Source organism: Phaseolus vulgaris, chromosome 9 (genome assembly GCF_051622355.1).
Source record: "Phaseolus vulgaris cultivar YP4 chromosome 9, ASM5162235v1, whole genome shotgun sequence".
NCBI lineage: Eukaryota > Viridiplantae > Streptophyta > Magnoliopsida > Fabales > Fabaceae > Phaseolus > Phaseolus vulgaris.
In genome coordinates, this window is record NC_143506.1 from 25,766,121 (window position 1) to 25,838,209 (window position 72,089).

The 72,089-nt window shown below is 32.6% G+C and overlaps 6 protein-coding genes across 17 annotated transcripts in view; 4 read left to right on the top strand and 2 right to left on the bottom strand.

Annotated features, from left to right (window-relative positions):
• Positions 1-5,987: 5,987 nt before the first annotated feature.
• On the bottom strand, positions 5,988-9,136 carry SLG1 (Tetratricopeptide repeat (TPR)-like superfamily protein). Its single transcript, XM_068627852.2, has one exon. It carries the CDS (start codon positions 8,788-8,790, stop codon positions 6,163-6,165), a length of 2,628 nt encoding a protein of 875 aa, XP_068483953.1. The 5' UTR covers positions 8,791-9,136; the 3' UTR covers positions 5,988-6,162.
• Positions 9,137-15,774: 6,638 nt separating this feature from the next.
• On the top strand, positions 15,775-24,736 carry LOC137820231 (uncharacterized). Its single transcript, XM_068624192.1, has 12 exons — positions 15,775-16,179; positions 16,605-16,751; positions 16,869-16,983; positions 17,071-17,165; positions 17,960-18,072; positions 20,214-20,251; positions 20,609-20,844; positions 21,644-21,737; positions 21,845-22,035; positions 22,466-22,685; positions 23,415-23,582; positions 24,213-24,736. The coding sequence occupies exons 1-12, from the start codon at positions 15,982-15,984 to the stop codon at positions 24,377-24,379; spliced, it is 1,782 nt and encodes a 593-aa protein (XP_068480293.1). The 5' UTR covers positions 15,775-15,981; the 3' UTR covers positions 24,380-24,736.
• A 4,596-nt stretch (positions 24,737-29,332) lies between these two features.
• On the top strand, positions 29,333-34,284 carry INH3 (inhibitor-3). 7 transcript variants are annotated; one of them, XR_011082591.1, is made up of 3 exons: positions 29,333-29,495; positions 29,613-29,870; positions 33,580-34,284. XR_011082591.1 is itself a non-coding variant. In XM_090295225.1 (2 exons), the coding sequence occupies exon 2, from the start codon at positions 33,659-33,661 to the stop codon at positions 34,016-34,018; it is 360 nt and encodes a 119-aa protein (XP_090151351.1). In that variant the 5' UTR covers positions 29,362-29,495; positions 33,580-33,658; the 3' UTR covers positions 34,019-34,284. The 7 variants fall into 7 exon arrangements, 3 of the variants coding, with proteins under 3 accessions (XP_090151351.1, XP_090151349.1, XP_090151350.1); XR_016515547.1 differs by having other exon boundaries at positions 33,590-34,284; XR_011082592.1 differs by having other exon boundaries at positions 29,656-29,870.
• Positions 34,285-39,465: 5,181 nt separating this feature from the next.
• Positions 39,466-41,019, top strand: LOC137820233 (Thioesterase superfamily protein). The gene is made up of 3 exons (XM_068624194.1): positions 39,466-39,907; positions 39,992-40,141; positions 40,700-41,019. Exons 1-3 carry the CDS (start codon positions 39,737-39,739, stop codon positions 40,841-40,843), a joined length of 465 nt encoding a protein of 154 aa, XP_068480295.1. The 5' UTR covers positions 39,466-39,736; the 3' UTR covers positions 40,844-41,019.
• Positions 41,020-41,424: 405 nt separating this feature from the next.
• On the bottom strand, positions 41,425-47,759 carry LOC137820232 (calcium-dependent protein kinase SK5). The gene is made up of 7 exons (XM_068624193.1): positions 47,012-47,759; positions 45,175-45,318; positions 44,903-45,055; positions 44,674-44,789; positions 42,249-42,416; positions 41,913-42,137; positions 41,425-41,829 (listed from the first exon to the last, which is right to left on the bottom strand). Exons 1-7 carry the CDS (start codon positions 47,562-47,564, stop codon positions 41,698-41,700), a joined length of 1,491 nt encoding a protein of 496 aa, XP_068480294.1. The 5' UTR covers positions 47,565-47,759; the 3' UTR covers positions 41,425-41,697.
• Positions 47,760-61,357: 13,598 nt separating this feature from the next.
• LOC137820605 (uncharacterized) overlaps positions 61,358-72,089 on the top strand; it is a 19,770-nt gene continuing 9,038 nt past the window's right edge. For 3 of the 6 annotated variants that reach the window (XR_016515433.1, XR_016515434.1, XM_090294968.1), the window contains exons 1-12: positions 61,395-61,877; positions 61,948-62,077; positions 62,162-62,469; positions 63,249-63,330; positions 63,409-63,720; positions 64,558-64,616; positions 66,111-66,200; positions 68,753-68,844; positions 68,944-69,042; positions 69,144-69,221; positions 71,704-71,788; positions 71,916-71,974. Coding sequence is in view for 2 of the 6 variants with exons in the window: in XM_090294968.1 (XP_090151094.1) it covers positions 63,423-63,720; positions 64,558-64,616; positions 66,111-66,200; positions 68,753-68,844; positions 68,944-69,042; positions 69,144-69,221; positions 71,704-71,788; positions 71,916-71,974 (860 nt within the window). In the remaining 4 variants the exon portion in view is untranslated. Of the gene's footprint in view, positions 61,878-61,947; positions 62,078-62,161; positions 62,470-63,248; positions 63,331-63,404; positions 63,721-64,557; positions 64,617-66,110; positions 66,201-68,752; positions 68,845-68,943; positions 69,043-69,143; positions 69,222-71,703; positions 71,789-71,915; positions 71,975-72,089 lie in introns of all 6 variants that reach the window. The other 3 variants (XR_011082653.2, XR_011082654.2, XM_068624767.2) reach the window with 2 other exon arrangements.

Genomic DNA, 72,089 nt, shown 5'->3' on the forward strand with positions numbered 1-72,089 from the left:
GAAGGCATGGAGTGTGTGACTAGCCACATGACACACTCTCGCTGGCTCTTCTATATATCTAGTGTTTTAGTTTGAGTATGAATTTTTTTTTATTTTGACTCTTTTTTAGGACTGACTCTAGCACTATAAATAAGTGTGTTAGCCTAATGTAAAATTCAACTTATTAGTGATAGTGTTATGGTGTTTTCAGCCCAAACACTTGACTAAGCTCTCTCTTTAGGGTAGTCTCCTAAATAACATCCCCTAGACTCTTTCCTAGTAAATTGACCCAACCTTTTCACTAGCCATTTCCACTCTCCACTTTAACCTCTCAATAGATATCTTCACTTCCTCCAAGCTTTCACATCAATTCCTCCATTTCAATCCGTTCAAAATCAAGAAACTACACAAAGTTAGAAAAAGAAGGCCATCATTCGGTATTGAGAGCCTTGGTTATGAGATAAGTATTCTTCTTTATCTTAAATTTTGTTCTTCTTTTTTCCGTGTTGTTTCTATAATTTTTTACATGTCTTGAAATTGTTTTGAGTTCTTTCCACTAATTATATTGATGCATTGTCTTTTACATTCGGTTTAAACTTATTGCTCTTACATGAACCTTCATGTATGAGCTTCTATGATTTCTATTGAGTTTAATTGTGTGTTCTTTTACTTTTCTTGAGTTTTAATTCACTTTTTTTTCATTGATTCATCATCTAATTGTTTTATTTTAATTTTAAGATCCATTCCATGTCGTCTTAAGTTATGTTAGTCATTTATATGTCACAAATTTCTAGTTTAACTAATTGATTTGTTGTTTAGAGTATTGCAATGAATATATTGTGTCATATGTGTTGTTTGAGTGATTTTCCTTTTCAATTTTGAGTTCAATTATTTTTAGTAGATCATTAGTGATCATATTTAGAGTTAGGTTTCCATGGTGTCTTGTTGTATTGTTTAGATTTTTATTTGCTGAAAAACTGAGTACTTTAGCACTAGATTGTAAATTTTGTTAAAAAAAAATACGTCATATTTTCAAGTGCAGGTTTGGAATTGAATACTTCAATATGTTATTGATGTTTTGTTAAAAAGGCACATCCTAATTCAAAGTTGAAAGAAATGATAAATCAAAAGAACCATGACATTGAAAATGAAACTTGAAAATTTTGTGTTTGCTCTCGGTCTGGAAATTATTTTGAGTTTTCCAGTGGTGATTTTGTCCAAATTTTGTTACATCCAATTCATATTTTAAGTTAACAAGCTAAGAAAAAAAATCAAGGTTGAATTCATTGTAGAATTTCTTTTAATAAATTGAGAAGTACTGCTACCAAAAATACTCTAGAATTTGTTTGTTACTTTTTGTTTTGTATTCTATTCTAGTGTCTGTCTTAGCTAAATCTTTTTGGTGTGCCTACTTTCTTCGCTTGCTTTAATTTCATTATTTTCTTAATTCCTGATACTTTTTGTGTTTGTCTCCTCTCTACTTCTTTGAGTTCTCCTTTCAAATTAGTTTTTCTTGCTTTGATACTTCTTAACTTTTTTTGAAGTGGATTCAAATTTCTTGGTGGAATTGCTTGTGGGTTGTGAAGCTTATTGACTAGGTAGCATCCTAAGAGAAGGCGGTGCAATTATAAGGAAGAACACCCTAAGGAGAGGCAACAAGTGCAAGGGAAACAAAAGAGGGAAACACTAAAGAGATAAGAGCTTGAAGAGTTTCATCATTTTGTTGTTCTTTTCATTTGTTTTGTAAACGACCATTTTCAAAATTTGGGTGTCTTGGAAGATAATTTATTGTTCTTCCATCCCCTAAAGGGTTTTCTTTAATTACTTGTTAGCTAGAATGTTTATAACTTGAATGTGTCTTGAAGGTTCACAAGTGCCAACAAGTCTCACTTTAGGATTCGCCTGGTTTAATTTTGTGCATTTCAATTCTAGTGGTTTGTTAAATTTTTATTTAATTCATTTTCTTGTGTTTTAAGTATTTTCAATTAAAGGAACTTTGAAGTGCATTTGGATAAGATCTGGCTAGGAAAGACTTGGTACTTAAGTGATCCACACTGATGCATCTCGCTTTCCTTGGAACTTACCTTATGAGTTAAGCTTATTTACCTTCTTTGAAAAATCTTATAATACAAACTTAAGATGTTCAGGTATACTTCTAACGATAGAGTAAGTAACTTAGGTTATTTATAGAAATGTTGCAAACTTTTAGATGCTAAACTAAGTAAAAGAAAAGAAGAAATTTTAAAAATAAGAGATGTCAAACTTGCCAATCTTGAAGAGAAACTTAGAATCATAAGGCAAGAAGAGGAGAAACTAGACACACACAAAAATAAAAGATAGAAAACATTCACAAAAGAGTAGAAGAAATTCCACTCCGTACATTACATTGGGGGATATAGAGGCAAAAAAATGGTAGTCTTAGTTTGAATGAACAGTATCAACCTTCCCTTATAACGCATAAAAAAGAAGAAAAGCCTAGTCCAGTGTTTCCATGTTAAGATTGTCTATCTTTGTTCTCTTCTTGATCAACCTAGTACATCCCATCGAGAGAATCTTTTTCAAAATTATTACCTAACTTGTTCTCTTATTGTGGATAGTAAATCATGTTATAATCTTTGTGGTACAAGTTAGATCAAATGTTAAACTTAACTACCAATTCTCATTCTAAACTTTATAAACTTCCTTGGATTCTTAAAGATGAGAATATGGTAGTTAAGCAACAAGTGAAAGTAAAGCATTCCATAGGATACTATGAGGAAAAGGTTTTATATGATATAATGTCAATGGAATCTTGTGATATTTTGTTAGAATGACATTGACAATTTGATCGTGAAACCATTCATGAAGGTCGTACTAATAAAATAACTTTTACTCACAAGAAATTTAAGACATGTGTTGAGTTGCAAACAGAAATTGAGAAATTTCTAGAAATATGGCAACCACATAGGACAAAAAAACAAATAAATAAAAACAAAATTGATTCTAGAGTTAACTTCTATCATTTATTTCATAAGAAGCACATAAATTTTAGAACAAATTTGTTTCTTAATTATGTCTTGAAGAACCTTGTTCTTCTTGACTTTTATATATATGTGCCATTTGATTTGTTTGATATTTATTTTAGATAGGTGTTTGATCCAACACGAAAACCATAAATTTTAGGAAATAATAAGGTTTTATCCTGAAACAACAATGTAGATTTGAGCATAGGTCCTTCTCAAGAGGGAGAGGATGATGAAAACCGTCCAACCACAAACATCCATAGAATAAGGAGGTTGAAAACCTAAAGTGTGTTTATGAACTTACTTGCAAATATGAGTCTAATTGGGCTTTTATTTATCTTTGTAGGCCCAATCAAGAGGACAACTTTAGGATGAATCAATGTACAAAACATATCCAAGAAGACCTCCAAGTCATCAAAACATCAACTAGAGCCTTGGTTAAAAAAACACAAGAAGACTGAGTTTCAGCCAACTTCAGAGGAGATAAGTCAACATCATTTTGATTCAAGCTTTAGTTTTAGTTTAAATAATTGTATAAAGTAGTTTAGGATTTTCATAGGCCATGTATTGAGCCTAGTGGCATAGAATAATTGAGTCATGTATTTGGGCTAAATAGTGTAGGTTTTGGACCTTGTACAAGAGTAGAATAGTATTATAGTAAGGTAGCATGAGTCATCTAGGGTTACATTTGGGCTTCCTTAAGCCCAATGTAAATCATAAACATCCCAAGGGGGTTGCACACACAAGGAGCACTGAATTACCATGTGTTTCACATGGAAGAAGGCATGAGGGTGTGACTAGACACATGACACACTCTCATTGACTCTTATAGATCAAGGGTTTTAGTTTGAATTTGAAGTTTTGAATTTTGACTCTCTTTTGGGCTGACCCTACCACTATAAATAAGTGTGTTAGCCTCATGTAAAATTCAACTTATCATTGATAGTGTTATGCTACCAATTTTCAGCCCAAACACTTGTGTAAGCTCTCTTTCTCTAGGATAGTCTCCTAAATAGTCTTTCCTAGACTCTTTCCTAGTGAATGGGCTCAACCTTTCACTAGGGGTTTCCACTCTCCAGTTCAAGCTCTCGGCCTATATCTTCACTTCCTCCAAGCTTTTGCATCAATTCCTCTAGTCCAATCCGTTCAAAATCAGGAAACTACACAAAGCTAGAAGGAAAAGACCATCATTTGATAATTTAAATTTTTATATTAAATAATTTAAAAATACAAACATTGATTTTTTTTTTATTTCGATATTAGAAGAGGTATGAAAGAAGTAGGGTAGGTAGTGAGAGGTGATAAATATGTTTTATTTACACATTTACAATTTTATTATAAGTTGAAAACACTTGCAATATACTTTATTTTCAATTTTTAAATCATTTCCTTTTAAAAGTAATAAATTTGGTTCAATATACATATTTACTTTAATTTTGTATTTTTAGCTTATCTGACTTTTGCTCACTATTTCAACCATAACTTTTTTTCTTTAGTTATTATTTTTGGTTGATTGTAGTTGCATTGGATACATTTCTAGGGTTTCAAAATGAACATATTGTTTGTTGAATTTAAAGTTCTCTATTAATTTATATGATTTTTATAAGGCGAATTCAATTTTCTTTGTTTTAGTTTACATTTTATGTAATTATGCTTATGTACCTAATCAAATTTCACATTTAGACTCATTGTACTCTAAAAGATAAAAAAAAATATCATTCCTTTAATTTTAGGAACTGTCACTTCATCTCAATTACTCTCTTCTCTCAACTTTTCTGAATTTTGTTTGGTGTTCTTCAGATCTAATTCTTGATAATGAATTCACGGAATCAAGATCAAACAAGTCGAATAGGGTTTTGTGTCAATCATTTAAAGCTCTGAATTTGCATTTCTCTTCTCTAATTTCAATTTTTGCACTTCTTACAATTTTCATTTCTGATTTTAGGGATCTAATTAGAAACCGATTGAATGTTGATTTGATAATTAAATAAAGATTAGATTGAATGATATTTTGATTTGATTTGTGTGGCGTATTTGATAAATTGGATCAGTTAATTATTCAAACTTGAATATAAATTTGTACACAATTGTGATAGGATGAATTGTTTGGTTATTGAATCTTTAATTTGACTTTTCATCTTCTCTTAACATCTTCATTTTTAATTCTATTGTGTTTTTCAAAAAAATTCTATATTTCTAAATCTCTAAATCCCTAATTTTAATTATATGGGAAAAATATTTTAAAGATTGAATAGAATATGGATGTATTACAATCGCCTTATATTGTGTTCTATATTACAAATTTTAGATAAAACTTAGTATTTCTTATTTTAAGAAGAACATTGAACATCAAGAGGCGAGGAGATATGGGAGAGAGGAAGAAAGCATGGAAGACATGAAACAGAAAAGAAGAAAAAAAAAAGATGAGAGAGAGAGAGGGACAAAGAGTCAAGAGACAAGGGGAGAGGAGAAAAGAATGAGAATGAAGAAACCAAGAGAAAAGAAAGAGGAAAGGAGATATCTAGAGAAGAGAGTGGGAAAGAAAGGAGAGAGATATTTACCTGACTTGTTGTCAATTCCCACCAAACTCCAGAAAATTTCTTTCTTTCTTCAATGAAGAAAATAAGCTTGGACGAAAATAACAAGGAAAATTTGGAAAACAAAAGCAAAAAAACTCAAGTCGGAGCAATTTACCTGATTTTTACTGAAGATCCTGCCATTTTATGGGAAAGCTTGCTGAAGAGGGAAAGGCAAATATGATACAAATGTGATAAGAATTCATCCAACATAGCTTAAATTGCTTCAAGAGCAACACAGAAGCGTCTTCAAGTTCCTTCACCAATGAATTGATTTTTCCTGCCCAAATCACCTGAGAAATTTCACTCATACGTATTTGTTGTTCATCAAATGTGGACCAACTGAAACCATGTTTCTCACCGAGACAAACTGGATCCAAACACATAGATATATCTTTCCCTCTTAACCAGGTTATTGGCAATTAGGCATGAAGTGTTTTGAACTGCAAATATAAGCCGTGTGATAATCTGAGTATACATACTAATTAAGTAATTAACAGTGAACACGTTATCACTTCATATTCAGTAATCATAAATATTTGTTCAATGAAATAATTTATCTGTTACTAATTAGTTTACTCTACTCAGTTAATAAAGGAGTATTTTTAAGCTAAAAACTCCACGGGTTCTTTAACTTGTTGATCCAATGTGTGTAGGGTACTGTAAATAATGCTTCTTTGGGGGTGGGAACAGTCTCCAGCCACAAAAATGTTATTTGATCTCTCTACTTCGATCCAGCTGCATCCAGCTGGCTTTTTCAAATCTTTGTTCCTCATCATTTTTCTCACTTCCATCACCCCATCCCATCTACCATCCGCTGCGAACAAATTGGATAGTACAATGTAGTTTCCTATATTGTTAGCTTCAATTTTGAAGAGTTGGTTTGCTACAATACGGCCCAACTCTACCTCATGGTGGGTTTTACAGGCACCAAGCAATGTCCCCCAAAGATTAGCATTAGCTTCAATTGGCAAACTGGTCACAAGAGAGTATGCTTCACTAATGCGGCCACCTCGAGCTAGGAGATCCACCACACAAGCATACTGTACCAAAGTTGGTTTCATACCATGAAGTTTCTCTATTGAATAAAATATGTTCAATCCGTCATCTACTCGGCCAGCATGACTGCAAGCAGATAATATGGAAGTAAATATAATATGATCTGGCTGGATTCCCAACTTCAGCATATGAGAAAATATCCAAAGTGCTTCTTCACTCATGCCATGCATAGCATACCCACCAATCATAGCAGTAAACATAACCAGATCCTTATCAGCACTCAATTGAAATATCTTATATGCATGACCTATGAGGCCACATTTGGCATATGCATCTAAGAGGGCAACTTCGAGGTGGAGATCCTTTAAAAATGACCGAATAATATATCCATGGCACTGGCTCAGCAAGGGTACTGATGCCATTTGTGTGCAGACTGGAAGGAGGCTCATGATAGTCGCCGTATCAGGCTTCATCCCTCGAGCTTGTAATGCATAAAAAAATCTAAGGGCTTGTTCAGGACAATCATTTTCTGCATATACCCGAATCATAAGATTCCATGTGGTAAGGTCAGTTTCTGTCATCCCACTAAATATCATGTTTGCATCACTATGTGATCCTAAATCCACATAACCAGATATTAGTGAATTGCATGTGACCAGATTCCTTTTTTCTGATAGATTCTGAAACATTTTGTTAGCATACTCCATGTTTCCACATTTGGAATATGCATCAAGTATTGCATTCTCAACTGTTAGTGTAGTATCACTTAATAAAGACCCAGTTCTAATTGAATAGTTATGTATTTCTTTAACCTTTTTTACTCTCAAAAGAGAGGCACAAAATCGGATTATGGTCAGCATTGTAACTGAATCAGGTCTAATTCCGAGTTTAAACATCCAATGTAACAAGTTGATAAATTTTGAATGATGCCTCTTCTCTCCAAAGGCATCAAAAATAGAATTCCACGAAATCAAATCTTTCCTGGGGATCATGGAAAAAGTATGATATGCTTCTTCTGAATAGCCGCATTTTCCATAGAAACTAACTAAAGCATTTCCAACAGCAGTATCATAAAAAAGAAAAGGATGTCTAAAAATATACGCGTGGATTTCTTTCCCCAACTGCAAATTTTTCAACTGTGCACAAACTGGAAGTATGCTGACCATGGTCACAGAATCTGGCAATAACGTCTCTAGAGATACTAAATTACCAAACAGATGCAGTGCTTTTAACCATTCACCATTTGATGTATACCCTGCAACAAGAGCATTCCACGTGACCAAGTCCCTTGAATCCATTGTCCAAAACAAAGCTTCTGCTTCCCTCATTTGCCCAACTTTTAAGTAGAAGCTAATCAAAGCATTACAGACAGAAATATCAGCTGATAATTCAGGCCACTGCTGCACATAAGAGTGGATCTGCCTTCCACAACGGTATGCAACACTCTTATCAAATGAAGCACAAACAGGCAGAATATTTGCAACAGTCGCATCATTCGGCTGCATAGGTCCTTTCAACATTGAACTGAACAACAAAAATGCATCCTCCACTAACCCATTCTCAGCCAAGCCCGCAATCATTGCATTCCACGAAACAACATCTTTGTGAACAATATCATCAAAGACAGCATGTGCATCAGGAGACACCAGCCCACACTTTGCATACATTGACACAAGAGCATTTCCACCGAGGGTGTCTTGTTCGAAACCAGACTTGATAACATAAGCATGCACACACAGTCCAGCATCGAGGTCCCCCAAACGAGCAAAAGCAGGAAGGACAGTAGCAACAGAAATAGAATTTGGTATTGCATCCCCACTGGAAAGCATCATCTTAAACACCCTCATCACATCAGAATCACATTTGTTGGACCCAGAAAAGCCAGACAAGACAATATTCCAAGAAACAGAGTCACGGTGATTGAGCTGAGAAAACAGCTTGAGGCAATCATCAAGCATGCCGCATTTGGCATACATGTTGAGCAACCCTTTATTGGTAACCTGACAAAAAACATGACCTTGTTTAACAACATAACTATGCAGAGCTCTACCCAATTTGGGAGCCAAAAGGGCAGAACAAGACTTGAGAATGGCAGCGATGACAGTGTGATCAGGTTTGAAAGCTTCATAACCCTTTAAGCAGAGGTGGAAAAGAGACAAGGCTTCGCTGTGTTTTGCATCTAAACACAAGCTCCGAACGATGGAACCCCATGTCCTGAAATCCCGTCCAAGCATAGTTTATTGTTAGACTACCGTGTGAAAATTAAATGATGTGGTCCAAGCTACGAAAAGCTCAACATCTGAGCTTTCTAGTTCTTCCTTCTTGTACAAAAACAGAAGGGAAATAGTGTTTGCTGACATTTTCACAAACAGGGGACGTGCAATGTGAAAGGTGGCAGTGATGAATTCAAGGAAGATTCTGGCCGAATTTCTGCGTACGCCTAACTCATTAATCGCCGCCGTTTATGACGGCTACTTCGCCGGGAAAGTGATCGCCGGCGGTACCACCGGAATGGACTGAATTTTCTTTACTTAAATAAGAAGTGAGAAGCGAAGAACAGTCTCACTCTATCCGACTAGTGCGCTCAATGTCATCTTTTATTATTAATTTTTCTAAAATCATAAATACACAATTTTGGACCTTTTATAACTCAATTATCATTATTTTCTATATATATTTTTATCACTTAAATTTTTTATTTTACTGCATTTATCGATTTACATTTTCAGTTTTCTTATTTTCTTATCAATCTATTAAATATAGAGTTTGAGATAATAATTAATGTAGCATATTTTAAATCTAAAAAATTGTAGATATAAAACTACTTAAAGATCAATAGTTGAGGGGATTGAAGATATTCAATTGAGAAAATTATAACCATCACAAGCCAATACAAGTCTCTCACCATAATGGATGGTCAAACCATGGAGGATATGTTTGGAAGAATGTAGGTTCTTCATGCAGAAACTATATTCTTATAAAGCTTTAACGGAACAAAGAAATTTTGATCGAGTTTCAACACTTTTAAATGGGTTCTTGTTCTTGTTCTTCTCTTCGAAACATGTCTTTATATAGTCTTGAAGAAAGTAGTTGTTGCATTTCTTTATTTGGCTACTAAGTTGCTTTGAACTTATTTGAATATCTGTTTTTTCTTCTCTATCGTCTATTGATTTGAACATTGAGAAGCATTAAGTGCATTTTATGCAACATCAATTGGTCTTCTCTTCTTCATGTAACCTTTATGATCGTTGGTAGTACTTATATTTCTTAGTAGCAAAACACCCTTTACGCCAAACAATGATAAAAGTGCATAACATATAGGACACATATCTAAGCTAGAATTGAATATTGCTTATGTTAGGATTGTTGGTGAGCAATGCAACTTTAGCTAAGACTACAAGAGATCTTAATTTTGAATTGTCTCGAGCATCATTCCTTTTGGTGACAAATGGTGAATACATTCCCTGCAATACAAACATAAGCCATGGGAATATTCTTTATAGTTACATTATCTTAGAATATATTCGCTCTTTTTGTCTAATCATCCTCAACATCTATCAAAATGAATGGAAAGTTTGCATGGTGCTATTATCGTTTATCAGACGAAGCACTTGCACTTGCACTATCTACTATTTTCTTTCAATGTCTATCAAATGCAGCTACATCATGATTAATGTTTTGTTAATTTGAGCACTTAGTCAAAATTATAATATTGTTGCAAATGCACTTTAAAACCTCCCTATCTTGATAGTTCTTAAAACAATAAAGTTTTAACATGAGATTTTTTAAAAACACAATAAAAAATCAAGTTTTCTCAACTAATTTACACAAAATATTTTCAATCAACATTTATATTGTTCAAAACATATAAGATTGATAGATAAAAAAAAGTACTCTGAACAATAGAGATGAATGTTGTGCGGCATCTTCTTTGACATCAACCTTAGGTTGTAGGATTTTTCAAAATTCGTAACTCATTAGTGGTAGATGCTCCTTTTGAGTTGTAGATTTTGACAAATATCTATAACTCATAAGTTGTAGAAGGTTATTATGCTCCTTTTAAGCTTAAGATTCTTCTTCTTTGTTGAAAGCTCCCTCTAAGCTTGTGAACTTTTTCTTCTCTTCTTGGAAGCCCTCTCTCAAACAGACATCATTTGTTGAACTTGTGCTAAGTTCATCTTCATCTTTAACAACCTTTCTTTTTCTCTTTAGGCTCCACTTTGATAAACATGATGCCTTCATTGTCTTTTGAGCATAAATTCATCTTTCTCCATCTTGTTAAGATGTTAGATGGTTCAATCACTGTTAAATAGTCTAATACCCCACTAGATGGTCTTATGATAAGAGAGTTTAAGGTTTTAATGATAACAAATATTATAAGATGTGTTAATGATATAACAAAGCTTCTTGGACTGCAAATGTTAAAGCATAATTGTTAGACATTCTACAATATTAACCTATTAGATGATCTTACATTGTTAAACCTGTTAGAAGACCTTATTGTACTACTACATGTTAGACAATCTAATAGAGTTGAACATGTTAGATAGTCTCATAGAGTTGAACATCTTAGACAGTCTCACTAGGTTAAACTCGGTAGAAGGTCTCACTAAAGTTCAACATGTTAAATAATCTCATACAAAATGCGCTAGACAGTCTCGTCTTCGTCTTCGCGTTAGATGGTCTAACCATTAAGGATTCTTCTAAACTTAATCCTTATGATTTAATTATGCTTTTTAATTTATTATCAATCATTTATGAAACTTATAATGAGAGTAATTAATCGTTTTGATCAAATAATTGTCCAACTTCTTAATTATCTTATTCTAGAAAGTTTTTGAAATTTGATTATGAAGAGGATTTTTTGAAGTGAAGTTATTTACATTTTTAATTATGTTTATATCAAATAATCTAACTTAAGACTTTGTTATGAATCAACATTTTGAAATTATACAAATTATAGAAGGTTTTCAAAAAAAACGCAAATGTAAACATGAAGTTTTGAAAATAAAAGGATTTTTTACTACAAAGATTCAAGATTATGTTTCTATCAAATGAAATCAAAGTAAATGTTTGTTATAGTTCAACCTTTTAAATTTATACAGAAAGGGAAAGTTTTGGAAAAAAAATACTAATAAACTTTTTTCTAAAATAGAAGCTTTTAAGAATTAATGATTATGATCTTAATCTCTTTGATGTTGCTTAATGCTAATTGACTTGTTTTGGTTACGTTTTACTTCAACCACATTTTAATTATCTCCAAAAGTAGTCTAAATGTTTGATGCGAAAAATATTTCAAAGCAAAAGTTTCCTTATGGAGTGTTTAATGCCAAAACGAAGAATTTACATTGCGAAATTAGTGGAGTCTTCAAGTCTGGCAGATTCAAGCTTCAACGTTCATATTTTTTAAGGTCATATAAAGGATTCAAAGTGAAGAATACTACAACAACAATTAGAAAATCACTTTGTATTGAAAGAATTTAAATACTCAAAGTTCATATCTATTATACATAAAACATTTAGTCATTTGGGTTGTGTGCAAAACTTGTAAACCCTTCATGTAGTGAAGCATACACAATGAGCTTACTTGATAATTTCTTTGAGAGTTTTTTTCCTTGTATCTTGAGAGATCTTAGTCTCAAGGGAAGATGAAGACTCTTGGGGAGGTTTGTGTACTCGTTGTACCAGTAGAGATTTGTGTGCTCAGATAACCTAGAGAGGTTGATGTACTCATTTGTAATCCTTTGATATTAGTGAAACCTCTTAAGCAGTTTGCTTAAGGGAGAACTAGATGTACCCCAAGAGTTAGGTGAACCAATATAGAACTTTGTTTTGCTTTTCTTTTCTCTTAGCCTGTTAAACGTTGTGTGTTTTGTGTGGTGTTTTCACAATTTAATTCAGACTCCATTCAACCTGTCATTCTGGAGCTAGTTGTTCTTATACATCTATCTTCTCTTCTTAAGACAATTTTTCTCTATTTTCTCCCCCCGTTTTAGCCAAGATCAATAAATGGATGGTATCCTTTGCTTCTCGATAAAACACCATACGACATGTGAATAAACCTTAACAATATATCATTCATACATTTTCAATAAAATGTCATTCATGAGAAAGAAAATTTTAAACCCTAACATGAAAAACCGTAATTTATGAACAAACAAAACAAAACCTACCAAGATTTCACAAATCACGTTTCTAATGAGCACAACTAAAGAACATACAAATCGCACTTCCAACCACAACAACAAACACAAAATTGCGAATAATCAATATTAAGAGAAAAACACAAAGAATTTCATCTAAAGAGTAGAACTTTAAAACATTTTCTTTCAGAAAAAAAATAGTCACTCCTCCAAATAAAACGACATAAAAAATTATAATATTTTAAAGTAAAATGCACAAAACGATGAACAATCACATGGATGTTACATTATAATCCACTTTAGATTCGAAACTCATTTACCACGTAAAAAAAACACTTTAACAAATATGATGATTTACATAACTTTAATAAAGTTCATCAAATAAATATAAAGTTTAAATAATGCGAAAAATCACTGTTTTTTTTGTTCAAAATAGTTTAATAGAAAACATATGGAATCTATATTTTTATTATGTTGATTGATGGAATGAGTAAAACACGATTATTATAATAAATAATATAAGTATGGTAAAGATTAAAATATTTACAACTTGTGTAAAAAAAAAAGGTAATAATAACGTTGAATAAAATATTTAGAATTAAAGTAAAAATAAAATATAGAAAAGTTAAAATATATTATTTTAAAAAGTTACTTGTAGTAATGTGAAAAAAAACCATCACAAGTTATTTTAAAAGCATTTTTACTAAATACTACTATAAGAATAAACATTTTTATTATTATTTTATTTTATGCAATGCATAAGATAAATATTTAATTTTTCTATAATTAAAAATCATAATAAATATATATTTATGAATATATAAATTATATAATAAATAAAAATTTACAATAGATAAACTGTCACTACAAGAAAATGATGAAATAGAAACCAATTTTTAGAGACCAAAATAATTAGTTGCAATAGTGATCCTGCCTGTTGACCAAAACGCTGGAGCTTTGCCTCGTCAAACTTAGATCGACGTATGCACTGTGTTTGCCTCCGTCCTTCGCCGCGATCCACCTCAAGAACCTGCAAAAGACGAAACGGCGCCGCTGCAGCCGATCGCACTCCAACGCCCAAGTCAGTGACTGAACCACCAATTACTAAGAGTAACACTCAAGAACTCTAAGGAACCGTGAACCAGTTCTCTCTCAGTATACTCAATAACTCGCAAGCGTAAAGAAGACAATCTGAACGTGCGTACCTCAGAAGTTCGTTGGAAACTCTTATATACCTGGACACTTTCTCTCTCCTGGCAGTTACACATCTGGACACGTGCCTCGCATCCAGCTGTACACGTGCCATCATCTGGAGCATCCTTGACTTGGGCGCTACTTCTGACTCTCCTTTGGCTAAGTTACTTATGCACGATACTACTCAGTGCATAGTTGTCTTGGAGCGCGATCTCTTCTGGATTGGCGAGTTAAGGTGCCTTCGTACACACCTTCCCTGTGGTCTCGCCGACCGCCTTCATGATCTGCACCACCTGTTTCACTGTGTATGCTCAAGCAAGCCGTCCCCCGACCTCATCCTCTGGCCAGCTGGGAAATGTCTATCTGCCTTCATCTCCGGCGATGTCCTTGTTTCGGCGATCTCTAATCACTTGGTCGCCTGGGTTTACATCTGGCGACTTCATCTTTAACCCGGTGACCGTCGGTTCTGGTGTACTGGAGATCGGAGCATGCCAACTTAATAACTGGCGACTACGCAAACCCCCGACCTCCTTCTCTTCTGCTAACCAGGTGTCCCATCCAACACGCCTATATAATAGCTCGACGCCACGTCATTACTCCCGACTACCAGGGCGGTACAAATAGTAACTAAATTAGAGACCATTTTGGAAACTAAAACAAAAATTGGTTTCTAAATTAGTTTCTATTATTTTCTATTATTGTTAAATAGTTTCTAAATTGGTATCTAATTAGCAACCAAGGTTTTAGAGACTAAATTTAGAAACTAAATAATTGGTAGATAAAACATTGGTTGCTAATTAGATACCAATTTAGAAACTATTTAACAATAATAGAAAATAATAGAAACTAATTTAGAAACCAATTTTTGTTTTAGTTTCCAAAATGGTCTCTAATTTAGTTACTATTGCAACTAATTATTTTGGTCTCTAAAAATTGGTTTCTATTTCATCATTTTCTTGTAGTGTGTATCTTAGATTTACCATGTGTAATTTATATTGTCATGCAAAATTAATTTAATTTTTAATTTAATTTTTAAAATTTAATTTAGAATTAAAGACAAAAATGTATATTAAAAGAGATAAGTCATTGAAAGAATACTTTAAAAATTTCGTATTGAAAACATTTTTATTAGAAAACATTTTCAAAATATTATGATAAAAAACAATTATTCTTATTTATATACATGGTAAAAATTAGAAATAGAATGTGCCACGTATTTGTAATCCAGGTATTTCATAGTTAAAGTTTTTTTCTTCTAATAAAAATCAATATTCTCTTTAAGATGGATAGTTCCTTTTTGCATACCTTTTTGATAAGATGTGATATTGAAATCTTAATTTAAGTTCAAACACAAACGTGTATATTTTAAGCACTATTGTCAAATACTCACAATTAATATTTCAGTTTATATTAGCTAATTTTACATTCACAATAAAAATTATCAAATATTCATTATTTGTAAATTAATTATATACCAAGTTAAATATTTTTTACTCATATGCATAATAACTATTAGTATTTTACAAATTCCATTAATTAAGTTTTGTGCATTCGGTTATCATATTATCATTTTTTTTAACAATTTAATATAGTTGACATGTCATAAAAATAATTAAAAATGTCATTTAATATTAGTTTTATTATAATTATAATTTTTTATTTTTTAACATATCACGTATATTTAATTGATTGATAAAATATAAAAAAATGAAAAATATTTTAGAAAAATATATATAAACCATTGGATGATGATTTTTTATGCTATATAACATTGAATGATAAATTTTCTAATTAAGTGAATAAATTTTCTATAAAAGAAATAATTTAAAATACAATGTTTTTTATGTTGTTATATATTTAGCTCAGCTGGTTAGTGTAACTGTAATGCATAAAGTGGGTTGGAGAAGATTGCGTGGCCACCCAGTTATAAAATAATTCCCTTTTTCTTTATTTTCTTTACTAATACGAACGCATCTCACATACCGTCCTACTCGAAGTATCAGTTTTCAAATTTTCGATTCCATCACTGATATTTCTCTCTTTCTTTCCCTTTCTGTCTCTCTCTCTTTCTCTCTCCCTCCGCCGAAGATGGCGCCGCCTGCGGCAGCAGTTGAAGGCGGCCAGGCACCGCAAGGGAGGCAGCAACAGGCGCAAGGAGGGTTTGGCCTCACAGGAATCATACGCATGGTCGTTTTCTGGTACTTCGCTTCCAAATTCTTCTCTCCCAAAAAACCTACCGAACCTTCCGCTCTCATCTCCAATCTCTTCCAAAAAGCACAGCCTCTGGTACTCTCTCTCTCTCTCACGCACACTTTCACCTCTGCTAACTCAACTTCTATTGCATGATCTCACTTCGATTTTTTATTGTTATTATTTCTCTAAATTCGCCTGTCCAGTAGTCACTTAGATTCGTTTTTGAACTTAGGTTAGGCATGTATACGATCTCGATGATTCTTTTAGGTTATGATTTGTGATTGAGTGGAATTTCGATTTCCTCGTCGCGAAGAGTTATGATGTTATGTGTGTAGCTTATTTCACGACCAGAAGTCTCAATAAGTAACTTTGTACTGAAAATCGAAATTAGGTTTTTGTGTATTATCTTACTGGTCTGTGTTCTGATGCTGGCACAAGCTGCAAAGGCTTTCCTAGTTGGCGTTGCCTTTTGTTTTTGTTCTTAATCAGTTTGTTTTCTGGATGCTATTTTTGTTCAGGATATGTGGCTTTATCTTTCCGAGAACGAGAAGTTCAACGACTTTGGTGCTGAAAGTTCACTTGTATGGCATGAAACCAATATTCCGTATGCTGTTTGGGGATCTGAGAGTACTAGGACTCTTACTTTGGACTATAATCCATCGGAGGTATAAAATTGAAACTTGAAAAATGCTACTGCTAATTATCCATGGTTAATTTACATTGGTTTTTGAAGAAAAGTTAAAGTAGTTCGCGTAATTTATGGTTTCTTATTCTACTTTCAGTCTTTGAAACATAATGGGAGTCTATATGCTCATGTTTTCTTTGCACACTCTGGCTTTTCACCTGACCCAAGTGATCCGGAATACCAGCCTCAGGCGGCATTTGGAAGGACACATCGTATGTTTTTTTAACTTATTGATATTTTAGCATTAAATATGTTTGAAAAAGTGGCTTATAAGGTGTCTTTATTTTTGTTGGTCTCAGCTGTTGTGATGTACTTGCCCAAGTCTAAAGCAGATAGAAAGAAAAGTCTGTTGGGAAGTGCGTCAGATTCTAGTGAGGCTCAAGTGACACCCAAGGTTTGTTATTTCTCCCATAATTTTATAATTAGCTTGATGTGAAACTGTAATGATAGTAATCTGCCTTGCGTTCAAGATCTTTATTATAGTTATTGATTTTTTTAAACATAAAAAATGTCATATTGTATTCTGCATAATGTAAAAAATCCAGTTACCTTTTAAATATCCTATTTCATCTTACTATCTAAACCATTGTATTATTTTATTATACAATATACAGTTTTCTGGGGAAACATGGGTGATTTCAATTTTTGTTACCATCTTCTAAACCTCTCATTCTAGAGACAGATGAAAACTATGACATGGATGGAGCACCAACGGAGGCAAAATTAATGTTGAAACTCGTATAATATCGGGGAAGGGGAAAAGTATGGAATGCTATCATATATATGCAGCATAAAGTGATAGAGGCAATTCAACAAGGAGATTCATATTCCTTTTTCTCCCTATTAACTGAGTCTTTTGGAGGAGCATATAGTATGCTGTCATTAATTCTGTAGTTGAAATTTCTGTTGTTAGAAGTTTTGAGAATAACTTCTTGTTAAAATCTTAGTCTGTAATCCTATATCTCAACCTTACTGGCCAGAAGAGTTGCTGCTCGATCTAATCCTTGTGATTTGGCTCAGTATGTTTACATGGAACAACTTGCACCAATCAATATAATTTATTTTCTTACTGAGTTTGGTATCAATCATGTTGTCAGTTTCTCAATTTGTTAGTGTTTAGTGCTTTCCATGATGACATGTTACTGATTTCAGGATGATCTCATTATTGTTCTCTTTTGGCTTTGTCAGGTGGTTGATGATCCCGAAGAAGATGATGACGATTCTAAGGATGAGGAGCCTGTGGAGTGGGTTTCATATTGGAAACCAAATATAACAATTAACTTGGTTGCTGACTTCACTCAGTATGTTTGCTTGGAATTCATTTAATTTTTGGCACATTTTTTGAACTAAATATTCTGCCTTTTTGCCTGACATAATTTCTGTTTAAGTTAGATGACATCTGATTATAATTCTATGGAGGAAGTGTTGTTCAGGAGTTGAAAGAGTTTGTCAGATAAATTGGCCTTCTTTTAATTGGAATTTTGTTTTGCATGAGGTAGTATAAGAAGAAAATAGTTATGCATTTTACTTGGAATGCAATTTCATTTTTGGGGTGAATTGGGTTGTTGGATTGGAACTTAACAAAATTTCATGTGGAAGATTCAGTTCGTTAACCATCAGTTCGTCAATCCAATCTCCAAAACTAAAGAACATTATACTCGTAAGAAAAAAGTTTCGCTAAAATCTTTCAATTTTTTGGTCATTGTATCTACATCTTAAGAATCAGAATCCTACATATTTGTGTCCCATGGCTCTGCTGCCATCAATCCACTTCAATCTGTCTTTCTCTTGATCTCAAACCATCAACATGCAATGTAATGTTGCCTATGGCGGATAACTCATTCATAGTAGTTAATACAGGAAATTGTGCTGCCATAGCAGTGATGCTGAGCCAAGCCGTAAGTTCTTTGTTACTTTACATTTTTCATTTGTGATCAAGATTATGGCCTTTCAAGCACAGAATCACACTTGAGAAGTCACAGTAGATGAAATCCTTGTTTTGTCCTCTCTTTTTTGGGCATAGGAAGGATTTTAGGGTTAGAAATGCTTCATCCATAAAAATATCCGGCTGCTCAAGCATTTTCCAGCCAGTTCAGTCCTTTTAATTCTTAAGGCTGATAGGATGGGAAAAACAAATTAGGGTTTTTTTTTTGCAGCGGTTGGTTTCGGGCTTGCACTCATAACTGGCCCACTCTCTAAGCATTTTTTAGATTGACCCTTCTGTTCCTTTATATAGGAATGATAAATATTCTTGTTGATATTCCTCTGCATTGCCGTAGCCTTTGGTAACAGTGAGAGATTGAGATGAAATCAGAATGAAAAATGATGAATCTTAGTAGCATAGTTTTTAGTGTTCAATTTTTTCTGTCTTTTCTTTCTAGTTGTCAGTTTTTGGTTCAAGGGCAGGTGTTTGATAGACGAAGCTTGAGCGTTTAACTCATGGACTGTTTACATTGTGAAGTAATACCACAGAATTCTGTCTGTGGTTTTGATGGGTTGAATCCATGTTAAACCTACTAAGCCAATTCCAAAATGTGATTTTGGTTTTTTAACCCACTACTGGTGGGGCAAGTGTATCCAATTCCCAAACCTGTTTCAACAGCACTTTAAAAACTGGTATTTATGTCCGTGGAATTATGCTTGTAATCTCACTCTTAACCATATATTAGTTGTACATTGAATTTAAACAGTTTTTCTCTTGTTATCTTTAAAATGAAAATAATTTTTATTTATTGTTGCCTTGTAATAGCACTTGTGAGCAGCTCCATACCTAAGGTTAAGCATTGGACATCATACAGTTGCCATTGCAACAGCGGTTGAAATGTACTGACCCATCTTAATACATTTTTGGAACTACTACGAGAAATTATCACTATTTGTTTATGATTTGTATATCGCACTATACCAATCCCATGAACAACTTGTGTCCTGTTACAAATTTGAACTGATGACCATAAAATGTACTTCTTTTGATTCTGTACCCATTTTTGCAAGCTTACATGCTTCTTGGCTTGTATGTTGTTGGCCGAGAAAATTTGTGTATTATGTTCAAAGGTATGTGTCAAAAAAGCTAGCGCGCTGGTTAGAGGGGGAACTAGGACATAAACTTCTGAGGGTGGAGGACAAAGGAAGTTTAAAAAGATTAATTTTTTATTTTATACAAAATATAAAAAGTTTGGATGGGCTATCACTGCCATAAGTGTATATGGGGTTTCTTCATTGTTGCAAGTCTATAAATCTGAGACCCATAGTTATTTGCTGTCCAGAACTTTTCTCAAACAAAGCTAGTGAACTTTTTTTCTTGACATTTCCTACATTTAATTATAGTAGTAAAAAACCTATGAATATTGCTTCTAGATTTTGTCTGTAGCTGAGCCACTTAATTGATGTATATTCTTTATTGATGTTGTGTATCGTTGTAATAAAATTTTCCTGTTTGCAGGTACCCAAAAACAGGTGCAGCGCCAAACATTGCTCCATGTATCCTTGTTATTTACTTTGTTTGCTATTCATTTTTTTTTTAAATTTTACTCCCCTTTCTTGGCTCTGGTTTCTGGATGTCTTGTCTATCATTTAACATAGTATGTTCACATTATGTGAGATTAATATTTAATCATGGAGAACTTATAGATGGCAATGCCTTGTGCAACTGAATACTTTTTACTTTTTGTATCATTTCACTTTCGGGAGGGTCTTATTTTGACCTTTCTCTTATTTTTTTTTAATTTCACATGTTTTGTTTGACCTTCCAATATGTTGACAGAGTAACTGGTGTATTCATCGGAGTTAGCTGACTATATGTTTATATGACCTAGTTTCCTTAACTTTGGTTCCTAGACTTGAACATCGATCCTTTCACGGGGAACTACTATCCAATTGTTTATTTCAATGAGTTCTGGTTACTCAGGGATAAGTTGATACCTTTGAACGAGACAGTGACTGAATTACGACTTAATCTGGAAGTTGGTCCCATTAGTATGACAAAGTGGCAGTTATTCCTGCAGATTGACCAATCCTTCCAGATTCACCGTAATTATGGAAGCATGCTTGAAGGCGAGGCTGATGAACTAAAGGTTTGTAGGTTTAGAAAATTTTCTCAATTGTACATAATTATCTGTTATAGTGATTTAACGAATTTGATGAAACACTCATGTTGAGTACTTTGGTACTATGTTGAATAATGGGTTGCTTGAACTCTGAGACCTGGTTTTTATTTTCCTTGACTTTGCATTTTTTCAGTTGCGATATCTTGTTATTTTGTTCTTGAACTATTGTCCTCTTTGGTTGTACTGAGTAGTTGTGTTGTATTCAACTGCTGAAGTACTGCTTAATAGAAAATTACTTTGAAATAAAATCTTGATGAAAATATAAATAGTATTTGGTACTAGTACAAAATCCTGTTTACATACCTTCTTGAATTTATTTTATTTTTTATTCAAAGAATGAGGGCATTAAGGGTTGAGTTGTTAACCACTTGGGCATAGAGGTTCTAATATCATGTCATAAGCTAACATTCCTAAAACATTCCTAAAAGTTTGAGCTCTATGGTGAAAAACCTGATTTGTGTTTGATTATTTTCTTGTTTTTTTTTGTTTGTGTAACCATCAACCCTTTGCATGTGCAATTTTTCATTACATCTTACCATTTCATACCTGACATTTGCTTCACAATACTCATCTCCATGTTTCTCGTAGCATCTTGGCATTTCAACCATAAAGTGGTGTTTATTTATATACTGTATATTAATCTCTTAAAGATTTTAAAATGGAATTTCAAAATGTAAAAAAAATCCTATGTTCTGCATTTTTTTCTCGCTTGTTGAGTGTCTTGTTTCTCTAATTGGCTAATATTTGACTTTGATGGTTATTACAGAGGGTATTCTTGGAAGGAAATCCTTACCTCCTCGCAATTACCATGGTTGTTTCTCTTCTTCATTCAGTCTTCGACTTCTTGGCTTTCAAGAATGGTAAGTCTATTGTCTATCAATTTTTGAGAAAGCACATCCAATAAGGTAATCTCTACGGGTTTGGTTAGAGGCATAGATTATCATCTAATTATTTTCTTTCCTCCCAGACATCCAGTTTTGGAACAAAAATAAATCTATGGAAGGACTCTCGGCAAAGACTGTTGTTGTGAGCTTTGTTTGTCAGCTTATTATCTTCCTTTATCTGCTTGACAACGACACCTCCTGGATGATTCTTGCTAGCTCTGGAATTGGTTGTATTATTGAGTTCTGGAAAATTGGAAAAGCCATGCGCATAGAGGTCTTTTTTTGTGATCTCTTGAATTTTTTAATATGTTATTGTCACATTTGATTGGTATGATTTTATGAATTTTTTTATATATGTTAGAATAAATAGTCTTAAAATTTATTACAAAGGTGTTGTGTGCTTTGTGCTGTACCTAGTTCTTACATATGTCTTTTCATATTCTCTTCTCTTCCCTCTCGTCCATTGTATCTGATGTATCCAAAGTTATTATAAATATGAGATCCTAAGAGAGGGAAATTCACTCTCAAATTCATTATATTATTTTTGTATTTCTCAAGTATATAAAAATGGCATGATACTTTGTTATCTTGCCCTCTTTAATGTTATGATAGTTTGTACTGGTTTGCATATGCAGAACATCTGCTGAGCTGAGACCTTTCATGCTTACAGATACTGTTTATTTTTTGTATTGAATTTTTCCCAGATTGATAGGACAGGAAGGATACCTATGTTGAAGCTTCGTGATCGAGAATCATATGTCCGAAATAAGACAAAGGAATATGATGATATTGCAGTCAAGTATTTATGCTATGTTCTGTTTCTCCTTGTTGCTGGGTTTTCTGTTTACTCACTGATGTATGAGCGTCACAAGAGCTGGTATTCTTGGATTCTGTCTTCTCTCACAAGTTGTGTATACATGTTTGGTAAGCACTCTTCTAATTGGTTATGCTATGATTGTGTTTTCATTGATATTACCATATATTAAATTGTCACAAAGCTATCTAAGTTAATTAAATTAAACCGAAGTGCTTTGCCTCTGGTAAATTTGGTATTAATTTTCCTAACCACTGTGACTTATGCTTCCCTAGCAAGATTGTACTGAATGACCGAATCACTAGTTCCATACTTTTTCTGATGGTTGTGTTAATCTCAAGTGCTTCTAGGAAAGCCGAAATTTTGTGAATGAGTTGAAAAGTTAAACCTTAATAGAAAGAGAAGAGTATTTTACATTTGTTTTAGTCAAACTTTATGCTGAAGTAAACATGAGTATTTCTGAGTAAAAAATAAATTAGAATACTTTTCACATTCTAATCATCATTTTGCTGTCCTTGTACCGAAATAGAATAAATATGAAATTCACCTATGGGAAACACTCTGCTATTTTTCTTTGCAGCATTTTTATTTTTCTTTTGTTGAGTAATGTCTTCTTTTTTACCCACCTTTATTTCTTATGGGCAAGGAAAAACATGATATTTTTCATTACAAAGTATTCACCGAGGATGTACAAGTTACTAAGTGGACATGTATGAGAATTCAAACCAAATACCCACTCATGCACTTGACCAATTTCCATGCAGATTATCATGATCATTAAATTCACAAGTATTGTAAACTTTGTAATGTTTGTACTCTCTACTGGAAAACTGTTGCAGGTTTCATTATGATGTGCCCTCAATTGTTCATCAACTACAAGCTTAAATCTGTTGCTCATCTACCTTGGAGGCAAATGACTTACAAGTTTCTCAACACCATAATTGATGACCTTTTTGCCTTTGTTATTAAAATGCCAACACTCCATCGGCTTTCTGTTTTCCGTGATGGTAAGATTATGATCATGACCACCTGTTATTCTGTACAAGTACAACTTGACCTGATAGTAGAATAACTGGATAAAAATCTTTATTACTTATCGGAATTAGTGACCTAGGTGCAACCAGGCTGACAAATCCTACGATATTTGAATGTGTTCTATAGTGGAAGCTTTGTCTGTTAAATTTATATTATATATAGTGATGAGTTTGAGTCCCAGTCTACCTGAGAGCTAAGAAAGTTAAATTTGAACTTCATGGTTGTGCATTAGCGAGATGAGGGTAAATTAGAACTTTGTTTCTGAGAGAGGACTCCCAGACGAAAGCTGTACCTTCTCTCCATCAGAGTTTTGAAGCTGATATTAGTAGTTTTTAGAGAAGGAAAGGAGCTTGCGTTTATGTATCATACTTCTTTCCCACCTTGTCTTGCATTCACGAACCTTCATGACTGCCTTATAGCTGAAAGGATAACCATTCTTGAATCCAGCCCTTAGTTCCATAATTTTACAAATTTGAAAGCCATTTATGAAACTGTGTTCTAATTGTGATTTTTTCTCTGAAGATTAGGCACTTTACAAGTATATCACAGTTCATCAAATGTTATCATTGTCTTAGTATATCTTCTTTTGCACTGCCTTGCAGATCTTATCTTCCTCATATACTTGTACCAGAGGTGGATTTATCCAGTGGACAAAAAACGTGTAAACGAATTTGGTTTTGGAGGTGAGGATGATCAGGCTGTGGCCGAGACAGGCCCTGCAAAGGAAGTGACAGACCCTGCGAAGGAAGAAGAGAAGAAAACTAAGTGATTTGGTTTTCTCTCTACAGTTTGAGAAATTTTTACAGTAGATACTTGATGCTGTAGAATCCGAAGGGGATTAATTTATTTTTCTCCCCCTTTTGTTACACATTTGCATTTAGAATTTTGTCTAAAGAAAGCTTTAGTTTGGCCTTGCCTACTGGAAATTTTACCAGGACCAAAGGATGGCGGCTATTTAAACTACTGAGACCTTCACGGTTGACTGTAATGGTCTAGCAGATTTTAGTTTACCCCTCTGTAGCTTTCTTTATTTTCAAATGTCTTATTTTTGTGATAGATGACCCTTTTATGTATTATTTTATTCCACTCATGTATTTTTTACTAATTTAGCCTTGGTTTTGGTTTATTCTATTGTAATTTGTTGTGCGTTTTACGTGTAAAACTAAATCAATTAAGTCACATTAGAGCATCTTCCCGAATCTCGACTGCCATTTAGGGAGTAGAAAAAAGAGTGCATGCTTTATATCACCACCTTTTTGGATAATAAATAGCTTCATGGGGGCTCCTACTTCCTGCACCCCCTATATGATCTTATGGCACCCCATAAATTTTGTAATTCCAAAAGTGCCCTTTTGTAAAAATGTTAAAATGTATGAAGTTTTGGTTTAGAGGTTTGGTGGTGTGGAATTGTTGGTGCGTGAAGAGAGTGTTGAAGACACTGGTGGTGGATCGTAGTAGTTTGAGGTGAGTGTTAATGTTGGGTTTTGTGTTTCTATTTTTTGTTGGTGCGTTTTTGTGCGTATATATCGGATTGGATAATCTTGTGAATCTTTGAATTTCATAAGTTATAAGTTGTAACATGTATCTTGATATTCCGACTGAGCATTCCTTTCAAGATTTGATCCATCAGTCTTTGCTAAGTGGACAACACTTTTCAAATTGAATGACATTATCTCGTAATAGAAGTTAGCACAGTTGGTCATGAATATTGTTTTTTCTTTGTTCATTTGATGCATTTAGATCTTATTGTTTCTGGAATACGAATCCTTGAAACTCAAGACTCGGTGATCAATCACTCCATCTACCAGGCGAACTATGCTCGATAATGAATTGGCAAGCTTTGTTAAAATTTATATAATTTGTGTATATTTTCCACTTTCAATTGAACTTTTTTATCATTACTACATTAGCTAACCAAGTGGTGTACTGTGCTTCTTTGCAGCGTTGCGCTTTTCTTCATCAATTTTTCTTTTCTTTTGGGTTTGCAGAGTTGCGCATTTATATATTGACAATCGGTGTAATGATGTTAGGGTTTACCTCTGGCATGTCGAACATGGTCCGAACAAACAAAACATTTATTAACATGGTCCGAACAAACAAAACATTTTGAATAAATGTTTGGCTTAACGATGTTCCAATATTTGTGGAATGTTTATCATCTTCCAGAGGTACCAGACATAAGTTCTTTCCAGGTTCGATTCGAGCATCATTTATTATTGGATTTAGGTATGATGATGATTACGAAAATAAATGAAGCAATGAATAAAGTGATGATCGAATAGTAAAGGAGGAATTAAAGAACATAAAGAAAAGGAAGGAGCAAATGCATGGAAAGAAAAGAGAAAGAGTGAAAGAAGCTTATGGAATGGGGATGATTCACGCCACTTAGAGGGTGGGAGGCTCCAAGATAAGTGGTGCAGAGACGTCACTTGAAAAGCACTGCACTCAAGATAAGACCCTGATAATGGAGTACTCAGACTCACAAAACACTCACACAAAGTTTCTTTCTTTTCTTAATGCAATTTTAATGTGTCCATACATGAACCAAGGCACCCTTTATATAGGGAGGAATGACTTAGAGAGCAAGAGTGAGAGAAAGGTAGAATTAGGAGAGGAGAGGGGTGGCTAGGTCAAGCCTAGGGTAGAAAATCACACCCTTTTTTCCTTCTAGAAGGTAAGTTAGCAAAAATCCTAAATCTAGACGCACTTTGTCATAAAATATGGGCTTGACACAAGTCCATTTTGTTAAGTACATTCCTATTTATGTTATGTAAACCCTAAACCCTAAATCTACTCTAACTTATTCTTCTATTTGGACCCTCCAAAGCGAGTCCAATTTATTTACATAACTTTTTTTGTGAAAAGACAAGAAGGAAAAACTTCTGATGTTCTGGTTTATATATGGTTCTTTTTTTGTTGATGCTCTCTCGAGGTTTGGTGGGGTGTGACTTTGTATACTGAGATGACTGTCATTTTTGTGAAGTGTTTGATATGTCCTTAATCATTTGTTGGTTCTTGTGGTTATCATGTCCCTTAGGTTCTTCCTTCAAAATAATAATGTGTATCGCCTGATGAAGTCTCGATGATGCATGAGTCTCTATTCAGGGAGTTGACAGTGATGGATTAATCTTCAGAGTTGATGTCTTCTCCTAATTATGCGTGTCCTCAAATTTCTCCGGGAAGGGTGGTCTTCTAGCTTCTGAATCCGACCTTTGAGGCCTTGGTTCGAGTATGATCTCGGTCAGTTCCTACCTCATTTTCTCATTCTGTTCTTGGAGGATTTGTATGTCCTCCTCATTCTTTTGACGCATGACTCACATCTTTTCTTTGTTTTTTTGGCGCATCTCTTTCATCTCTCTCTGCAAGGTTTGGAACATACCCACCTGCTCGACCTTAGTCATTCTCTCACTCTCACTTGCCAATCTGCCTCGTTGATACCATTTGTTGTCCTTTAATACTATATCGGCCTCACCGATGCCAATTGTACTTGTATAAAACCTAGGATAGTACCTGCTACTTATTGAATAATTGTTACTCGTCACTTGGTTGCTCCTCTTTTACTTCTCTTCTCGTATCCGTTCCTTAGTACTCGATCGAGAGTGACCTTGCAAAAGGTTTTCTGGTGATCAAGTAAGTGTTTTGTATTAAAGTGTATATATTGATGAAAGCGTACTTTATTATTGTATAATTATGTTTGTTTACAGTGTTTATAATGGATTATCTCATTTATCGGTCGTATTTAATGTATATCTTTGTTAAAACGATATTACATGATTTGTCATGTATTACGTGATTTGTCGCGTATCTCTTTATGTAGTCAAAACTGTTGATCAAGAGTGATCAAGTGCTTTGAAGAATCCAAATCCAAGGTATTTGATGAAAGACTGGTGTTGCTGCTGTGCGTGGATGGGATCTGGGTAGATTATTTTGTAATCCACTCCTTGTTTGAATTCAGAACTGGTTTGAATTGAAAACCTTTTTAAAATAGAATGTTTATTAACTAAGTGAAAAATAACATGTTGTTTTGTCGAATCAACCGGTTGTTTTACTCTTAGGAGTTTTGAAAAAGGTTGAAAGTTGTTTGACTTGGTTGACTTAACTGTCAAACCAAATTAATCGGTTGTTTCGTGGTTTCAACCGATTGTTTCTTTAAAAATCCTAACATAATTCAGTTTTGATTGGTGAATCTGTTTTAAATTATTTCTAACTGAATACGCTCATTCATTAAATGTTTTGACCAATCTTTGGAAAATATAAATAGTTTGTTTATGTTTTCTAAAATTAAGAAACAGTTTTGAGAAATTTAATTTGACATATTTGATCTCAAGTTTTCAAGATTCACATCAAACTTTGGATTTTCATGTGAGAGTGGAATAGGATTACAATTGTATTCTTTTCATATTGTACTTTGATCAGGTGTAATCATTTTTCAATCTTCTGCATTTCTGTTGTTGTTTTGTCGAGGAGTATTATGTGTTCTTGAAGTGTTCAAAATCAATACTCTTGGTGTGGTTTGCCAAAGGTAGTGTGTTTCTTGAAGGGTTCAAGGTCACTACTTTGGTGTGTTGTGTTTTGTAATCTGGTTTGATTGCTTAGTGGATTACCCAGTGGTTTCTGGGAAGAGGATGTAGCTCTTGGCTTAAGAGTGAACCAGTATAAACTTGTTTGTGTGATTCTTTCTTTCTCTGAACTCCTTTAAATTCTATTTTTAAGTTGTTTAAGTTTTACCTGATATAAACAACCAATTGTTTTTTATGTTTAGCTTTATAACAGTTTGTGTTCTTGGCTAACTTGATTCCTCTTCTGAATTTCATCACAAAGTTTCATTAAACCTTCAAAAGTTTTCGAAAATCTCTTATAAACAATTCACCTCTCTCTTGTTTAAGGTCATATATTCTAAACAATGAATCAATTTAATGTTTATGTAATCTAGATTGTGTCCTTTTGTAATTTTACTTCATCGTAATAAAAAAATTTACTTATTGTTAAGACATAGTATTAGCAATGTGAACATAATTAACATACCTAACTAGTTTTCTGGTTACTCATCCTGACCACGGTGGATTGTTCCATATAATTCATTTGAAGTATTAGTTTAAACTTTACCTTCTCGTTAACACGTTAGTTTTTATATTTATTTGTTAGAAGACTACTAAACCCTATTTTTTGCCAAGCATACTAGACTTGTAAATGAAACATTTACGTTAAGAAGAAACTTTATAGTTTTAATGTTCATTCTTTGGTAGAACTTTTGCTTTTTGAACCTCTATGATTGTTACCTATACGTCCATGTTAACAACAAAAGAGTAAAATACCCTCTTTACTATACTATATCGTCATCGCTCTTACAACATTGTTATCTTCTTCTTCGTTGTGTCTTGCTGTTGAGTCTTGTGACTAAAGGTGTTTTGAAGCCTAGATAGATTTTGGGTAATAAAATGTAATTTTTTTCTTTCTAAATTGTCTAATATGAAAAAAATTTAAATTGTCCTAATCCATAACATCTCTAGAGGTAAATATTTATGTAAGATTTTGAAAAACTTATTCTAAATACTTTGTTTTGAAAATCTTGTTCCAAAAAACACGTCACATGTTCTCAAAATCATGTTCCGAATTTCATTTCCTCTTCCTTTATAAAAAAGAAAATGCTATTTTGTAATTTCTTTATTTTAAAATAGTAACTCCAAAATGATAAATGACTTAGAGTTCTTTTTTTCCTTTTATCACATGTTTCTCATTTTATTGAAATTAAGAGGGTGTTGGATATGAACCGGGTCTAAAAGGGTAAAACCAATCGCTGCCTTTCCCTGTTCGCGTCTGAAATTGTTGTGATGAATCTCTTCCTAAACGAAGCCCTAATCGCGGCTTAAATCAAACTACATCAGGTACTCATCTTCTCCTCATCCTGTTGCGATTCTCATTCTCTATGTTTTTCTTGTTTTTCCTTTCTTCTTATATTATATAATTATTCAATTTTCTATAATTGAAAAACACCACGCCAGAGCAATTAAAATTACCACAAATTTATTATATAATCACGAGCAGAGAAGAGCAGAACACCACGCGAGCAAATCGGAACCGCGAGTGGAGAAAATTGCGAGAAGAGAGAACCGCGAACGGAGAGCACGACGCACCACCACGCAGCGAAACGACAATGAGTTTGGCGTGACTGGAGAAGAGAACGACGCGGCGCGGCGAATAGAGATCAGAACAGGGAACCCTAATCCGCGAGGTGGAGGAGAAGAACGAATCTAATCGCGGTGAGTTTCTTTTTATTTCCGCACAAGAAACGACGATCAATGGCGTTGTTCTGGGTTAAATAGAAAACCCCTCTGTACTCGCCAACGCGTTTGCTTCGGAGTCAACTCCGGCAATGGGCGTGGGAATGTAAACTTGAACGAGTTTACGAGTTAAGACGTTAGTTTGATAACCATTTGGATCCCAAACTAGCGTCCCTATCTGCTTCTTTGGCAAAGTAAATACTTTGAATTTCAGTGGGAGATTGTGAGTTCTTTAAAGTTAAATGTTATAGATTAATGTGAGAATGTCATATATGGATTGAAATGTCGATAAGTTACAAATAAAGGTTCCACTAGTACATATAATAGCACAATTTATTAGCTCAATTATATAGATGTTTTTGTAATGCCAGCTCCTGTTTAGTTGATTGATGCAGTGCTACTGAATAGGTGTATTGAATAAATGTGTTTTCTATTTTGTACATATTTTTTAGCTAGCTGCTATTTTTAGCGACCGAGGGTACATACCCATGTTTTGTAAAAAATGGACTGGTCAATGAACCAAAAAGAAGAATTTCTAGGTTTTAGGGTCGAACTGATACATATGACAACAAAAGTCTTTTCTTATTGGACAAGGTTTCGACGTGGATAATATCACACCATTGGATTTTGTCATAACCTAATGTACAGAAAGACCATTTAGATCTATTTTCTTTTCAATAGTTTCACTTGTTTATTTATAAAATCCTTTGAGCTATAATTTTGGGTCAACTTCCACTTCGTCAACTCTTCTTTATGAGTGAGATTTTGTGATAGGTCAAGGTACATACTAACTAGGGTTTACAAAGGGGTGTTTTTATAGCTCTAGAATCAGTTACTGTGAGCCTTTATAACTCTGTTACCGAGTTAGGTACAATTCTGCTAGGTTTGGAAGAATATCACTGCTGTTGCAAGGGATGTTGTGGGAAGCTTCTGAGTGTCAAATACTCAGTTACATCTATATCTCAGGGGACGTAAATCGGGCAGTGATAGGATATACTTCATTTAATAACCAAGTTTTCTATCTGCCGATTTCTATCATTTCACCATCTTTTCTCTCAGCAAGTACTGCTATTCTGTTCTCTCTTTTGTTCCTGATTTTATCTCATTTTATGTGTCCGTTAATCCTTGCAACATAAGCATCTATATAACATTGTTCTTTGTCTGCTCTTTACAGCTCATCATTCAGTCAGTACCATAAATCATTGTAGGTTATTTGACATTGGGTTTATTGGGATCTTGAAATCTTTTGTGATGAACTAGAAAATGTTCTTCGGATTTGCACAAATTGTTTGAAATTCATTTATTTCTTGTACTAGGCTTGTTTTGGTTTTGGCAGTATTGTATGGTCCTGGAATATGGGTATCCGGTCCTTATAGGAGCATACAATCCTTAAATATTGCAAAAGTTGTGGAAGATTTTGATCCTTTTTTACAGGTGGGGGGAATTGCTTCTCATCATATTTAATGCTGGGTATTTTCAACATTGGGAATAGATTATTCTTGTTTGCGTGCGCAAATTCAGGTAGTTGATGTATAATATTTCACTAACAAAATTTAAAAGTGAACATAAAGCTCTCTGTTCAGCTGGTACCTCCCTGACTTGGATCAAACCACCAAACTTAGCAATTGCTAATCACACTGTCAATTGTTTTCTTAATATTTGATTGTGAAAACAAGCTATTTGTTGCACCACATCAGAAGCGAAGGGCAAGGAACATGCTGAACCTAAACATCCTAAACATGAGAACTGTTTAACTTAACTTTATGCTCCACTGGATCACTAATTCAACGGAATATTGTTTTTCATTCCCCACTTTCTTCAGGACACTGGCCCCTTTTATTTCCTGTTATAGAACTTTGTAACATGGGATTTGGTGCTTGAAGTTATGTATAGATGGTTGAGTAAAACATGATTAGGGCTAATCGAGTTGCTAGCTCTAAATCTTGTTAAAGTTTGTCATGATTTGAACAATTTATCTTGATTTGCAAGATTTTTGTTGCTATACTAATCTGATTTCTATAAACTAAATATAGGGCAATTTCTTCCACTTTTTTGCTTTTAAAACCAATGTTTAAAACTGATTTTGCAGAAGAAGTAGTTTTAAAAACAATGATTTTTAAACAATGTTTTGAATTATGGGATTCCAACATTTTTTAAAACCATTGATTTGGGATTCAAACACATTTATAAAATCAATAACTGCCTAAAAACCGTAATTCTCTTGTTAATAATCTAGTTAAATACCGTGAGGATTGCATATGTTCATTCTAGAGCGGATGTAATTATCCATGTGTCTGTTCCCCAAGGACCAAGGCAACAAGAACATGATAAATGCTATTAAACATAATAAAAAGCTAATATCAGTTGATCAGGATTCACTTTTTGAGAGCTAATTTTCTCTCGCTGCTTTGAATGCTAATGTTTTGCTCAATAATAATTTATACACTAGTTGAATATGCTTGTTTTAGATTTTTGCAGAAGATTCAACATGCATTCGATCTTAATTTGGACGGAACAAGCCTTAGATATGTAGACTGAACTTTGTTTCATTTTGGGCCGAGTGTAGGGATTTCTGGTCTTGTGGAACTGAGTTCAAACTAAAGAATATGTTCTGTATTTTCATGGCTTATGTGAGCCTTTTTGTTTGATAATCGGCTAGATAGTCACAAAAGGCACACATACTTGAAATTTATGTGCATTAGCTATAGATATGCTAGTGCATTAAACCCTTCTTTTTTGTGACACTTCACGGATTTTTTTCCTTTTGGGTTCATGATAGAGTAAAAAACTATGACCGAATTAATTTTATTAAGAACGTTCCTGAACTTTTAAGAGGTCCGAGTCTCTCCTCTCCCCCAATTCCTGTACAAATTCCCACATAATTAATCACACCTCTCTCAGTCGTCTTCCTATTTATATAACATCATCAGCCACTTAAGTAACCACTTGATTCTTCCCAATTCTCATAACTATAACTAAGGGCCCTCAACTAACAGGACCTATCAAGTCACTTCTACGATATTTTTTGGGGGTAATCTATAGTTTTGTTATTGGAGTTTGAATGGGATGCTTGTGAATTCAATATAAGATGCGTTATTTTTAATTGAGCTTCGATTGGAAGTAGGAAATTCTTGTTCGGTTAGTAGTATTCGATGAACTGTCCATGGATATCAAATAGTCACTTATCTGTCATAAGTGATCGTTCTTTAACTCTTTAGTAATTATCGTATTAGTAAAGGAGCTCAAAAATGAGTACTGTCTCTGGTTGGGTATGCGTAAAGAGTTCCCCTTTATTTATGATGGATATAAACTTTCTTCTTTGACTTTTTAGCATTTTCCCTAGTACCTAGCTGGTGTACCAGTGTAATGATGCCTCTTTCTTATTTTGTTTTATTTAGTAGTAGTTGTTGCTATTTGTAAGTTCTGAGCGTTGCTTAGTTAGTTCCCTCTCTTGATTTGGTGTCTTTGTTGTAATCTGTTTTTGTATTTTATTAGAATTAGAATGAGGCTGAATTTTTGCATCTTCAGCCTTTTTGCTTTTATCCAGATTTTTTCTAAATTATCATAATTATAAATGCAGTTGGAATATGCTATACATTACGCTAAAATAAATAAAAAATTGAGAAACACATAACTTTGTGAAAACAAATTTTGATTATTAAGGATTGACATTATTTCATATTCTAAGTTGACCGCAGATTGAAGGAGAATAAACAGGAACAGAACAACCTGCAGAATTACTCGATCTAGGTCCCACAAAAACAGTCATGGACAGACGCACGAACACCACCAGGCCAATAGCGTTGTCTTCGCCTTCCATCACTGCCACCACCACCATAACAATTGAGAACTCTGAGCCATCAACCTCTTCATCTCAGCACGAACAACAGCAACCAGAAGTACTTTTCCTCCCCCTAAATCGCAAGAAGAAAAAGGTTAGTTGGAAAGAGGGCACTGTAGACAATGAGTTTTTGCAGAAGAAGAGTTCCAAGAAGTGCTGTATCTTCCATAAAGAGAAGCCCTTTGATGAAGATGACAGCGATGAAGATGAACATCCCTCTGACGAACGCCCTCACGGTAGTGGGTTTTGCTGTAAGAATCATGATGAGGCTGGCCCAAGCAGCTAGAGAACTGATTGATCTGAGCGCTCATTAATCAAACCTAAAAACATATTTTGTAGAGTAAATGATGAAATCATTGAACTTAGTTTTGCAACTCAAGAATTATTTAATTTCGGTTGCAATTATAAAATTACGACATTGAAACTAGAGGATGTTCCATTTAAATTTGAGTGTCTCAAACAATTGCCAGTTTAGTAGTGAAAAATAGTTTCACTAATTTTTTGTCATAATTGCACTGTTTGAAGAATAACAAAAATATTTGGTATCGAAAAGTGTGTTAATGAATGTTATCAGAGTATAATTTGTAATAAAAAAAATTATATTTATGAATTAAAGTTCTGCTAATATTGAATAGAAAAATTGGGTATATTGCTTTTTTTATTAAAAGCTTTTCATTTTTCAGTCTTTTGATTTTGTAGCGTGATATTTTTCGTCATTGGTGTTGATTGTCGTTAATAACGTTAATAATATGATAAATGATTTATTCATCATTTGTTATGTGAATTTAGAGAGATGAGATGGTTTTATGATAGTTTATTGAATTTGTTTAACTCGTTAAACAAAATAAGTTTTGATTATCCAACACAATTGAGTTTGGGTCTTTGACAAATTGTGTTAGCATTAAACAATCTGCTTTACATATAATTTAAGACAACATCAATAGTTAATTTAAGAAAATATATAAGGCATAAGAAGAATATTATGATAAGATACAAATTTAAGTTGGAAATTTTCATAACATTCTAAAAGTCATCAACGATTGACTTGTTCCAAGAAAATTCTTGACACAACAAACAAACTTTTCTGTTGTGTGATAAATTTTGTTTTGTCAATAAAAATGTATTTAGTATGAAAGCTACTTTAAGCGTAGGAAGTGCAAAAGAGATTTGTGTCAATTATAAAGGCTTCCAACCTCTCATATATTTGATAAAAAACAAATTAGCACTTAAGTCACAATGGTCATCAATATTCTATAGATAAAAAGTTTTACAACTTAGAACCAACTAACGGCCTTATGTAATATGTAAAATCATGATTTATATTGTATGAACATTTACTTCGGTCATCGTGTGTTAGATAAAAAAAGAATTCATCTTATACACTATTCAAGTCTAGTGAACTATTGAGATCAATCATTCTTCTTTGATCGGTCGGATGTATCATATTTCAGCTTTCCTCCTTGCAAACTCTTTCCTCTACTCTACTTGTTTTATCTCTAAGTCTTCTCGTAATCCAGGATGGTACCTGCAGAAGGCACTCTAACACTCAAGTCAGTAATGATATTCGACACTCGGTAGTCAGAACATTGTATATGGGTGACGTACCTCGATCGTGGAATTTGTGCTATTTATATTATTTTAGTGGGTCTTTCTTATTGGGTCAGATTAGGGAGGTGAACCATGTTTAGGAATACATTATATAGCTCTTAATCATGGATTAACTTCATTGACTCTGCTAAAGCGTAACTGGATTCGTGTTGTCGATCAGCCCATTGATGAGACCTTGACATCGGTCGACCAGTGATAGGAATCGAGACATGTGATCAGTTGTACTCACCGGTATATACACGAATTAGAAAAGATGCACCACTTTTGTAAAATCTTCTTTATGTGAAGATCTCTCTCTCAAAGAATATTTATTTGTATAAATTATTTTTTTTAGAGCTTTTCTCATATTTTTTATATCCAAAAATGATAGTAGGAAAATATTAAAAAAAAGCTAAAAATAGTTCAGTGAAAATAATATTTGTACATTTTTTTTTTTAATCAGAGGAGATAAAGAAATAATAAAGAATGACTTTGTATATTCGTTATAAGCCTAAAGATGTATAGAAAATACTTGTAATAATTTTGAATATAGTTTCATGTAAAGAATTGAATATTGTCGGTATAAAAACCAAGTGCTTATTACTTCTTCTATTACACTTGTATATATTTTTACTTTCATCCAAAAGTTTTTTTTTTCTAAAACTTTTTTATGAATTTCTTATAAAAAATAGACGATCAGGTCGTCAATTTGTTCCCTTACAAAAAATCTATTAAAGCATTTTTAAACTTTGTTCAACCATTCCTTTTAAAGCTAATAATTGTTTTTTTTTAAGTCTTGGTGTCCATCAAGATCTTCGTCAAAAAGTGGCAACTCATTCAAAACATGGTATAAGTTCCACTTGACATTTCTCATTGGTGATGCCACTTCACTATTTGACGACATCATAGCAATAATAGACTTGGTGAAGAAGTCTCACGAGTTGGCGGGGTGGGATTTGATTCTAATAAAGAGATTTTGGTTAGTATTCAAGTCATCATGTTTTTTACTAAAAAAATTTATTGGCTACAAGATATTATGTTGATTGAGCATTCAAATACTTATTCCAAGAAATGTGATTAATTTCATCTAACCTCATTAACTAAAAATCACATTTTGAAAAGTTGAGGTCTAAAAAATTAAGTATTGTTAATAGTAGGAGTAAAGAAAATAGGTTCCCAATTTAGAGGATTCATGGTGAGATTATTTAAGTTCCACTTCTTTTACGCGGTAAACAGACCAAGTCAAATGTGTACAGTTGAGGATTGTCGAATCCACATGAAATTAATAATATCATTAGAAATATAACTTTTAAGATGAAGTGATACAAAGATAGAGAATTTTTTGCATATATTTTATAAATAATTAATTGATAATACTTGAATTGTGACTATTGAGTTATATGGTTGGCTAAATAGGGCACAAATACATGAATTCGCCTTTTGACCTTATTCATGTTTTATGAACAATCAATGATCGTTCTTCACTATTGAACATTAAGCACGGTATCAGACCCAAGGAGTTTAAATCTCAAATAAAAAACATGCAATTACAAACAACAATGACTCCAAAGATATCACATTGTCATTCAATTTAAACAAGATAGATTTAACAACTCATAATAAAATTTTATAGTGAAAGTTTAAGTATCAAAAGCTAAGATACAACAAGCATGGATCCCTAAGTGTTGTAGGCCAGCTTAGGCTTCAAAATCCTTTTCTCCAAAGATTTGTATTCATTTCCTTTGAGGCTTTGGTCTAATAGCCTAATTGATTATGAAGTTTAGTCTTTCTGAGCCTAAACAATTAGAAGCTCTCTATATTTTCCTTTTCCTAGATCTCACTTGATCCTTTTAATGGCTCTTAGTGTTTTATCTCTCAATGCCTCTTGATTTCTCAAGGCCTCTCAATGGCTCTTCCTTTTGATGCTTTTGAACAATGTCCCAAGGTCCCTATTCATAGAAATTTTCAATGGGATTCATCATTCGCTTAATGGATTGGCTCAAGCCCATTTCATGGGATTCATAAAAAATCTTTAGGCTTCTTCGGATTCCCAAAGTAAGAGATTTATCAGGGATTCGTTCCAAGCTTAGTCCAACTCTGACCTTTCTTAACCATGAAGCAAAAATTGGCTTGGCTTAGGCTTTAAGCGAAATTCTTTTGTTCCTAAACTTGGTGCAAGTTGGCTCAATACCTTTTTGAGAGAATTTGGGCTTTCTTCATAATTAATGATTCTATTCGCTCAACCCTTTCGAATTCGCTTAACATTTTCATTTGTGGATCTTTTTTACTGTTATGGCCTCAATCTGATTAGCGAATGTAGAGGCGCTCCGCATTTTGAGTGTTTTATCATGACTTTCTTCTTTAGACTCAATCCACTAAGTCATTTTTCATGCAGTAGGCGGATTGACTCATTTTGTTTCATCATTGTTTGCTTTGTTTTTTACATTTTTCTGCAAGATTTCTGCATATTTCCTCTTTTCTTCTTTGTCTTTAAGCGCAACTGGAGTTGGGGAGCTTTCACATGTTGTTCACATGTTTTTGAACATTTTCTATATAAATTGCATGTTTATTGATCTATGATTTGTTTTACAATTTGACCCTTATCAAGGACTAAAAACATATTTAGGTCTTTAATATGTTTAGAGGGCCAAGTTTAGAAGGAAGTGAATAGAGTTAATAAAAATGCTTACATTGGGCTTAAGGAAGCCTAAGTGTAACACTAGATAGCTCACACTACCTTATTCTAACCATATTCTATTCTTGACCTAAATATAAGGTCCAAAACCTACACTACTTGACCCAAATATTTGGCTCGGTTATTTTATGTTACTAGGCCCAATACATGACTCATGAAATCTTAAAATACTTTATACAATTGTTTAAGCTAAAGTTTGAACCAAAACTAATGTTGACTAGTCTCTTCTGAAGTCAGTCGAAACTCAAGTCTTCTTGTGTTCTTTTGATCAAAGTTCTAGTTAATGTTTTGATGACTTGGAGGTCTCCTTGGATATGCTTCACATTCCTTTATCCTAGAGTTTTCCTCTTGATTGGGCCTACAAAGATAAACAAAAGTCCAAATAGGCCTATATTTGCAAGTAAGACTATAAATAGACTTTAGGCCTTCATCCTCCTTATTTTGTGGTTGGACGATTTCCATTAAGAAGCCTCGTCATTTACCTCTGGTTGGACCATGTCGCGTTAGTTCTCATGACTTGTTTGGGGAGGTAGGATTGGTTTTACCTACCCCATGGTAGGCGCCAGAATATTCTAGTTCAAAGTTTAAATGGCTTCAATTTAGAGCATTTCATAATGTCCTCGAAATCAAAATTTTCTTGTATTTATAAGGAGATCCACTCTAAAATTTAGAAGAAAATTAAAAATTACTATTAAATTTGTTCCTAGATCTGTGTAGATTAATCTATAAACGATCAACAATTTAACTACCCCAATTAAGATTTAGGGTTTTAAAACTAAGTTGAGGAACATTGAATCTTTAATCAAACCAACCATAAGGAATCATGCCATGATTATGATATTCCTACTATACATTAACCCTCAATTATCCAAAGTAAAAAGAAAAGTTTTTGAATGTTTTTTTTACACAATAAAAGTCAATTGGACTCTAATTGATTATGTTGTAAACTTTACAACACTTTTTTCACGATCTATATTTATTTATATATATAAAGGGGATTCTCTTTCTTAACTACTCTCAATTTTTTTCCTATTTTATAATTATATCAATATATTTAATTTTATTACTGTATTATGGTCATTGCGTCATTTCCTATTTTTTATAAAAATATTAAAACAGTTATCATAAGCAAATATTTTTTTGTTTTGAATTTAATTTTCTGAGATATATCTCCATTTCTTCAATTTTCGTGAATGTTTTCCAATTTGAATTTTTGGAATTTTATCATCGTTTTTTCTCTCTTCGCTCTTACTTTATCTCTCTTCTTCCTCAAATTTCAAGAAACTCAATGAGATAACTCTCATGCTCTCTGTGTCTCTCATACTCTTTATGTATCTCATACATACAGATACACATAAATTTATATTTTATTTAAATAAATATAAATGTATATAATAATAATAGATATTTATGTTTTATATATAAGAAGTATTAATTATAATTCTTAATGCCTAACCTCAAAAACATTCAAAATGTTGAAAAAAAAGGTTAATTTACCTTAATATTTTTATTACAGTCTTATTATTGTTATCTTGAAATACTATTAGATATTATTATTATGTTATTAAAGTAGGGTTGCAAGTGCTGTGATTTTGCAATAGACTATGATGATTGAAATGAAGGAGTGAAAGTCAATGGGTAGAAAGGAAAGGTGAGATTTTGGAACAATTAAGAGAAAGAAAATCATCAAGAAGTTGGAATTGGAATTGGGAGGGAGTGAAAATGGATTTGGAAGCGGTGAAGAGGTACTTGGAGAAAGGAGTGGGAACATCATCGGAGGTTGATGGGTTACCACCAAGGTTTCTCGAACCCTTAGTAATGAATTCCCTTAAAGTTGATCTCATCCAACCTGGTCGCATTGTCTGTTCCATGAAGATACCTCAACGTTTACTCGTCCGTCCACTCGCTCACGCCTTTGTCTTTTTTCGGTTTTTTATCTTCTCTTTCTAATTCTTTTCTTGCTTTTTGTTTCCGTAGAACGCTGGCAATTCGTTGCACGGTGGTGCCACCGCTGCGCTGGTGGATGTGGTGGGGTCCGCCGTGATTCCCACCGTTGGATACTCAGGTTCCACTACGGGGGTTTCCGTCGAGATTAATGTTTCCTATTTGGATGCTGCCTATGTCGATGTATCTCACCAACTATCTATCTCTTTTGATCCATTTATTTGCTAATTGAATCATCGTTATGGGGTCAGGTTTGGTTTGTGAAATGCAAGTTCTCGTGTATGAATGAATCATCTTTGGTCTTTCCTCTTTGGATGTCTGTCACGTTGCATTGAATTGAGTATCTTGAGAGTGCTGTGAGAAGAACATTAGTTTAGTATGTATTCGGGGTAAAGAGAGTGGAAGGGATGTGGGTTTTGAATTTCCGAGATTTAGTTGCTGAAATGCGTTGTTTTGACCAAACATGTTGCTCAAGTTCTGGACTTGGCCACCTTAACTTAACTTCTCTTATGATTTGGGAATTGTTTTGCAAATGAGTATTTCTGTCTTTTCTATGTTAGAGTAAGTGTGGGTGAGGTATGTTGGTTATTCTTTGAACTATTGCAATACCAATCTGATTGTATCAAACATGCATTTGGAGGAGTGGAATTTAAGGAGTTGTTTTAGTGGTTTCTGATAATGGATGTAGCGCAAAAATATTACTTCACTAATAATAATAATACTATTGAATTGTTATGTTAGGAGGAGATTGAGATCGAGGCCAGGGCACTGCGTGTAGGGAAGGCTGTTGCTGTTATAAGCGTAGAGTTCAAGAAGAAAAAAACAGGCAAAATTTTTGCCCAGGGGCGTCATACCAAATTTCTTCCTCTTTCCAGTAAAATGTGAAGGAATATGCACCCAAAACAAACGGTTCAAGTTCAATGTTGTCTCGCCCTTCTATAGCCAATATATCAAAGTGTAACTTCTGATTATGTTTCCTCCACCATGTCATGCAGTTACTTCACTACCTTGAATTTTCTGTACCAGTTCTGGTTGTTATATATGCTCGAAGTTGTTATCCAGCTTTTGATTTTGAATCTTATAGTTTATGCATATATTTGACCTCTAGAAAATAATTTCTACTTCAATCTTCCTTTAGTGATGGATTCATAAACGTTGGCCTATCTTGTCTATCTAGTGGGACAAGGCTCGCTTTTTATTGGCCTTCTCGGCTGTTCTATTCCAATTCTATTCCTTTTGAAATGACTAGAAGATTATCGAACGTAACACTTGTTGTTTGCACTTCATTATAGCCATATTATAATTTACTTCTCTCGTTTTATTTTATACAAATTAGCTTGTACTCCTGGTCCATTTGCAACAATTGTTTCTATTGATCGAGTAACTCTTGCGAGATTCACTTTTCAGTGGAAAAACAAACCAGTTAAACAGACATTTCCTTGTCATTGTTCTCACTCTTGTTTTAAGGTTCTAAAGCATAAATTCTTAATTGATTGTCATCATTCTGCGTGTGTAAATGGTAAAGTGAACATATAAAGCCGTCCAATTCTTTTCTTTTCTAAAACTATACATGTATTGTATCATGAAATGGATCACCATACAGGTACTGAAGGTCATTTTTTAAGCATGGGTCTATTCATAAATAGAAGTTTTGGTCAGGCTACTCAAGTTGTTCATAGTTACCAAAGCTTTTCTTGTTCAAAATTTCATCACCAAATAGTTATTTAAGGTACAATTATTTAATCAGACCCATGTCCTATAATTCCCAGAGCATCTCTGAAGTTGAGCGTGCTCCTCATGGTTCGCCTGCCGATTCCTCCGTTTCCCTTTCTCATCATGGCAGCAAATTCCCCATAATCTATCTGTCCGTCCTGCAGAACAAATCTTCCATTAACCCAACGAACACTGCAACAACAGACAACCTCTAGATAGCAGGACAAAAACGAATACTTACGTTGTCTTGATCAATTTCCTTGACAATTTCATCAATATGGACATCCTCCAAACCGAAATCCTTACAAGCCTGTTGTATCTCATCAATGGTTATGTAACCACTTGCATCTTTGTCAAAATAGGAGAAAGCTGACACCAGATTTTCCTCTCTCTCCAACTTATTTAAGTGGACAGTAGCAGCAATGAATTCACCATAGTCAAGTGTCCCACTATTATCAATATCTGCCTGTAACACGCAAGATCATAGATATCGTTCAACAGTTAAATATTGAAGCCCAAAAAAACAGCACAAATACTAAAAGTGGATTAATCCATGGACAAAAGCAAATGGTCTTACTGCATCCATGAGATCCTTGATTTCAGACTCCATTAGATCAGATCCTACCCGCTTTAAGCCTTCTTTTAGCTCATCAAATGTTATAGTTCCACTGTTATCTGCATCAATCATCTTGAATAACTCCTTTAGACCACCAATTTCTTCCTCAGAGAGCCTCTCCGCAATAACCTAGAAGTGAAGCATACAAAATTGTAAATGTCACAGTATTAGGCTTTGGCATGGAAAACTAGGAATGGATTTTAACTTCCCATTCAAGACGAGTTCCTGATAGAGTTCGAAAATCAAGTCATTAAGGAAAAGCTTAAAAACTTGAAAAAAATAAATACTCAACCTAAGAAACACAATTATGGCCCAAGGCTGGGAAGAAAGTGACCGCAATTCATGTTTGTTGATTTATGACAATTCAATTGAAGCACAACATAGAAAATTGTCATTGATAAAAATATATCAGAAAAAAAACTGACATAAAGAAACAGTTTTAGATAATAATCATGCCAATTCTAAAACAAGGTCAAGTTCCTTCAGAATTGAAACCCTGCAATCCACATCTTCCAATATTAAGGTTAATGCATGAAAATAATACAAGTGTATCAGGTTGGATGCCTTTGATCCATATCGAAAACTCGTATATGATGGAGTTCATAACAGAGAACCAAAACTAAAAGAAATCAAAAGTATATCAATGAAATTCATCTAATTGATGACAGCTGCTGATAAAAGACATTACAACACAATGTGGCTGCTCCACTTCATTCATATATCGGATCCTGGTTCTAATGTATGCATACTATGCCCCTTGGTCTTGCTTTGGTGATAAGGGTGGTTAAGACCCTGAGCAAGATTATTTTGTGTTTCTAACAACAGTACAACGTGTACATACAAAAAGCCATTAATCATATTCACCGTAAAAAGCTTCTTCAAATTCAAACTTTGAAATGTTCCCATAGTGATAAAGATTCAAAAACTCTCTGTCCAAACAGATGTCCAGTGATCCTTTGTGAGAATCTAATGCCTATCGAAACAAGTTGCATTCCTGCAGGCAAAAGCACGCTCATATACCAAACATGGTATCCCTACGGCCATGTAAGACAACTTAGGCTTCTCGCTCATAAAACTTCAGAGAAAATTAAGAAGCTCTGGCATCGTTATTGTTGAATGAGGTCATGCATTTTATTAACCTCTAGAATCAAGAAACCTTTCAATGAATGTACATGAAATTCACAAAGGATTTCCTGATGATCAGGTAGCAACAGTTTGCCATCAGTTTCGCCAGTGGCGGAACTTTTATAAAAAAAATTGAGGGAGTCCAGAATAATAAAAAGAACAATGATTCTTAATAGAATTTATTGTAAAATGTTTTTCTATCAAATTCTTCTTTCTATTAGACCAAAACTAAATAAATAAAAAAATTAAAGAGATTTATACTAATGCTGTACCAAAATATAAAATAATGACAACTCATACAACATCAAATGCAAAAAAAAAAATTGAAGATAAATCATATATATATATATATATATATATATATATACAAATGTAAGTTCTTGTTATGACACTAGCTGCACCACATTACTCTGCATAAGATACCTCATATTATACCAAAAGCCGGGAACCAAAAAGAGAAAAAATAAAGTTCAAATAACACTAGGAAAAATAACTACTGATTGTTATATTGTAAACTATCAAGATTAAAAGACACTTGTTACATGAGTATTATTTTTTTATAAAAATAATTACAACATTTTTTTAAGTGATCAAATAAGATTAAATTGTATGTTTCTCTTTACTAATTTCTTTCACTCCTATTAAAATACCACGCTTCCTAAACATATCTACACAGGTAGAAAATGATCAAATTACAGTGTGGTAACTTCAAAAGTATTACAACATCTTTAACCCTTCATTTTATTATAATCTAATAAATAGTATTCGTATAATCAATTTAGTAATTTACAATAGCAAAATTCATCTTCAATCATAACCATGCTAAAATGATCCATTGCCAAGATCTCACTATACTTCACATGCAAATGAAAATATCCATGCCCGCGATGAAGGAGTAATGAAGTGTTTTTCTAAATTAAAATTTTAGAGAAATTATTTATAAAATTTAAAAAAAAAAATGACAATGGAGATAGAAAACTTCTAGGAAGTGGTTGCATTCATTCATCCCCCCCTGCATTATTCTCATGCATAGTAACTCCTTTTCATAATTTTCAAAAAAAGTTTGGGGGACATGGCTCACCCCGCCCTCAAGAAGATCCGCCCGTGTTTAGCCTAATTTCTACCAAAAATGCATATAATTACCACTCCATTCTAAAAGAAGACAAAAACAGGGTATTCGTAAGAGATTAGATGGTTTTTAAATGGTCAGCACTCAGCACACAGAATAATTACGCCCCACTGAAAAGGTTTACAGTCTTACACGCAAAGCCATCTTTTTAAGTTTATTCATTGCAGAGAACTGCTTCAGGCGCGACAAAACAGCAGAATCAAGAGGCTTATCTGGTGCAAGGTTGTCATCAATAATCCATGGGTGACCTGAAACAGAAACCACACAAGTGCCACAAGTTTGAACCCCTTTCCAATAATTGTGAAAGTATTATACAAATCATGTTAGTTGCTTGCTCAATATAAAAGTTTAATAGACTCACAGAGTACTTTGTGAGCTGTAAGCCTTGTTTTTGGATTCCGATCAAGCATTTTTCGAATTAGATCCTTGGCACTGTCTGAAATGCTGGGCCATGGCTCGGACTGGAAATCAAGTCTTCCTAGCAAAATCTGTCGGAAAATCCCCTGCTCAGTTTCTGGAGGTCACAAAATTGGCAGAGAAGTATCAGTAATGATGAAGGATACACAAGAAGAAAACGAATAACATGCGTACATCTACAATTGATAATTTAAATTGCAGGTGACATGTAACTACCAGCCCAAAATGGTGGCACCCCACTTAATAAGATGTACAAAATAACACCAGCACTCCAAACATCTGATTCAGGTCCATAATGCTTACGCAAGACCTCTGGGGCAACATAGTATGGGCTTCCAACAACGTCACAGAAGGTCTCACCTGAAAAGTACATCACTGTGTTAAGCATGCATAATTTGGAAGGGTTTCCAGATGATCTGGTAATAAATGAAATGAAGGACGGTGGAAAATTCAAACTGTAACTACAAGACTAGACCGCAAAACTTCAGATTTAATTTTGAACATTCGTAATTAACAGTCACCAAGACAAAGAAAGGTTTGCTTTAAAAAAGATTTCAATAAAATATGGCCCCAAGAAAAAGAAAAAATATATATATAGAAAGAGAGACCGAGAGATGGAGAGATAAGGGTTGTACATGAAACCCAAAGGCACATATATGGCCTTTTTCAAAACTTTAAACTTCCAGAAGTTAGAATGCAAAAAGTTCATGTCTTTAGACAACTTACAGAGGACAGAAGTAGGTCATTCACTACTCTTGTTTCAGTTTAGCACCCCCTTCATTTTTTATCAAGTTAGATCCAGACCAATTTCTAATATGGTATCAAGAGTTTGATGCTTACCGACCCCATACTTCGAACACATGAATTTTAGCACAAGGGAGGTAGGTGGGCCTGTGCAATAACCATGCTTCAACACCAAAGAGTTCTTGTGTGAGGGAGTATGTTATTTTTTGTAATATAAAACCACTCAACCGTCTTCACCTAATAGTTTAAGCTTTTGGGAAGGTTGATTTTTTAAACAGTAACAAAGAGCCTTTATATCCCGAGTAGTCTAGAGTTCAATCCCTGCCATCCACATACTTCTAATGAAAAATTGAATTTTAGCACAAGGTAGGTGGATCTCTACATTATCCGCATCTCAAGCCCAAAGGAGTAAAGGGCTCTTGCATGAGGGATTGTGTTAGACCTATAATATTAAATCATACATTATTCATATGTGTCAACTAATAACTTAAGCATTTATGGATTGCTGGTTCGTGAGATTCAGCATATTGCCTTTCTGGCTTTATCTCCATTGAACCCAATAAAAACAATAAAAATGAAATCCATTTTTATATATCTCTCAAAACATAAAGATCGTGATTTCATTTCAATCTGCGAGACAAAAACAGAATTTATCACATTTTGTATTTTGGTATTAAACTATATCTGTATCTAAGTGGACATGGATTTTTCAAGTCATCCACTAGGAATCAGATTATAAAATCAGTGAAACTTCATTAACAGCATGCACTACTATTCAAACCAACAATTGCTGCTTTTGCAGAAAGCGTAATAAATAGGCTTATCTTATCATTTAATGAAAATCTCAAGAACCACTAGGCCAAGAGGCTTGACTTCATAGCATATTTTTCATAAAAGAACCTAGAAAACACCAGGCAAGAATTAGCTACTGTGAAGCATTCTAAAATATGAATTATGTATTTCTCCTTCAAACCAGCAACAAGCCGCCGGAAACAGATCGATCCAAATTAAAACAATGACTAGGCATCAATCAAGGGAAAGATAAAAACTCAAACGAGATGCAACAAATTTTGTCAGAGTGCTCATTGAGGTTAAAACCAGAGCTCGGTTAACGCACACAATGATTTCACTTCCTGATCAAAATTGAACGCATTCACATTCATCCTTAAATAGGACCCCAATGACAATAACTAACCTTGAATTGATCGCATTCAGAAGCAAACAGAAGAAGCAACTCCGATTCTAACGTTTACCCAGATCGCAATAAGCACCAAAGTAGAATCATGAAAGAAATAGATCGGAACCTAACCTGGCTTATAAAAGACAGACAAGCCAAAATCGGTGGTTTTGAGCTTGGCATCTTCCTCAACAGTGTCAAAGAGAAAGTTCTCGGGCTTGAGGTCCCTGTGCATGACTCCAAGCGAGTGACAAGCCTCGACAACCTCAACAATGGTCTTGATGAGCTTGGCGGCCTGACGCTCACTGTAGTGGCCCTTCTGAACGATCCTGTCGAAGAGCTCGCCGCCCTCGCAGAGCTCCATGACGAGGTGGACGGAGGAGGTGTCCTCGTAGGTGCCGTGGATCCTGACGACGTTGGGGTGTTCGGAGAGGTGGTGCATTATCTGAATCTCCCTCCAAACGTCATCGTAGTCCTCCTTGCAGAGAAGCTTCCGCTTGGGGATTGACTTGCAGGCAAAGGTGCGAGCCGTGGCGTTGTGCGTGCAGAGGAAGGTCGTGCCAAATTGCCCCTGACCCAGCTTCCGCCCCAGCGTGTACACCTCCCTCACGTTCTCCGTGCGGTACGGCAGCACCCACGCAGCCTTCGGTGCGCCTCCGCCACTGCCCGGTTGAGACTTCGACATTGCCAACACTCTCTCTCTCTCTCTCTCCGACTCAGAGTCAGCAAAAGAGAAACCAACGAAGAAAAGAAGACCCGGTAAAAATTGAAAATAAATAAAAACAATTTCTGCGTTTTTCTGCTGACCCTCACTTCAACTCTTACCACTTAAGATACTCAATGCTCCTCTTTTTTTTCTATGTCAGAACTCACCAACTTTAACCTCTCACCAAAAAAAATATATAAATTCAAATTACAGATAATTGTAAGAAAAACTGTTTTCGTCAAATTATATAAAAACGTATATTTATTATTATTATTATCATTATTAATCTATGTTTAAAAAAAATTCAAACTCCAGATAATTTACAGAGAAAAAGTATTGTTTTTTTCTCTTCTTACTTTATTATTAATTATTAATGGAATGTTTCGAAATCAATGAATGGAAGTTTTGTATTAATGGTATTGGTGGATTAGGAGTTTTCGTTCAAAAGTAAAAGTGTTATTAATGAATTTTTATTATGATTTTCCCTGTGAATTTCATGGTAACTTTCTCTTTTGAATAGTTAAGTGGTTCTTTATATGCTTTTGTTTATGTGAGAAACCTAATTGTTGATTTTTGTAAAAATCACTAAAAATTGGAATTTTTTTTCAGACCCAGTAAATGTGAGTGATAAGCACGTTCCATGAAAAAAAAAAAACATTACGATAATTTCGTCATATTTTTTATTTTTTTAATACGTTTAAACATTTAAAAAAATAGTTAATGTTAGAGCACACCATGTACAGAGACAGGCTTAGAGTTAAACTGGTATGTGTTTCTGGCAATATATATATTTTTTATCCGATTCATAACGGTTGCTCTTTAAATAATTAATTCCTTAAAGAAAACTATATTAAAGTGTTGGGTTATTTACAAAATGAAATTATGATTTAAACTCTAGTTGTTTTCTGACTAAATTATAGTTTAAACTGCTATTTAAAAACAAGTTCATGAAATTTAATAGTAGAATAAACTTGATTGTGTTTTCAAAATAATTCAAAAATGATTATTTTGAGAACACAAACAAATGAGTTTTGAAAAGAAAATCCAATTTAAATTTTTTAAGTAATTAATAAAGTTCATAAAGATACATATTTTAAATAATACTAATATATTAAAAATTATCTCACCCAAAGAAATAAATAGTTTATCTTATTACACCAAAGGTGGATTTGAAGTTTTTATTTATACTTTTATGAATTGTTAACTATTCTCCTAAAGAAGAACTATATTCTATTTATTTAGTGTTGATTTTAATACATACTAAAAAGTGCCTCAGAATATTGACAAATAATAGCATGTTAACTCTAAGTAATTATCAGCTTGTATAGTGAAGAAATTACCTCAGAGTTAGGCACACAACAATTAACGAGAGTTAATTTCAAAGTAAAATAAAATTAGATTAAATATTTTTTTATAATAAAATATTAATTTTCGTGGTTGATTTAAACTATTAACGAGAGTTAGATTTCATGTAAAATAAAATTAGATTAAATATATTTTTATAATAAAACACTAGTTTTCGTTATTAATTTAAATTTTAAATCATCCAGTATAAAAATGATTAAAATAAATTTGTATCTAAAATTATTATTAACTATTTTTCAAAGATGGTTAGTTTTGTTCAAAATTTATAATCAAAATTCTAGCGGATGAAATAGAATAATTCATTTTAATCATTTTTATTAATCTAAAGTTTAGATTAAAAAAAACAAATTTAATATTATATTTAATTAATAAAATTTAGATATAGTTTTGCATTCTCAATATTATATTTAGAAATAATATTTTCACGTGTTTGATATTTTTTAACTACATAAAATCTAACTAATTAAAAGTGAAAACAATGAAAATAAGTTATTATCATGGACAAAAAATTATGTTCTTGAAATATAAGAAACTCTCTCCTACATCAATGTATTTTTTCTGGTAATGAATATATCTGAAAATAAACATGTTTGACATCTATAAATATGAAAAGGGGTTCATGTGAAAAAATTTAAAATATATATATATATATATAAAAGATAATAGAATTCAGAAAGTTCTGAAAAAAAGAACAATCCAAATGTATATAACAAGGTGATTATATATGTTTGGTGATGTGTTATGTGATTTATTTGCCATACATATCACACAGAAAGAAGGTGAGAAATGTGAAATTACATGCAGTGGTCACATGGTGCCTGAAAGAAGACAAAACTCTGACTCACAAGTCGGTGTATTTTAAATTATTTATTTTCCATTTAAAAAAAAAAATTACTTATTAAAATTTTTGTCCCTCATAAAGTTATAACTTTTTATGCCTCTCATAAAAGTAATGTTATCTAATACTTTTTTTGTTAATCTTTTAGTTTTTTACTTGTAGTTTCTCCTATTAAACACAGTGGATCTCTTGCTTTATAGTATTCAGATTTATTCAATTTACACTAAATTGGAGAGTAAATTAAAAATAAGCAATATTTAACAAGATTAATAAACTCGTTATATGTTGATTTTTTTTGTAAAATTAACTTATAAAAGTCAAATAATTAAATTAAAAATATTTGAGGAAATTAGCTACTTAATTATTTGATACATGCAAAATAATATATTCAATTTTATATATATATATATACCTATCGTAGATATTTTATTGAAAGAAGTTGATAAGACAGGCCTCATATATCCACTTGTGTTCATAAAAAATCTAAACTTAAATCTGTAATAATGGAAATATATTTACATTTATATGGTTAAGATTAAAAGAAAAAGTATATACTTCTTTTTTATATAGCAATGTGATTACTACTTAACTTTTTAATTAGTCTCTATGATTATATATTTGACTCAATTTTTTGTTCCATCTTGAAAAAATGCCATAAATCTATCTTGTTAATAATTGTTTATCAGTTGCCATACAAAGACGCTATGATATTAAGTCTATTTTCAAATATAATTACATTAGATTTGTTTTATTTTCGAGTGAGTATAGATATATAACTATTTATTTATGTTTGGGAATATACCTATAAGTTATTTAAGTCTCGTAGTAAGTAAAAGCGAAAAAAACTTATTGTTTTAAAGTTTTAAGTTGAAAATCGTATTAATTACTTTACTCAAATCTTATTTTGTTAAACCTCAATAATGAACCTTTTTCTTCGAAAGATTTGTCGTTGATTTTAAAACTAAACCAACTCAAAAGATCTATCAATTTTAACATATTTAGTTCTATTTTTTTTCTCATATAATAAAACAACTTACCTTAATTAATTTTTGTTTGAATTTGAAGATGAATTTGAAATGATTTAAAAAAAAAAGAGTAAAGAAAGTGAGATTGTTTGGATTAAGGTAAATAGTGAAAAGTGTAGGGAAAATTTGTAACTAATATGATAAGTGGTATTGAAATTATAACTATTTTTAAATAAAAAAAGAATAAAATTACAAATTTGTCCTTATATTTAAAAATTGTTGAAAAATGAATTGATTTATTTATTTGTAGATTATAGTTGTTTTCATCAAAATATTATTTTCGGTATTGTGTCAAAGCTAACTTAAAAAAATACAGATTATGTAAAATATTCGAAAGATGTTTATGATTGTTAGAAAATTTATTTGATTCAATTAAAAAAATAATTATAATTATAAATTATTTATTTAAATTATAGTTGCTTGCAATTAAAATATTATTTTTAGTACTGTGTTTGAACTATAATTGTGTAAAGGAAAAAATGTGGGTGAAAATTTGGAAATGCAATAAATTATAATATGTGGATGCGTAATCCATGAATAAAGTTAGTGCATAAAAAAATATTAAAGAGTGTACATTACATATATATATATAACATGAAATAAAGAATAATTAATGTTTTGGAAAATGACAAAAATGATATAGTGAAATATGTATCAATCAAAAGACTCTCGAAAGTCACGAAGTTGTTGTATGTCGTCAATCCGGTCATGAACCCTATCAAAATGTGTGTTCATGTTGTTCAAACGTGTGTTGATGTTTAGGTTCGTAGTCCAAATGGATTTCTGCAACGCTTGAAGTCCACTTAATTTGTGGTGACATTGCAAAGTGATCTTGCACTAGAACTTGGGGTGCATTGCCATGAACATTGTCCTCCGGAATCGTTGAGTCGGCGTCATCTTCATCATTGTCGTATTGATCTATCCCATATTGCCACACACCATGAACATGATGAATATTTAACTTCTTAATTATTATTTTTCCCAAAATAATGGGACTTTTCTAGCTCAATAGTTGAATCGATGGATAATTCCACTTCAAACGCAGTTAGGATTCGTGTCACCAGAGTGACATAGGATAAAAACATGTTGTCCCAAAATTTCATCATGTGATGCATGATATAATGGGGTCAATTAATCATTACATTATTTTTTGTGGTCCATATCATCAAAATATATTCATGCAACACTTGAGAACAAAATATTTCCCCGAGGACACAACATGTGGACAAAGGTGTAATGAAGTAGTTTGTCATTCAGCAACAAACCATGCACATACCTCATATTACAACTGTGTAGGTCTAGTCTCATCATGTCAATGTCATATCACGGTCATTGTTCTTTTGGTTAGGGATGTTTGAAGAACTCAATTTGTGACCTTAGTACTTTAAGTGAGCCAAAGTCATCCAATCTAAAGGAATAATAATAATCCTCTTCTGGTTAACCTTAGTCCAGAGGTTACTATCATCAGTGACCCTCATATTTGAATAAAACACCCTGATGAGATCTTCAAAATATGGATATTTCAGCGTAAGAAATTGTTTCAAACCTGGATGTTGCAAATGATGTTGAAAGTTAAATCCCGATGAAGCAAAGAAGGGGAAGTTCATTACTTTAGGTGGGAGGATTGATCCCCCATAAAACCCTTGCCCATATTATACCCTATGTTCACGCTGACCAACATATTGTGCCTGATTTAGCACATCCTCAATCCTGGGGGGTCGTGGAGCAGGAACTGCATCATATGTAGGGGTTTTTCCTTAGTTGATGAAGAAGTCGTTCCTACAAAACTTAGCACATTTTTTAGATACAATCAGTGAACAATTGCATACAATTTGACTATAGTAACAAAAAAAAGATATAACATTAAATAGTTTGATGCCTCGTATTGGTAAGAATATACTATATTTAAACTAAAATGAATTTTCAATTCGTTTCATAAATAAAATTACAATCCAATGACAAAAACAACTCTGCATAACTAAGAAAATAACATTAGGGAGTCCTAATCATTATCTTGACAACATTTCTCATTCGTTGCTTGAGGGGTATGCCCAAGAGTTACTTTACCATATTAGGGTGAGAACATAGGAAGTCCAAGACATCTTCATCATGTATGTTCATTTACACTAACATTTCCCAGATATTAGATTCAGAGTATTAAAAAGTGGTAGTACGACGGAGTGTGCGAGTGTGTTTTCATGAAATATTTCATTATATATATTGGTTAATGTATGTAGGGTGAACTATGGTTGAATTCGTTACATGTATCAAGACATTCCACACTTCACTCTCAGTCTTGAAATGTTTTGAGGTTTCGTTCCATGCGAAACCACTAAGTCCACTAAATAGATCGTGGACCTCACACCAACAGTTATTTATACTTTTATGTAAGTTCTTTACATTGTTCTTTGTAACCTCAAGCAGTCCAGTCTAACATAGGGATTCAACGATGTTATTGTAACCCTGAACACCAACTGCCATCAATCGAGTTACCCAATTGTGCCTCATCGAACATGGCACTAAGTAGTCAAAAAAATCATGTCCACAGTCCATTTTGTGAACTCATGGATGCATACAAATAACTCTGGAAACAATATATAAACGTATATGAGGTAAGTTATGAACACTGTAAACATGTTCTTATCTCTTGTACACAACAAAAAAAACAAAGAACATTGGATCACACCACCATTGCACCACCAGCTACTCACTCACAAGCTCACACAGAAAAGAAGATTGGAAGCTCACACAACATAGAAGATTAGGAAGAAACATTGCACCCTATTTGTTTCTGTTTTCAAAAACCATCTACGAATCCATCTACTGTATTTACCATGGTCAATGAAGCACTCCACTCGATCAAGCAAAAAATCACTCCACTGTGCATGTTCAAGAATTAGACAAAAACATCAACACCATGTTGCCATGCACAGATGAATGTTGGGGCAAAAACAGAAATGCACAACTGCCTAAGTGGCTTTCGTCTATTTTCTCTGCATGTGAGGGAGAATGAAATCAGTATACCTACGTCTTTTCTCGCCTTCTTTTCCACACACATCCCTTGAACCAAATTGAAATCATTTCCATTTTTATGTCTTCAAGCACAATAGTTAGATGGAAGCAAATGCACTTTAAGAGAATAACTATTTTTTTTTTTAAAATTAGAAACTTAGTTTAAAGTATTATAGACACGGATTAAGGTAAGATATAAATTATTTCATATAAATTTTTAATATTGGAGTTGAAATTTTTAGTTATATTAATTTTATAACCTTCAGTCTTTTCGAGTTTATTTTCAACTAAGAGTCATAGAGAAAAATAAGGTAGGTGTGTATGGTTAGTTAAGGAACATGATTCAAGGCTGAAAAGACAACCTACCTTTTTATAAGGAATGAAATTTCAGCATTTTTATGTGCATGTGCGTAGCATGGATATATGGGTGATACATTAATTCATGACATCAAATGGAGCAATCATCTATTTTCCTTTTCATTTATGACCTCTAGAAAACCAGACATTTTCTTTTCTAAATATTATGAGAAAAAATGAAGAACCCAGGCATAACTCTGTTGTAGTAAAAAATTGATAAATCTATTCACCAATATTATATTATACCCAGTTTATATGGAAGAAGATAAATTCTATTTTTTAAAATTTGTATAAGTATAAATAATTTGTATACCATGCATGAAATTGGCCCAAGTTGAGGTCCAGGGTTTGGGGTACATTTTGGCACAGGTGGTTTTCATTTAATGGCTTTTGAGATGGGAATTTGGCATATTCAATGTATCAAACTCCCATGTCATTTTCAGGGTGTAAAGTAGCATGTTTAGCCAATTGAAGATCTTCATATAGGATCCTAATAATTTTCAAAATGCCATATCTTTTGTGAACTCTATTATCACGTAGATTTAAATCATTATTACTTCAAATTATTCCAATACAACATTTTTTAAAGTAGGTTTCTTTTATTTTTTTTCTTTAACATTTTTTTAACTTAATAAGATACAAATTTATTTGTAATGTAATTATACTTTAAAAAAATAAATACACAAATAAATTAAAAAAATACATAAATTTGTCAACACTCAATTTTATACTTCCCAATTGCAATGCATTTTGGTCATATAAAATATTTTTCCTGCCAATGTTTTTTAGTCCAATGGTCGACATTCCCAGGACTCTTCATGGTAGCAACCCAATGTTGGAAGGAGTGATTCTGTGAATTCAGGAAGAACCGAAAAAATGGATTATCATCTGTTGTTGCTTCAAATGTTAAGGGATTGATGGTCCTTTTATTAATGTTGAGAAACCTATGAAGAAAATAAGGTTGTTGTGATACACATGTACAATACAAGACGCATAACCATGAGAGGTATGGGTCAAGCACTTTGGGCCACAGTGTTGGCTCTCAAATTGAATATGCACCAAAATCTCACATTGATTAATATAAATAAGGGAAAAATAGGAAGTTAGTGTAAAAGTGAAGAGTTCATTTGAGTGTTGTAACCACAATTCAATAACTCTTTTGAGTATACAGGAGACTTACATAGTTGTGTGTTACGAGAAAGGGTTTGTAATTTTCACGAGTAAAATTTTTGCTAGAAAATTTGTATGAGAAGGTTTGCAATTTTTTCCATAAAAATTGAATATTAAGTAATAATAATTTGTTGGGTTTATGTTCTTATTTATGTGTGGATAAAAGAGGTTATTTTTCCAATGGTATGATTCTCAACAATGATATCAAAGTTAAGGCTCTAATCAAAGAAGGAAGATAAGCAATTTGTCATGAACCGAGTCATGGTTGCATGTTGTCACTTTGGAGAGAGGTTAATGTTGATGATTTTTTTTATTTGTGTAATAACTTTGTTGATTCATGTGTGTGGGGTTTGACTTGGTCATGGTGATGTTGGTGATATGATGTGGAAGTTGTCGACAATAAATCTAAGGTGTAAGACGACGAGGACCAACTATAAAAAATGATTATTATTGTCAATGAGTCTGTGTGTATCACAAGAGTGATTTAACATATATGTTGGCAGTATGTCAGATATATTTGTTTTTGAGAGCATGAAGAAAAATGGATGGATGATGTTGGAACTTCATTGTGGAGTTACTCTCTTTATATGTGATAATTTTGGTGAAGAGAGGATATGTTGGTTCTCAAGTATTCATCAAAGTTCCATGTTGAGTAATATAAAAAAGGAAAAAGTAGGAATCTACTATAAAAGTGAAGAATTTATTTGAGTTTTGGTATACGGGGAACTCGTGTACTTAGTTGTGTTCATGAAAAAGGACTTACAATATTTTGCTACAAAGTTTGCATGAGAATATTTGTAGTTTTTCTAGAAGAATTGCATCTTGAAGAATTACATGTTGAGTAATAATAATTTTGTTGAATATTCATGAATATGATTTGAGGTAAAAGGGGTAATGAGTTTAAATATTATAATATAGTATGATACTTAAAGATTTTATGTTTGAGCACTATTTCGATTCTGATATTAAAAAAAATTGTACATGATAGGTTTTCAATTCATTAATTGTCCAAAAATGTATAAGAAAATAAGAAAGCAAACAAAATTATTTGGATTAGAATAAATTTAACATTTTAGGAAGATGTAGCATAATAGAAAGTATGTGTAGATTATGAATATCGTCATATATTGAAGTAAGTTTAATAAATTTAATTAGATTATTTTTCTCTTTTTTAAACAAATATTTAATACCAATTTTAAAAATTATTGATTATTATCTTAAGTCTTAAACTCACTTAATAATTAGAATTTTCATCCACATAATAATTTTAAAAAAATATTGTGACTTGCTTGATAATTAAAATTTTTATTCACATAATAATATTAAAATTATTAATTATCATATTGAGTCTTAGACTTGCTTGATAATTAATTTTTTTTCCATATAACAATTTTAAAAATTATTAATTATCAGGTTGAGTATCAAACTCAGTTGATAATTATATTTGGTTCATTCACACAATAATCTTTGAAATTGTTAACTCTCATATTGAGTTTCGAACTCACTTAAAATTTCCATCCATGTAAAATTTTAAAAATAATTAATTATCATGTTACGTCTTGGACTTACTTGATAATTATAATAATTTTAGAAATTATTAATTATCATGTTAAGCCTCGAACTTGACAATTAAATTTTTTATAATAATTTTTAAAATAATTGATTTATCATGCTAAGTCTCAGATTTACTTAATAATTAAATTTTTTAATAAAATAATTCAAGCTTAAAAAACACTAGAAAGATATTAAAAAAAATATATATTACAAAAAGAATTAATTAGGTAATCCTATCATAAATGAATAGTAGTAAGGTCAATACTTATTTGGTCAAAATAAATAATTTTATAAATATTTCCTTACTTCTAAACAATAAGTAACATAAAATAGTTTTTACATATATTTTTATTTGATTTAAGGGGAAAATAAATATTTAAAAAAATATATATTTAGTTAAAGGTAATAGTATCACAATGAAGGTGATAATATTTTTCTTACATGTAATTGATTCTCGAATCTAAATTTAGTTTCGAAAATCGTTGATTTTTAAAAGATTTTTTCGTAATTTTTAATAATTTATGGTAGTGATCACTCTATTTTTTTTTCAAAGATGTTAATCATCTTGTCGTGACCCCACTTTCGTCAAAATTAAACTAATAAATTAAAAAATGTTACAAAATTATAATAGTGTGGTGATTAAGAACAATAATTATTAAATTTACACTCATCCGTTTACAAATCTTATCCTTGATTAAGATGGAAATCAACACACTAAAAAGTCTTTAAGGATAAAACTCTAATCATAACAACTTAAAGAAACAAAATTAAATTTTAACTTAAATCTTATTTGTTTCATAATTTTTGGATGCCACTACATGGAGAAAGAGAACTTACCAAAACTAAAATTCTTCAAATTTGAGGTTATATTTTGTTTCTAGTAACTTAAGAGTTAAATCTTTTACTCTAAACAAGGTTTGAAAAATGTTTCTTGAGAACACGAGACAAAATGCAAAAACGTAAAAAAATATAGAAGAAAGTTTTCAATATAAAAAAATTATCTTGAAAAGATTCATATGTGATACTAGTTTGTTTGGATATTAAAATAAGGCTAGTCTCAATTAAAACTACTTAACCTTAGGTGTTTATTTGTAAACTGGAATAAATAAGATTTGACTCCTTATTATATAAAAGAAAATCACATATACCTTTTAAAAATACACCTTTAATAATATATTTCATTTGAACTTTTGAAAGCCTTTTAGTTCTCTTAGTGAGACTACTATTTGCTTACTTGACTTGTCCTAAATGGTCTCTTATTTTTCTTATCTTCTTAGATCCACCAAGAAGTATGTCAAAAGACCCCAAAGATCCTAGCCAACTTCCATGGTTATGTACATTTGATAAGGTAGTTATTATCCTTTCCATTCATATTTCTTGCACCTTCTTTTACCTTATTTCCATTCCATCTTCTTACATTTTTAAGCTTCAATTCTTACCTTTCCATCACCACAAGAAATTCAAGAACCTACAAAACTATAAATAAGCTCATGGTCATACACACCACACACCAAAACCCACCTAGTCTTTCTCCAAGAAAACACCAAGAAACCATATTTTGTTTCTCCTAATTATAACTTTGACCAAATCACCTTAGGCCACCAAAATCTAATTCATAATTCACCAAACCTAGGTCAATATATCCTTCTAGATATTCACAACACAACTCCATCAAGATTTAGCCTACAATATCTCAAAAGATAATAACCAAGAACCACCATCTACCTAAGCTTTAGCTTTTGCAAAACACCACCAACCCTCTTAAGGATCCTTCAAATATTCACTATAAAACTCTCTTAACCCTTCCAAGAACCCTCCAAATCCAACGTAGGTTCCTTCCCCATCCATCCTCGAGTTAGCCAATACCTAACCAAATTCAAGGGAACCAATAAACCATCCAAAGTAACCTTTTTCTTGGAAGCTTGACTTGTTGTAATCTTTGTTGCATCTTAAAGCTTAAATGCGAGGTCTTCCCTTTTTAAGAAACCTTCAACTGGGTTTCCATTATATGGTAATCAGAGTTTGATCCATTCCAAACTTCCTTTAAAGCATCAAACTCTAAAAGAGTTTAAGAATTGCAAGTTTTTGACAAGGTGTTCAACAACCCATTTTTTGTTGCAAAGTTGGTCTCTAAAAGGCTAGTCGCCAAATTTCCCCTTATTATCTAGTTGTTCTTGCTAGTTGTGATTTATGTTCATGTAATTTGAAAATTTTATGAAAAAAAACTGAAAAGAAGTGATCTTAGTTTACTCATTTGTCTACAACATCTACTTGACAAAGTTTTGTATTCTTTTGGATTTAGTTATATAAAGAAAGTGTACTTTTTGTATCTTTGAAAACTTACCTAAAACAAGTTTCAATATTCACTTTCTTTCAAAAATTGAATGCCATTTTGAGTTTCTTTACCTTTTGTTATTTTTAAGTCATATCTTTTTTTTGTTAGTTTTTTCTCAGTGTCATAGTTACTTTGTAAGATAGTTTTAGATAAATTTTTGCTTCTTAAGTTTGCACATTTTGAGTTATAGTTATTTTGGTGTCTAAAAAGAATGATTTTAGGAGGATGTACATAAATTGTAGAACATTAAATAACATCACTATCGAGTATAGACATTATATTCCCATGTTAAATTATTTATTGGATGAGCTTGCATTTTTTCAAAAATGGACTTAAGAAGTGATTACAATCAAATTAGGACTAGGGAGGGGATGAATGAAAAACTTAATTTAAAACAAAATATGAATTGTATGAGTGATGTGGGATGCCATTTGGGCTAACTAATGCCCTAAGCACTTTTATGAGATTAATGAACCATGTGTTTTAGTGATTTTTTAGGAAAATTTGGTGTGGTGTATTATGATGACATCTTAATCTATAGAAATAGTCTAGAATTGCATGTGGAACATTTGTGTGTTGTTTTGAATGTGTTTAGAAAGAAAAAGTTGTATGATAATCTTGTGAAATGTACATTTTGTACTAAACAAATAACATTCTTAGGTTTTATGGTAAGTCCTAAAACGGTTTAAGTATATTATGAAAAAGTGAAGGCCATCCAAGAGTGGCCTACCCCCACAAATTTGAGTGAGGTTAGGAGCTTTCATGGCTTAGCTAGTTTTTTACAAGAGTTTTGTAAGTATTTTATCACTTTGACAACACCTTGAAATGATATTGTTAAAAGTATGTTAGGTTTAAATGATAAGAAAAACAAGAAAAAACCTTTATTGTCTTTAATCATGAGTTGACTAATAACTCCATTTTTTTCATTATCAAACTTTGCAATATTTTGAAATTGAATGTAATGCATTTAATGTGAGCACATACGTCTTATACTATTCCACTTATAATAAGAAACTTTATGCCTTAGTGAGAGCATTACAAACTTGATAACACTACCTTTTATCTAAATAATTTGTGATTCATATGGATCATGAGTCTTTAAAGTACTTAAAAGGCCAATGAAAATTAAATAAAAGACATGCCATATGAGTTAAATTTTTAGAACTATTTTCATATGTCATAAAACATAAAAAAGGAAAAGGAAAAATATTGTGGTTGATGTTTTGTCCATAAAACATGTGTTGATTTTTTTCTCGAAACAAAATTGTTTGGTCTTAAATTTTTGAAAGAAACTTATCCACATGATTATGAAGTTGTTGAAATTTTTGTTGCTTGCAATTTTAGTAAGAGAAACACATGAGGGAGGACTAATGAGATACTTTGGGTTCAGAAGGCCTTCAACACTTTGCATGAACATTTTTATTAGCTTCACATTAAACATGATGTGCAAAAATCTTGTGAAAACTACATTTCTTATAAAAAGGTCAAATCAAAAAATGAAATCACATGGTTTGTTTGTACACTCCTTTGCCTCTTGGATTAATAAAATTAAATTATCCTCATTTTGCTTGTAGTTAGGATTCAAAACTAAAACCCTTCAGAATGTGGCAACTAAACCACTAAGACAAATTATTTTTTCTTAGAATATGATGATTATATTTTTCTTTTATTTACTTTGTAAGTGAGGCAAAACACTACATTTATCTTTAAACCTTTTTGAAATTTAAAATGAAGATAATTACTTTGCGAAATTAAGAATAAAAATATCTTTGTTATGATTCTTTCTTGTATCTCATTTCTTGTATCTTCTTATCAAGAATTTGCCAATTCTTGTAATAATCATCTTAAACTTATCAAATCTTATTTGTGATACATTTTCTTATTTAGATTTCCATTTTTCAATTCCTAAGTTACTCTTTTAATTGATTTGTAATTTTACACAAGGATTAAAACTTCATAGAAAAGTATTTCATCACACACAAAATAAAATCAAATATGTATACATTCTAATCATATTATTTCTTAAAATATAGTATATTATTTTTAATCATTTTAGTCTGAAGTATATTATTTTCGATGCTAACTTATAGTTGTTTAATTAAATGCACCTCCAAGAGTTTGGTACATAATACATATGTTTAGAATTAATTTGTAATATTTACTCAGTTAAACCGAGGGGATTCCAAAACCATAAACCCTGAAACTGAACAAGAAAGCATAGTTTGGAACCGCTGAAGAGCGAAAGGCATGTGTACCCTCGAACCCGACGTCGTTGCCGTCCGCGGCTACGAGCTACGCCTCATTCGCTGCACCCTCGGTCCTTCGCAGCCGTCGGATATCCGCCACGACCAAGAATCCTTGGATGTCCTCATCAACGACCTCTTGAATTCCATCGAGTGTGGCAGCTACGTCGAAGCACTCACCTCCGAACCCTCATCCACCGTATTCCAACTAGGCGGTCATTACTCGCTTCCACTCGACGCCCCTGACCGACTCTACTCCGAGTTGGTCCACCGCGCTGAATCCTTCATCACAGACGCCGCCACTAACGCCGCCGAACAGCGTCGCAGGGCGGTAATTGTCATGTGCCTCGCGGTTGCCGCATTTCTAGGGTTCACTCAAGCAAACTTCACCGGGTAAAATTTCAATCGCCACTTTATCTGTACTTTTTTTTTGAATTTGGAAATGAAACCGTTTCAACTCTAGGCCTTTGAAAGGAACAGAGCTACCGAAATGTCCTCTGTGTTTGGATGGTAGTGATGAATGGGAAAATTGGGCGCGGAATCAGCTTATGTCTGCTGGTTCCGACTTGCTTGGGAAGTTCTCGAATCTTCAGGTACTCGTGTCATGTATTTCACGCCGAACATGACTCAGCTCAAGTTGATAATTCGTAACGTGTTGTTGCTTTTCTTTTTTTTAGTATATAGTTTTTGCCAAGATGTTGCTTATGCGGATGAAGGATTTACGCGTTGAGATTGGAAGCCTGTCGTGGTGGCTTGCGAGGGTTTTGCTTCTTCAACAGAGAGTTTTGGATGAGCGGTCTTCGTCCTTGTCTGATCTCTTGCATGTCTACATGGGTGAAGCTTTGCAGCAATTCGGCACTTCGGAAGTAGTTCGGAGTTACTGGGAGGATGGTTTACGCAATGGCGAGAGCTTGGATATTGTCTCCATGCTTCATTTAGAGTCTGGCATTATGGAATATAGATATGGACGAGTTGACTCTTGCAGGTTAGTTGTTATGAACAGTGAACCGTGAATTATGTGATGGTGTGCTTCAAAATGTTTCCTATCAAAAGGTGATATGTGGGTTCTTAGCATTTATGAAAAATGTCAATGATGATTGTGTAATGTTTAATGTGCAATTGGAAGGACTATGTTCTTCTTGCTGGCTAAATAGCAATATCCCAATAACAATATTTTCATTACTCTGTGATATTAATTTTGGTGGTTCCTTTACTTTTCCGGTTTATCAATGTGTTACGTAATTTAGAAAGTGGAATTGAAACTAACTGAAACTTTTTCACGGGGAAAGGGAGAGTTGGTTTGGACAGAAGTTGTATTGTATTTACCTTTTCATGTTTTCGGTGTGCTTGCATTGCATAAAGTGGTTCATCTTTGTATTCTTACATTTATTTATCTTCAATAAAAAGAAATCTATTGATATATAAAGTTGGGGTGAGGGACTTGATGAGACGAGCTTGATTTACCAAAATTCCATCTTGTTTTTACTTTATTTTATTTTTTTCGATAGTTTTTATAGGAAACAATGAGAAGTTGTTTTCATAATTTCCTACACAATATATTTAAACACAGGAAAATAAACAAAACAAGGTGATCCTTTTGTAATTAAAGTCAGCATTGGTAATAAATGAAAGTAGAAACACTTTCTGAAGTCAAACACCTCCAAGTATGTTCTAAGGTATTTCTGGAGTGCTATCTATATGCTGAAATATTACTTTTGATTCTCCTGTGGTATCTTTCTATTATGAAGTACATTGTCCTCTCAGGATGCATTTTGAGTTAGCTGAGATGGCAGCTGGGCTTCAGCTTTCAGTTACTGGGGTACTAGGTTTCCGTTCTGTACATCAGGTAAGCATAGTAAATGCATGATATATATCATTTGTCATGATACTTATCTTTTAATATGTAACTTTTGAACATAGGCAGAGCCTAAGGCGCAGATGGTACTTGTTACGAACACAAGTACATCAAATGTGGATAATGTAATGGGTACTCATATCCAAACATGTGATTCCAACAATGGTGAAGATAACTGGAATTTGCATCAGTTTGAAACCTCTGAGGCATCTGACATACTTAGAATACCGAAGTTGTTAGAAAAGGATGACTCTAAAACTAAGTCACAAGGCATGGAAAGTGGTGCCCATGTTACTCCAAGTTTGTCAGCAACACAACAAGCTGTAATTCTGGCACATTGTCTTCTAATAGAGAAGAGCTCCCGACAAGACGAATTGCAAAGTAGGTTACCTAAATTTTAAATTTTATACATTCATACATGATATTATGTCTAGCTTTTGCATACTTGGATACATGAATCCCCTCTTTAATCTTCCAATTTTAAAACTACTTCTGCTATGGGATTACGTGGTCTTGTAGCCTATCATGTCATTCTGCTAAGCTCAAAGAAGTGAAAAAAGTGTGGAAACTGGATCAATTCAATATAAATTTTGGTTTACCTTGTTTTAACTACTTTTCTTCTAGATTACTGATGTAACCGTGCAATTGTATTTCAATTTATGTTTCTAATTCATTCATACATACTTAGGGGCGCTTGTTCTATGATATCATTTTTCATTTCTAGGAATCATATTTGGTCGGTATTTAATAATTTTAAATGGATTAAATTTATTTAATTTTGAAATTGAAAAAAAGAAAAAAAGAATTTAGTGGAAAAAGGTAGTTATTGTGAACAATAACATCCATTGACATGGAATATCAGATATCTATTCCCTTCTCATTAGAATGGAAACAATTTAAAATGTGAAGAGGCCATTTTCCTTGGAATAACAATGTTAGGGTTATATTTTCATAATCAAACAAACATAGGAATATTTATTCCCATCTTCATGTTATTGGATGTGAAAAAAGATGAGTTGAAACAACGCTCCTTTAATTTAAGAGCTGAACCACTTAGTAGTCTGTTTCCCTTTCCCCTCGTCTTTTACTTAGAGCGAAGCTGAATTCATTTGGTATTGTATTCTAAAGTCCACTTATTTTCCTGAAAAGAGGAAAATACAAAATGTTTACAATCTAGCTAATAGTTCATTCAATTATTGGCCCTTCACTTGATTTCAGGATGGGATATGGCACCTTACATTGAGGCAATTGATTCCCAACATTCTTTTTACTTCACTGTAAGTAGACAAAAATCTACAACTTATATTTGTTTAAAAATTAGGCTTTTCTGTACAACACAAACAATTTTTTTAATGCATAAAGTGTTTATTTTCCTTATAGTGTGTTTGGATAGGTATTTTTAAAAGAGAGTAATTCATTTTTATAAAGAATTTAAAATGCTTTATTACAAAATATGTTGTTTGGGTTTGAAATTTCAAAGAAATTGAAGATCTAGAATTTTATAGAATTTGAAATTCTTCATATTCTCAATTTCATGTTTCTTCTATTCTTTTTATATTCTTTCGTAAGCTTGATTTTGGTCGGGACGTCATCAACTTGATTAAAACCGAGACATTGTTGGCTTTGTCAAGGTTTGAGTATCATAATCTCAACATTGTATTTTGATAAATGTTCGGGATGATTTCTTTTAGACTAAAGATGATTGTGTTTATTTTTGGCGACATTATCAGGGTTATTTTACTGCTGATATTAAGCCAAAGTTATTTTCCAACCAACATTAGTTAAAGTTTTCTCGGTCAATTTTTAACTATGTTTCTTGATTGACATTAAACATTTTTTTTCCAATTCATGTCAACTGATGTTATTTTTCTGGCCAATGTTGGGAGGATTACTTTTCAGTTGATTATATTAGGGTTTTTTTTGTTGTTGTTGTTAATAAGAGTTTTTTTTTTCTTTGCATTGTTAGGATTATTTTGTTGTTGTTGTTGTTGTCAACCACTATTATATCTTACTTGATACTAGTTAGGGTTTTCTCAACCAATGTTGGGTAGACTATTTTTCTTTATATGTGAACTAGAATTTTCTGATTGATGTGTGTTGTGACTATTTTTTTGTTGATCTCTGAGGTAATTATTTTTTTTATCATCGACACCAATGTTGTTCTTTGGCAATAGTTGTTAGAATTTTTTTTTCCTAATGTCGATTGAGAAAACTTTTGACAAAAAACAATCCTAGTTAATGTTGGCCAGAAGTTGTTCTAAATAGGATTGTTTTTGGTCAATGTCATCAGCTTGGAGATTTTTTCAGTTGATATCAATGAAAAGTTGGTGAAAAAAAACTTCAATCAACAATGATGTAAAACAACCTCGAATAATGTCATCCTAAATACTTTTGGTTGACATCAAATGAAAACAATCTTAACCGGCGTCAACCGAAAATAGGTTTTTTCAATGTTAGTTGATTTTTTTTTTGACGAACCTTGCCCGAAAAATAAGATCAACAAAGATCAACTAAAAAAGATAATCAATATTGATATTTTTGGATTATTGACAATTGTTTGATATATATATATATTTTTTTTTTTGCATTTGGTGATACTTGAAATACTTTATTCAAACAAGAAAATTAAAATTCAATAAATTTGAATTGCCTTATCTGAACAAAACATTTTGGAAATGAAACAATTTGAAACGAGATAAATGCAAATTTAATATACTGTAAAGTTTGTAAACCATGTCATGCATTTGATGTTTTTCTCTTTCCTGGTTTAGATACGGTGTTTATGTGATAATTTACGTATTCGGTGGGAGTCATCTCGTAGCCGAACTAAGGAGCGTGCCTTACTGATGATGGATAACTTGGTATGTGCCATATTTGGTTAGCATGTTAACTTGGGAATTATAAAAGTATATTGTTTTGACACTTTATTTTCTTATATGTCTATTGCAACGAAAGGTTGTCTTATTTTTGTGACAAGAAATGGTCATTAAGCTTTCCACACACACACACACACACAAAAGAGAGAGAGAGATTAAACTACCAAATTCATGTAATTATTTTCTGTACTTTATGGTTTGTGTGACCTAAATTGGAATTTGGGTTACAATTAGTGTGTTCTAGATACCTTGAATAGTTGAAGGACTTTGGGGTATGTGAACTTAAATGAAATTACAATCATGGTGTCAGGTTCAACCTGCATGTTAAAGTGTGACATATCCTCAAGAAGGTAGCTTCAATAAAAATATAAGAGTGATGTGCCAAAGAATACACAAGAAATATAGTTTTGACTGTATGAGCAGTTAATTTATCTTTACTTGGCGAAAGATTGGTCATACACAAAACGATTGGAACCAAAGACACAAGAATCTTATAGACATTACTTAGATACAAGAGGGAATGGGAGACTTGGTTACTTAAAAGAGAGCGTAACAATACCTAACAGTTCAGAATAATCTTCTTTGAAAATAACATTAAACATTATGATAAAGCATAAAATAAAGTTGCAAATATTTATAACTGAATAATTGATTACTTGGACCCAAATATTTCAATTAACTATTTCAAAGAGAATTCTAACTGACAAGTGACCTTACTTGAGTTGAGGATTTTGAACCCAACTGAGAACCAATCTATATGGGCCCCTTCACGAGGGACTCGTAGCAAACAATCAATGATAGGGTCATGAACTTCTGTTCCGGTGGAATCAGCAATGATGGTATCCAAGAATTAGCATTGGCTAATTGTGTCAACAACTGCAGTAAGATAGGGCACAGGAATGGAGGTCCTAGTCCTAGATCACGAAGAAGGTGGGAACATGCGTCGATAATGTTGAAAAGCTTAAGAGACTTGGTGGATTTGTGAATGTGGAGTAAATTGCACTTTACAGATGCTTAGGAATACACATACACACACAAATATATATATATATATATATATATATATAATTGATTACAATTTGATATTTACAAAATATTAAATGGCAAGAAAACATCACCAGATAGGGAATATGGGAAATCTGATAACTTCAATCCAAACCAATTCAAACCAGGAAATTCAGATTGGTCCGGATCAAATTGAAAAAAATGTAAGTTTGATCAATTCGGATCTTGATTTTGAGGACCCAGATCAATCTAATAAACTCAAATACATAATATCTTTTATTTTTTATTTTATTTTATTAACCTTTAGGGGATGTTTGATACAAGAAAAAAAAAGTTTTGAGTTAAATTTTCTTTACATTACTTTTATTAGATCATATAATGTGGAAACCATTTAAGTTTCTGGTAAAAATATGAATTTTGTGGTAGAAATTTAAGAATATTTATGACTAACTAAACAGATTCTAGTCATTCCTTGGAATCATGATTCCCAGTCGTGCAAAATTTCTTTTAGAGTTTCAATCTTTTTATAGCCCAGTCAATTTATTAGATGGCATTCATCATAATCTCACTTTTTGTTCACATTTCACAATAAATTGTTAATTTGTTTTTTTTTTAATTATGTTTTTAATAATAAATGTGTGGCTTGATCAAATCTTATTATAGTTAGATTGGTTTGAAGACCCAAAATACGAAAAACCTGACCCAAAACAAACAAACCAAATAAAATTGATTGCTTTGGATGAAAATGTCACAAACTCAAACAGACCCGTCTGGTATTCACCACTGTTATTCCGTCTGTAAAATCCGAGATTTACCTGAAACCCTCTGTAGATTCTATTTTTCTTCTTAAAGCTACAACTACTATTGGTGTTTTTTGTTTGTTCTATGATATAGGATTTAAGTGGTAAAGAAAAAGAAACCGTGACAGGAAGAAAGAGAGGAATAACAGAATATGGAGAGTAGAGAGATGAGAGAACTACACACTGCACTTCTATTATTATTCCAGTCTCAGTCTAAAATATGCAACAACCATGCTTTACAGGCAGCTACCCAGCAACTATAAAATAATACTGACAGTAGCTGATTGACTAACTGAAATCATTTAGCTATATATATATTTATACAACATCTTACTACATATTCCATTTCGTTTGGGGTGTGTTTGGATAAATAACTTTATTAAGCACTTATTCAATAAACTCTTACCACATAAATTCTTCAAATGAGTTTATGATATGAATTTGGTGATTTTCATAAACCCAAATAAGTTCCACATAAGCTCTTCCAAATATGTCAATCCTTTTCTGAGTGGACGCTTTGAATTTGAGAGACTAATGCATAACTTGTATAATATTTACACATAACAGGCATCTTCCACTGCCTGAAGATTCGGTAAGGTTAATTACGTCTAATATTGTCTATTAAATGTAATTGATCACAGTTTTTTTATATCCTTCTACACGTTACAGTGAGTGAGTTGTTTGTTTTGATTTGGTTATTGTACCTGATAAAAATATACTTCATTTTTGCAGGTTAAACGTATATATGAATCTTCACCATCAATAGCAGAAAGAATTGCTTTCAGTTATGCTGTTTATATGCCTAGTATTCCTGCATTACGGAAGTAAAAACTCCTGCTCTGTAATTGTTTTTGTATTTTAGCTTTAATAAAATCAGATGGCTCTTCAACTTTCTTGTTTCTTTGTTTTTATTCCAATTTCAGGGAATATGGGTTGCTTTTGGTGCGATGCGGTTTGATAGGGGAGGCAATGAAGGAGTTTGAAGATTTAGAATTATGGGATAATCTTATATACTGCTACAGGTATAATAAAAGTAAAATGAATAAAGCAGTGATTTTCTCTCCTCTCATTATTCACCTTTCATTAGCAGTGATGTTCATTTGATATTTGATTTGCAAAACAGTCTGTTGGAGAAGAAAGCAAGTGCTGTTGAACTTATCAGGAAATGTCTCTCCGAAAGACCAAATGATCCTAGGTTATGGTGTGTTACTTTGACTTGCTTATTTTGTTTTCTTATAATGGGATTGTGATTACTTTTGAACAACATCTACTCTGACATTTCTCCAACAAATAGTGCAGCATATTTTTACAGAGTCAATTAAAATTTATCATGTTACAATTGATGTATGCTCCAAAAGCGCTTTATTAGAATTGTTGATTATTATTACAAGATTTTATTATAGAAGAAAGTTGGTACTTTGCAATGATAGGAGGGTAAGGTAAAAAATTTGGACTGCTCTCCTTTGGTTTTGCCTAATTTCAGTGTCACCTTGTTGATTAAAAAAATCTGTTTACTTTTTAAAACAGAGGTCTGGAAAAGAAGTCTTTCAGCCATATGACCATTATTTAAATAGCTCAAGGTCAGTCAGGGAGGACTCAGGATTCATATCAGGAGCAGAAAACGAAATATATTAAACATGAGAATTTCAGTAAAGAGATAAAGGAAAGACAACTCTAGTTATAAGAGGATTTAATCTACTTAACACATTCCTATGCATTCCTTAAATTTAGAAATTTTCCAGCAGCCCATAACCCTGTCAAGTTAGTACATACCTAATTTCTTTTATATTAATATTAGGGGTTGATCAAGAAGACAGCTTCGCCATATTATATGGTTTCTCTTGTTAGTTTTTAATTTCAAACAGGCTGTATAGGAATGGAAACCTCATGTTACTTACCATAAACATATTTAGGGTCCCCTAAGATGTTTGGAATAAATATGGTTTTAAGATTGTATAATGAAGTGATGTATTCTATAATTTTTTATATAAAGCAGAAACCTTTTTTTTTGTTTAATTACAACTACAGGAAACATTTTTAATTTTAAAATTTAGCTATAATTTTTGTCCTTTTTGTTTCCAAAAGCTAAAGTTGCTTCTAAAACTAATCAGAAATCTAAGTGTTATTTTTAGGTTTTTGATTTTTTTTTCAAAAGCATAAACAAACACTAAAAAAGTGATGCCACACTAAAAAAATAAAAGCTTTTTCCCCCATGGAAAAGCTGAATCAAACCATCTCTTAAGCAGAAAACTATGATCACATAGGTGACTTTGACGATTGATCTATCTTGTCTATTTTCTACATTGATAAACTTCATATTAGTTCTAATTTATGTGGATAAAGACAGAAAATAGAAGTTGAAATTCGAAGCTAAATCTTCAGGTCCATCAGTTCTAGGTTTCAAGAAGGATCCTGAAGCCAACTTGAAGTTCTAAATGCTATGATCTCTTTATTTTTTGCCCATGAGATAAGGTTTATAGTCATGTATAGTATGTGTAAAACAGACAAATAATGAGGCAGATATCAGGCCTTAAGTTCAATGTTGCAACTATGCTTGCTTGCTAGTTGTCCATATTTCAGTGTGAACTTCTGCCCATATTTGAATATTCGTGTAAAGGAGTTGCCATATAGGAGATATGTTTTATATTCAGTATTGCATATATATAGTGTATACGAAAATACAGTTGAATTTATGATAGTCATATTGACACAACTCGCAAGTGAGTTATTTTGTCAACTAATTAAAGCACAAAAGGATGAAGTGAAGTGTCATTGTTAAACCACAAGGTAGCAAAGTAAAAATGAGAGGAAACCTTGAATTACTCCAGGATAAAACAAAATAAAACGTTAGATAAGAGAAAAAGCTGTAGTTAGACTCCCAGTCTTTGCCTGTCCTTTCAGAATTTACAATTATCATAATATAATAAAATTGTGATAAGAGCATCCAAGAGAAGCTAATCCCATCATATTCTATGTGGGGCAGAGGAACAAACTTCGGAGTACTGGTATTCTGATCCAGCCAAATATTCTTGAGGATTGAAATAACTGCCATAATCATAGCTGATATGAATATAAACATTGATGTTAAGTAAAACATGGTTCCCACTAACTTTGACTCTTCACATCAATCATCAACCTTTTAAAAAATAAAAAACTAACATTTTGAATGAAGTTGAAATAACTAAAGGCCTACCAAGAGCTATAAAACGCTGATTGTGTTTTTCAAGAAGAAAATCATGACATAAATACCATTGCATGTTATAACTTCTTTTCCCATACAATATTGATGCTAATTGATTTAAGAATGTGTTTAGATATAAGAAAATTGATTTATATTTTAGTTTGTGTGTGCTATTAGTTACTGATGGGCTACATATACAATTGATTTTGAATATCAATGAAAGTGTGGCTAAGAATATGCGACTGCCTTTGGATTATACACTACAATTTTGTACACATTTATTTGTGCCAGAATCTTATCTTACGCCTTGTCCTTTTAGTTAAGTCAGGCAAATTTTGGTGATGCCAATTCTAGTTATATTATTATTTTATTTTTTCCCTTTACTTAGTTGATATAAAATCAGCAACGATGGATGAATGACTTGCTATCCAATGTAAAAAAGTAGTAAGATTACAGAAGATTGCTTTGCATAATCCTTTTCATTCATGATAAAATTTTCTAGGTGCTCCCTGGGTGACACTACTGCTAATGATGCATACTATGAAAAAGCTCTGGAAGTTTCAAACAATAGGTCTGCTAGAGCGAAGGTGTGGCTGTGTGTTTTCATGTTTGTATACATGCATGTTTGTCTTCTACTTATTTTCTTGTACCATAGTTAAAAAAAAATGTTTACATTTTTCTTTCTTAATTGATCTATTTTTCTCGGATTGGCAGTGTTCTCTAGCTCGCAGTGCGTACCACCGAGGAGACTATGTTACATCTACAACTTTGTGGTGTGTGATGCGTCTTGATTCTTGAAGCATTACACTTTTATTATCGTTGTCTTTGCTATTAATGCATATAAAACATTTGTTGTTTCCACTATAATGTTTTTATTTTGAATGGTCT

Bases quoted from the DNA above. Each gene is read 5' to 3' on its own strand.
- SLG1 (XM_068627852.2), bottom strand. From the start codon at position 8,790: ATGCTTGGACGGGATTTCAGGACATGGGGTTCCATCGTTCGGAGCTTG.
- LOC137820231 (XM_068624192.1), top strand. From the start codon at position 15,982: ATGGCGCCGCCTGCGGCAGCAGTTGAAGGCGGCCAGGCACCGCAAGGG. The intron at 18,073-20,213 runs GTATGTTTGCTT...TCCTGTTTGCAG, and splicing joins TTGGTTGCTGACTTCACTCA to GTACCCAAAAACAGGTGCAG. The intron at 20,252-20,608 runs GTATCCTTGTTA...TTTGGTTCCTAG, and splicing joins AGCGCCAAACATTGCTCCAT to ACTTGAACATCGATCCTTTC.
- INH3 (XM_090295225.1), top strand. From the start codon at position 33,659: ATGGACAGACGCACGAACACCACCAGGCCAATAGCGTTGTCTTCGCCT.
- LOC137820233 (XM_068624194.1), top strand. From the start codon at position 39,737: ATGGATTTGGAAGCGGTGAAGAGGTACTTGGAGAAAGGAGTGGGAACA. The intron at 39,908-39,991 runs GTCCGTCCACTC...TTGTTTCCGTAG, and splicing joins AGATACCTCAACGTTTACTC to AACGCTGGCAATTCGTTGCA. The intron at 40,142-40,699 runs GTATCTCACCAA...TTGTTATGTTAG, and splicing joins TGGATGCTGCCTATGTCGAT to GAGGAGATTGAGATCGAGGC.
- LOC137820232 (XM_068624193.1), bottom strand. From the start codon at position 47,564: ATGTCGAAGTCTCAACCGGGCAGTGGCGGAGGCGCACCGAAGGCTGCG. The intron at 45,319-47,011 runs GTTAGGTTCCGA...TGTACTTTTCAG, and splicing joins GTCTGTCTTTTATAAGCCAG to GTGAGACCTTCTGTGACGTT. The intron at 45,056-45,174 runs GTAGTTACATGT...TGTGACCTCCAG, and splicing joins GGTGCCACCATTTTGGGCTG to AAACTGAGCAGGGGATTTTC.